Consider the following 64,985-nt stretch of genomic DNA (forward strand, 5'->3'; position numbering starts at 1 on the left):
ACCGCAGATGGTAGAGCAAGCTACCACAAAACATGTACACCTATTTTGGGTAGCTATGGAAAGCTTGTGCCGTTCGCTTTAGCTGCTGACTCCATGTCCCCTGTAAAGCCATTGGATAATATTTTGCAGGGCGATTCAACAAGGTTTTTCTCAGGTTCAGGAAGCCTGCCTACCATAAGCAAACAGACAAACTTACGCTGTAATGTACCTAAAGTCTCTGAGGATCTCATGTTTGCATCATCAATGCCAAGAGTCAGTATAGTCAATTCAGCCCCGACCGTGCCCTTTGCAGCCAGCACTACTGTGGGGTCAATGGCTCCCGTAGCTGCTCCTAGTCAAAGCACATCATACAAGAGAAGAAACCGACATCAATACAGATCCAGCTCATGTTTATTAGATAATGGTGATTCTGCACCTCGAAACACCCAATTTGCTGCCAGCACTGAACGTGGCCATGGGCGTCGAAGGCACAGATCAAGAAGCCATTTGAATATGGATATTCCAGAGTTTCATGACCTTCCAGTCAATGCCAGAACTGAGCATGGATATGAAAGACAGAGCGATAGATCCAGAAGCAAAAGCCCAAAGTGAAACATACCAAAAATGGCCACCTTCAAAGGAACTGAATCATCTAATTGAGAAGGTTTTTATGGAGGGTAATCGTGTTCAAAAATCCAGATATGTAAACTTGTAAATCCGAATATGCAATCGTGTTGATGTGTGAGCCTGAGCATGAATATGTGTAATTCTGATCGTGTAACCTATAAAACTCGGGCATAAACACGTGTAAGATTTGACTCAGTTCCTTCGCATGATGCACATTTTGCAACTTTATTGTTTACATTAGTTAATTAAACCTTCAACTTTGCACACTTTCAATCCGTAGTTTCTGCATTTGTAACTTCAGGCTCGGCAATAGCACATCTGACATGTGAATGTAAAGTCTACAAGTTTGTCGAATTTTGACATGGCCTTATATGGAAACAGTGACGTCACTGATAGAAAAGGGCTAGCTGCAGGTAAAGGCATGCCGTAATCGCCGGAATAGGGACGGAATAAATAATAAAAAATATATTAGGTAGGCCTATAATCATATTATCTCTGGATAACAACATTTCATAGAGTATTATTTTTCGGAAAATTAAATTATGAGATTGATGTACATTTTATCAACAGAATGTATAAAAGATGCGAGTAAAGAATTCGATCGGCTTCAGATATCCTCTTAAAACTGAAAAAAATTACATTTAATGACTTTGTTTGAATACACGTGTATAAAGATATATACGCATTTTTATTCATAGGCGTTGGAACCGGGAGGGGGGGGCTTGGTTTTATTGCCAAGTTAGACATAACCATTAGGAACATAGCAACAGGGAGGATTCACCCCCCCCCCCCCTACTTTTTCATCGCAACAAACAAAATTGTTCCTTAAAAGACCTTAAAGAGAATGAAATATTAGTAGTGATATTGAAAATTAGAGTCATAGTAGGTATACTAGCACCTCCCCCCCCAACACCACCACCACCACCACGGATTAGGAATTTCATGATTTGGGGGGGGGGGGATTAGGCGGGTAAGATTGGAGTTATTGGTAAACCCTCCCCCACGGATTAGAATTTTCATGATTATGGGAATTCTTGTCAATATTTTTTTATGATTAGTTTAGCCCCCCCCCCTTTCAATTTGCTTCCGACGCCACTGTTATTAGAGTACATGCAACAAATTGTTAAAGTATAGGCCTCGGCTGAATTAAGAAAATATCTCCAAATGCATCCTTATCGCTACCACAAAGTTGTGACAAGACCTTCCTCCCCCCACACCCCCCGCGAAAAATTACACGGGGTCGGCCAGCTGAGTTGCAAAGTTATCGATAAGAAAAACTAACTATTTAAAGACATTGGTTTTGAGATTGTGATTAATATGAGACATAAGAAGCGACACCCTCTTTAAAAAATGAATACATGTAAAAATTCCAAAGATAAGGTTCACTCTCGTGAAATAAAAATGTGTATAAATTATTTTAAGAAATGTTTCTTTGCATTGTCGGCAATATATAGGGGAAAAGCCTATCATGCAGGTAAAAATTGACATTTTTTTTTTATTATTTCAAGCAATTATTACGGGATATGAGTATGACGTCCTGAATGTCGGTTCAATACAGACTTACTTTGTGAAGTTGGTTGATAAAAAATTTATGGAGATCTAGTATAATACAGCTTTACAGCCACGTGTGAACTAGCTGCAGGTCTGTAGCTCCCTGTCTAAAAATACAGATGGACGATCTGGGAGCTACAGTGCCTCCCATAATAAAACTTCAATTTACGGCGCACAAAAAATATGCGCTAGTTTTTTATTATTATTGAAGATTGTGTTATTATTTATCTTTCACTCACACAACAACAATAAGTATAAATACATGTTAAGTAACATACATTTTTCCGCGAAAAATTACCAAATCCTTGCAGGTCGTTTATTCTAACTAATTCAGAAAAAAACATGAGTAAAAATGGGGTACTCTATATGCAATGTTTTTGCCCCAAAATGACTAAGTTCAACAGCTGATATTTTTTTCATAAATTATCAGAAATCAAAATCCTAGCAATTTGCATACCTCTGATATATATGTTTTAATGATCTGCAAAAGAACAACTTCCTATCATGAAAACTGTTCGAGGAGTTATCGGTACAATTAGGGTACCTTTTTGACATCCACTCGCCCGCCTGCAATTTTTATTACATGTATTTCAATAATCTGAAACCCGGTTAAAAATTCTCTCTCAAAATTCTTAGAATTCAGAAGCAATGGAGTTACATGGGACCTCACGGCGGTCTTCGAACCCCATGCCCCTTAAAATATATTTACCCCCTTAGGAAATTTCTTGATCCGTCTCATTTCTAGAAAAGAGTATGCAGTTACTTATATTCCAGTTTGAATTACATGTCAATTTTTTTTTAGAGAAATAAGATATTAGGCATTTCTTTTTATAATACCATGAGAATTATATTACGGAAATTAGCGCATTCGTCACATTGGCAACGATTTTTTTTCTACATGAATTAACCTCTTCCTGTTTGGTCCAGTTTCAATCATACCTCAATTTTTTTCTAAAAATAATACCGGTGTTTTCGATAGAAAAGGTGTTGTTCATTAAAAGTTTATTGCAACAGTTTAGCTGAATATTATGTTTATTTTTCGTTCATTCCGGTGGTTACAGCATGCCTTTTCCCGCAGCAAGGCAGTTGCCATAAAAGGTCATGTCAAAATTCGACAAACTTGTAGACTTTACATTTGTCAATTTGTATCATGTCAGATGTGCTATTGCCGAGCCTGAAGTTACAAATGCAGAAAATGTAAACAATAAAGTTGCAAAATGTGCATCATGCGAAGGAACTGAGTCAAATCTTACACATGTTTATGCCCGAGTTTTATAGGTTACACGATCAGAATTACACATATTCATGCTCAGGATCACACATCAACACGATTGCATATTCGGATTTACAAGTTTACAGGTCTGGATTTTTGAACACGATTACCCTCCATAGGTTTTATCTACCAATTTGAAAGAACTGCTGGTAGGAGACAGTGGTCTGACAATAAGTTGTGTCGGTTGCTGGACTGCCTGGGGGATGTTGCATTGAAATATGCCCGTCGAGTTAATGTACACAATGGCTACCATACCCTCAAGAAGAATTTAAAGAGGAGATTCAGTACAAAGGAGCCTCCAGTTGTAGCTCGCAGACAACTTCCATTCTTAAAACAATATGAAAATGAATCAATGGAGGAATTTTCTCAGCGAGTTTATTCTCTAACATTAGATGCTTATGAGGAATGTGAGGGTAATCATAGAAGAAATGGCAGTATAGACTTTCCTGAGAGGCTGCAGAGAGAAACGTGCGGCAAGACATGCAATTGATATGGAACCTCGTACCATCCACAAAGCTTTAACGTTTGTTAACACTGCTTTAACCAATGATAGAGCACTCTATAGAGGAAGAGCTAACGCCTACTATCACCGCCAAGTCACATTTCAAAAAAAAAGACAGCTTGTACAAGTTCCACTGGTAAATTGCAGGAACAAATTGACATTCTTACAAAGGCAATTTAAACTCTAAATACAAATCTAAGAATGCCAAACAAATACTCTGGGCCTGAGAGCAGACAGGATTGGTTCAGGTCACCAAACCCAAATATGAGAGGAGGAGCCGAAGAAGATTTTCAGATGGTCCGCAAGGTGTAGGCTTAGTAATCAGAGCCCCATGCGCCCTCAGTCAACAAGACAAGTCATCTGCAATGTCCTACTATCGACTGCAAGAGACCTATTCACAGAGTAGGGCACTCTCTCTCTCACCTATAAGAATGAGTAGTGCTAAGGATGAGGGTTTAAACACCAAAGGACCAGGTCGACAGGCCTAGATTTGGTCCACGAACAGAAAGGCCAAATTCTTGAAGCTATGATAAGAAAGTCAAAAGGAAAAAGCCTAGTTGTAGATGCAAAGTTCAACTCAACACCATTAAGGGCCATTATAGACACTGCAGCAATGCTGACCCTAGTAAACAGGAAGCATGTTGAAGCCCAGAGTTAAAATCATGAGGGAGTTAAACTGAAAGGCATAGGATGACATACTATAATTGGGTTTAAACTCTGCAAACAAAAGATTTAAATTGGCGCTCTTTCTTTTACCTGGGACTGTTGCGCTGTTGCTATGAATGATGACATCATAATAGAGCTCGATTTCTTGGAGGCTCATAATGGGATTGCCAACCATAACAACAAGACTCTCTCTCTAAATGATTGTCTAGTATCTTTAGAGCTTAGTAAGGATGAAGAGTCATTTGCAAGGCAGATCTCTAGAGTCACCTCGCCTTCCAGTCAAGTTAGTCCCCCAATACCATTCAAACATACCAGTGACATTGGAACAAAGTATTCATAAGGATTACATAGTAAAGCCTATGCAGAATAGTAAAGAACTATTGTGCTCAACCATACTGAGAAGGGGAAAGCAAACCTTTATGCAGTTTATCAATAACTCCAACAATATTGACATTATTCACTCGTCTCATGACAATTGTTTTGTTGTCATAAATTTTAGCATGCGCATATCTTCACTAAACAGTGGGGCGAATAGACTTGATTGTTATCGTATAAATGCAAAGACATGCATATACTCAGCAGTGTACGTCAACTTGACGTGGTTATAACTGTAGGCGATTCATTTCACAAACTGTGTTCCTTTGTATATTTATAAAAACTTTCTTTTCAGAGGAAGGGTGTACAAGGAAGTGATATTTTGAAAGAATACAAAGTTTTTTCGGAAAAAATGTGTCCATTTTTATTCACTCTATCTCAGTGTAAACCATATTTTCCTTCCGTTTTGTAAACTTTTTTATACAGAAATCCTTATTATGTATTTCACAAAATTTCATGTTTTAGCTCAAATTGATTTATATTTCAATTCAAACAGTTTTCCTAAGTTTTCAGGGTTGCAAACACCAATTACTTGTAAAATGACATCTAGATCCATTGTATTTTCCGTTCAGAAGCCTACTTTTTCATTGATTGTTTTACAAATACAAAATATTGCAATTCATTTTTCGGTGCTTTGTCTCGTCAGGCAAGAAATCTTGGTGAATGATTTATAAGGTAAACGCATTTTATCAGCTGAGGGTGTTCTTATCTAACTTTTAGTTGTTTTTCTACTAATTTACTAATGTATGTACTTCCTGCCTTTCAGTTTGTCGGGAATGGATTCTAATGTCTTCGCAAAAACTTGTTTAGTTTAATTAAATGTTTAACTTCGCTGGTAATAAATCGTAAGGTGACATGTTGTATTGTGTAAAAAAAACCTTAAAATATGAAAAAGAACACTTTTTGCTTTTAAAAGGGTACAGGTGAAACTTTGATGTTTTTGTGAGAAAATTATATTATGTCTCTGTAATTTGTATGAACAATCTCATTAATGTAATTTGTTTGCCATTTCTAAATGCAGGGCATTTGACAGGCCTTATATGCTAATGCTATAAAAAAAGTAATGTTACCTCAAACAAGCTTCGAGGTTCCACACATTTTAAAATGAGGACGTAAATAATCCAGTATGTAACGGCGTTTCTGAATGTCCCACTTAACCGACGAATCAACCGGGAGTTTGTCAGAAACCAGGAAGTAAATATTCCGTTGAACAAAGCTCTTATTTAAAAATGGCGATGTACAGGCAAGTGCTCTTATGTAAGTAAGAATTACTTATTTTTCACTATCTTATTAAATGTATAGAGAGCATTTTTGATAAAGAAAATATTGATACTTCTTCAGGAGTTTATAAATCTAGAACAAAGATAAATGCATGATTCAAACATTTCTTTTACAAGCTTTTCATTTATGTCGCTACGTTAAATTAAAAAATATCGTAGATCGCTCTTCTGGTGCTTTAACCAACAGATCATTCTGTTGCCCCGTCACCGAGGAGACATTCCAAAGCCCCCCCCCCCCCCCCCCCCCCCTTGCGCAGCACTTCGCAATGATACGGCTAAATAGAATCCTTTTTTATCAGATCAGTTATTAATAGCCACACAAGCGTCAAAATGAGACTTGTAATCAATCCAAGAATGACTATCGTGAAAAGTCGCCGGTTTTATATTGCATTGTGTAGCATCCTTATCAATGGTGATTAGCATTTGCATAGGCGGACGACAATTAAAAGTCCTTATTTTGTCTCTGGCATACAGAATCTGTAATTGTACTCAATTTACCTGTAGCTAATTGTTGTTGCGGCGCACTGGCGGTTGGAAAGATGCACATTTGATTCGTTTGATAGCCTATCAGATCACGGCTACCCGTGCATCCGCTTGATACTGTTGCGCATTTTCATTATATTCATTCTCTGCAGAAGCAGACTTTCGTTGTGCAGTTTTTTTAAAGTAACATCATCAATGTAACTACCCTCCACCTGAGAGTTTTCCAGTTGCCTTACACTCACGCACATCACTGTATTATCAACAACTCCTTCCGGTAAGAACTTCCTTGGGTATAGTCGCAATGACAGAATCGCATATCGATCTTTTTCTCACTGCTAGTGTTGACTGCTTTTCTATTTCAAGGCGCAATCGCTCACAACTGTGTTCAAGGAAAGATATTTCCTCATCCAGCATTTAATCCATTGCGCTCATCATTTAACCAAAAAAAACCCAATAAATAATACTCTATTTTAACAATTGATTTTAATGTAATTACTAATATTTCATATTGCCAACTCTCACCGTTTGCTGCCACCAAATTTATGTAACATTTATGAGTTCGATATGGGATTCGGCTGCTCTGCCTGAGCAAATCAAGGAGCGAGTTAAATTATCTATTTCCTCAATCACGGATTTTAATTTGAAATATGTACAGGTATTATCCCCCGGTTCTCTGTGGCACACGCACTTCAAATGACGATTGCGTATTCGCTGTTCGGAGACAGGAGCGCACGCACCGACTGACGCGGGACTTTAGCGTTCTAACCACAGATTTCTTCCCTGGCTTCAACGTGTTGACGCTTCCGCCGTCAAACACAGACTCCGATCCTACCAAATTTCTCAGCGTATATACCCTTCGGGTATCACGTGACTAGCTGAGGATCGAAGGGGATGCGTACATGAAACCGGAAGTTAGTCAGCACAATTCTACCACAGGGAACCGAAGTGATATTTCGATTTTTATTATAACTTCGCTTCACTAGATAGGACTTGTGATCTTATTAAATAAATATAGTGCCTAAGTGGTAGATAACAACTTCCATAATTTGTATTAACAAATAATTTGTCGGATCTTCAACCTGCAAAAGAGACCTTTCTTTGGGCCGACTTGCTTCCATTTCATAAACTATAAATCCCTTGCCAAACCACTAAAGCTTTGTGTATGTGTAACTGGAGATTTCCCCCAAATTTAAAGGATCCGTCTGAATAAAGATGCAAGGTCAGAGTGGATAAATAGTCTAATTCATGAAGACAAAATTGAATTAAAGATATATGACTTCCTTTTCATTTACCTCTTACAGATGTTTATTTGAATATACTCTTTTAGAACAAATATTGCGCAATCGATCAATATTGCAATTTGTATTGTAATCGCTTATACGGGATTTTTGTTTTGAAAAGAAGCCGCAATTTTTAATGAAGACGGTTTTTATTTAAATAAGCCCCTACTTTCTAATCAAAACTTAAAATAAGCTGCGGGTTGTTTTCAAGGTTTTAGAGTATCCATTTTTCGTGATCTATTACGGTATACATTACAAATATGGCTTTAAGCAAATTAGTACACTGAAAGAAAACTATCATAGAACCTATCGTAACAAAATTTGTGTGTGTGGTCTTACTTTTTATGTATATATGTAAACATATGAACTTTCACCCGCCACTTTCTGCAATTTGATCCTCACTCTTGCCCTGGACACAAGCGTTTAAGCGTCCCTGTGCGAGATAGGAGCGTTTGTATGTTTTGCTAACCAAAACTAATTTTATGTTCTGGGAAAAGAAAAAATGACCGAGTCTGATATGTTTTGACTGATATGAATGCATAAAGTGACAACACCGTAAAGATGATTTTGGTTGTCATTTGCAGATAGCAAGTTTATAAATGATTCCGTTCCTTCTTGGTTGGTATTTGAATGGTACTTCTTATTTGATGCAGTGTACTTAACAAGCTTGCCGAATTTCTCTTTAGATAAGTTCCCTAATTCTGAAATATAACATATATCAGATAATGCAAGTAAACACAGAATGTATGTGTTAATATTACGCATTAAAGGGTACGCCTGATATATCCATTGATCAAATTGCTTTTAAAGTAGGTTATAACTTTGTGCTGGATATAAAGCCTAATGGTACAACTGTATCATTATATATTCATCATATCAAATAGGTGACCTTAGTGGAAAAAGCTACATGAATCAAGGCGAAAATTTATCAAATGCATAAGCTACTTTGGTCCTGGGATCTCTTTAGTCGTGCCTCGCCTTGGGGAATTTAGAGGCAGTGTGGTTGTGAGTGGATCGAGACTTTGCGGCACATCTTTTAAACTCAGCTTTAATGGTGTTTAGAAATGTTTGGTTGACCAAGTCAGACAAGCTGACTCCATCTCCTTAAATAGAATAAAGGATGGTCAAAAATGTCTGGATTTTGGATAACTGAACCCCCTACCTCAAAGAACATTTTCATCATGAAGAAAATTTTATGTTTCCCTTTATTTGTGACCAGATGCAGTGTACATCTAGAAACCCCTTTGTAGTTACTAGTGTTAACCTAACTTGTAAGGCCCTATTGTAAGAAAAGAGGGCATATTGTTTTGCCGCTGACTATCGGTTAGTCTGTCAATCATCATTTTCTGTTCATTTTCTTCGTAGAGGTTGCACCTATTAAAATATAATTTCTTATACAGATTTATCATATACTTATTTAGTCCAAGATCTTTAAGGAAGGGAGTGTAAGTGTTTCACAGTCATCTCTTGTTCTTACTTAAGTTCTGCACATTACTACACCAACAGTATAGATAAACATAGCATTTGCGGAAGGATCTACTTGCTTCAATAGCTATATTTTTTAAATGACGTTAAGTAACTCCATTCAATCAAAACCTTGACATCATAAAGTAATGTTTAATCTTTCTTGATTGAGATTTGACCCACAATGTCGAAAACAAATCTACAAATGCCTTCTTAAGAATTGATGACCAAAACATCCAAACAATCTGATGACCTGAAATAAGTTGCCTTCTTTAAAACTGGCGAAAATTGGTGTCTTGTAACTTGGGAATCTCCAAGATAACAGAACAATGGCCCGGTATAGTTAGGATGTAATTTCAAGACTTTTATTGTGGGCGCGTAAGGGCATGTGATATCCCATGTGCTTTGTATATGCAGTGCTGTTCCCTCATCAGTTTGGTCAGTTTTAGAAATTTTACTTGCAAATGTAAAGATAAATTGGCTTGGTCAATATGGAGATGTACCCCCATTAACACCCTCTGGTTCTGTTTTGGTGATGCTGTTACTTTACTAACCCGCAAAAGCCCATAATTAGCAATGAAAAAAGCAGATGAGTACAATGATGTTTCATAATTGTTATTGCAGATTTTTGGTAGTATTGTTATTATATTTTGCGAGAGTTGTTTCGTTATTGGTAATATATTATTTTGAGTGTAATTGATGTTTTTTAAACCTTTTAATAGCTAAGATATTATTAACTGGTTTGCCGGATCTAAGTAACCTTGAATTTGCGGTTTTATCAATATTTCAACTTAAAGGATTGGTTATAAAATTATTAAAGCACAATTTTTCTAATTAAAGAATGCAAATGATATATGTTGTTTCTCAAAAATATCGCCCTATTCTGTTGACCATTCTCTTTTCATCATTATTTGATGTCAAATGTATTTAAACATGTGATATAACTGGATTTTAAGAAAAAGATAGCCACAATTTAATCAATAAATTGTTCGAGGGTCGTAATCATTTTCGTTGACCAACCAGTTACTTCGATGAAGCAATGGATGAAAATTTTATGACAAGTATTACAAGTAATATATTTAAAAAACTTCACTAAAGCAAAATGTGTTTCATTTTTTTTTTGATAGGTGCCATTTTGAATATGTTTCTCAAATCATCAGCACAAATCTTAAAAAGGTAAGATATATCCTGAGTTGTTGTACTTTTCATATCAAGCACTTGTTCTGCAGACCAACTATTAAATATTCCGAAGAAAATTAAATCCATAAACTTCAAAAAATGAAAATATACACGACCTTCTCTCTAATCTTATTCTATCAATTATATAAAATAAATGATATCTTTTGACAACTGAAAATTTGGCATGAAAACTAAGATAATGATAAAAAACATTACGTCACACACCTACGGATTACTGAGAGCCAAGTTTTATATACAAACATTTTATTTTCCGATTTACCAATGATAAAAGGGTTCACACCAATTCTTTTTCGCTGCAAAGATCATGTTGGTAATATTAAATATATACAAAAGACATTAAACAACTTCACAGCAATAAACAAATAAGAATGATAATGCTCAAGTATATCTTAGAAAACTTTCTCTCATGCAAATGAAATGTGGTTTACAGTATGGGCATCAGTTAGTTAAAAATTAAATTATTTTGATTGTTGCAAGTTGTATAATTGTATATTTTTTGCGATGTTAAAACATGCCTCTGTATTGGGTTTTTTTCTTTTATAGAAACACCTGCTTGGATAAAGCTTTTTCTTTTGCAACTGACTATGACTACTACTACTATAATCAAATACCAAGGTGCAACTTGTTTTCTGAAAACGATACAAAGACGCTTTTTGAAGGAGGTAAATTGGAGTAACACACATGGGAAAACATGTCCATATTACAAAGAAAAAAAACTTGTTTTCCATATCGCTTGCATTGTCTTACCAGTACTCTGTTCTACCTCAGACAATCACTATATATACGAAATTGTATTTACTTTCAGTCTATATTTATATCATGTTTACACTGAAAATCTGTAATTTTTAATGTCTAGTTACACACGTCAAAATTTATAATTAGCACATGAGCACGTCAAGTAAACGTTATTATACATTTTAAATAGATATTTTTTTTATTGTTAAGTTGTGTATCTAATGAACTTCAAACATATCTAACTAAATTGATATGTAGTTTTTACAAAAACAAATCGTTTAGTTATACCTATTCTATCTCAAACAAGAGTTTTCCTAGCAATGTTTCTGGCACCATATGTAAAGATATAGAAGCTCAATAATTGACATTGTTTTATGACTGTTCGGTGTCTTATCCATATCTCTGACACATAAAATGGCTTTAATTAAATTGACGATACAAAAATATGTCATACTTATGAATATTAGCATCTGGCGCTTAATTATGACCTTTTTTATATGAGAATCATTGTTTAAGATGTCAAGACAGGGTAATGGGTAATAGGGTAATGCCGTAGAAAACTAAAATCATACAAACTTCCATCACAGGAGCATAAACAAGTATTTTTTCTAATAATTTTATTGAAGTGAAGGAATGTTGTTTTCTTTAAATTAACATATATATAAGACATAAAATGTAACCTTTAATTTATTCAAATCGATCATCTTAAAGGCATATCTTATCAACTCTTTATCTACTTTATTACACGTCCACATATAGGATAGGATGCACTATGCGTAATAAATAATTTAAAACGCATAACATATACTCTGCATTATACAGTCAATCAGATGGTAGTACAAAAATCATTATTTTTTCTCAAAACGAGCATTTAAACCGGAACGCATTTGCAATATCTGTTTTTGCATTAAAAGTTAAAAGGTGAACAAGCATTGATGTGCGTTATTTTCTATCAATCTGTATTTAGCTTAAGTTTTAGCATAACTACATTTAATGTTTGAAGCCACACAATATAATATATAATTATAGCGTTTCATCTACCGTGTTAATACACTTTATTACTTTATTACTTAGCCTCAGTATTCTACAGTATGTCAATATATGAATTCAATTGATGTACAATTCATAAAAGCATATAGGTACAACGAAGAACGTAGATATGTTGTTTTACACAATTTCTGTGATGCCCGACAATGAAATTTAACCATTTAGAGTTAAATCCGGTTATCGAAGAGCCAATAATTTTGTTGCAAATTTCAAATGTGTTCTGTCTTGACTTTAGCGTGAACAGTGTTCTTAGACCCTTTGGCATTTCGGATATTAGTACCACAACCAAATCTGTGTCGTCATACACGAATTCGTAATGTTCGCGAAAAAAATTCACAAGGTAAGATGCTTTTTATTTACGCTTCACAATTCTGTATTTCGGCCTTTCGTTATTTGTCAAAATTTTGCTGCTCAAGTAATTTGGGTTATAAAAAAATTATTAAGTACACATGTAGTAATGCAATAAATAAAATGATCCGATGACTGGATATTTTTCTTGATTTGTGCGGATTAAAAAAAAGTTTCATATGCATGCAGACATCTGCACGCCCATGAATGCACCCATACTTTCTGGCGTTTTGATGCAGTTTTGCTATGTCTTATCCTGATTTTTTTTGTATTTATATTAGGAGCAATTCCGCGTGCCGAAAAGAAAAAAACGAGAGCCTGCACAGCAAGCGGCAGGGCTAAAGAGGCGACCCAGGCACAACGAAAGGATATCTGCTATTAAACCCGTAGCTAAGTCAGATCATATGGTGCCATAATAACCCACAACATCATTGCTTTTCAGCGAGCAGTTGCAAAAGGTGTCTCAAGCCTTGTCGAATATTCTATAGGCCAAAATCAGAATTAGACCCAACCAATTCCCCTGGAACCGCTACAGTCAATCATGGTGGCCAGTGATCAGTGTACCGGTGTCATATAATATTTTGAACCCCGCGATATATTGAACCCGGGTTCAAAATATCGCTGCGATATATTGAACCCCCCCATAAAATATTGAACCCAGGTTCAATATTTTATGGCCGCGATATTTTGAACCCCCCTCTATTTTTCATTGGTATTGGAAAGGGGGTTCAAAATATTATGGCTGCGATATATTGAACCTCCTACCTTTTTCCCATTCCCATTGGATAGGGGGTTCAAAATATTATGGCCGCGATATTTTGAACCCCCCTCTATTTTTCATTGCTATTGGAGAGGGGGTTCAAAATATTATGGCCGCGATATATTGAACCCCTTACCTTTTTCCAATTCTCATTGGAGAGGGGGTTCAAAATATTATGGCCGCGATATTTTGAACCCCCCTCTATTTTTCATTGGTATTGGAGAGGGGGTTCAAAATATTATGGCCGCAATATATTGAACCCCCTACCTTTTTCCAATTCCTATTGGAGAGGGGGTTCAAAATATTATGGCTGCGATACATTGAACCTCCTACCTTTTTCCAATTTCTATTGGAGAGGGGGTTCAAAATATTATGGCCGCGATATTTTGAACCCCCCTCTATTTTTCATTGGTATTGGAGAGGGGGTTCAAAATATTATGGCTGCGATATATTGAACCCCCTACCTTTTTCCAATTCCTATTGGAGAGGGGGTTAAAAATATTATGGCTGCGATATATTGAACCCCCTACCTTTTTCCAATTCCTATTGGATAGGGGGTTCAAAATATTATGGCCGCGATATTTTGAACCCCCCTCTATTTTTTATTGCTATTGGAGAGGGGGTTCAAAATATTATGGCCACGATATTTTGAACCCCCTACCTTTTTCCAATTCCCATTGGAGAGGGGGTTCAAAGTATTATGGCCGCGATATTTTGAACCCCCCTCTATTTTTCATTGGTATTGGAGAGGGGGTTCAAAATACATGTATTATGGCTGTGATATATTGAACCCCCTATTTTTTTTTTACAATTCCCATTGGAGAGGGGGTTCGAAATATTATGGTCGCGATATTTTGAACCCCCCTCTATTTTTCATTGCTATTGGAGAGGGGGTTCAAAATATTATGGCTGCGATATGTTGAACCCCCTACCTTTTTCCAATTCCCATTGGAGAGGGGGGTTCAAAATATTATGGCCGAGATATTTTGAACCCCCTCTATTTTTCATTGCTTTTGGAGAGGGGGTTCAAAATATTATGGCCGCGATATATTGAACCCCCTACCTTTTTCCAATTCTCATTGGAGAGGGGGTTCAAAATATTATGGCCACGATATTTTGAACCCCCTACCTTTTTCCAATTCCCATTGGAGAGGGGGTTCAAAATATTATGGTCGCGATATTTTGAACCCCCCTCTATTTTTCATTGCTATTGGAGAGGGGGTTCAAAATATTATGGCTGCGATATGTTGAACCCCCTACCTTTTTCCAATTCCCATTGGAGAGGGGGGTTCAAAATATTATGGCCGAGATATTTTGAACCCCCTCTATTTTTCATTGGTATTGGAGAGGGGGTTCAAAATATTATGGCTGCGATATGTTGAACCCCCTACCTTTTTCCAATTCCCATTGGAGAGGGGGTTCAAAATATTATGGCAGCGATATTTTGAACCCCCCTCTATTTTTCATTGGTATTGGAAAGGGGGTTCAAAATATTATGGCTGTGATATATTGAACCCCCTAGAAAATAGGGTATCCTTGGAGGTTACTCTAAATGGTAGTCCCCAGGTGGGAGAAAAGGGGGCTAACGCCTGTGTACTGTGTATACACACCGTTAGTAGCTAGGTAAACAGTAGCTCCCTTCATAGTTGACATCAGCCTGTATAATATCCCTGTTATGTAATACAATTTGGGAATTGTGAGTTCTACTGATCAATTCATTTGTGACCGCATCTGCTATGGACTTGGAAGAGTACCATGATTAGAAGGGTTTTCAATATATCGCAGCTATAATATTATGAACCCCCTCTCCAATGGGAATTGGAAATAGGTAGGGGGTTCAATATATCGCGGCCATAATATTTTGAACCCCCTCTCCAATAGGAATTGGAAATAGGTATAGGGTTCAATATATTGCAGCCATAATATTTTGAACCCCTCTCCAAAGGGAATATTTGAATCCCTTCTCCGATAGCAATGAAACATTGAGGGGGGTTCAAAATATCACAGCCATAATATTTTGAACCCCCTCTCCAAAGGAAATTGGAAACAGTAGGGGGTTCAATATATCGCAGCCATAATATTTTGAACCCCCTCTCCAATGGGAATTGGAAATAGGTAGGGGGTTCAATATATCGCAGCCATAATATTTTGAACCCCCTCTCCAATAGCAATAAAAAATGGAGGGGGGTTCAAAATATCGCAGCCATAATATTTTGAACCCCCTCTCCAATGGGAATTGGAAATATGTAGGGGGTTCAATATATCGCAGCCATAATATTTTGAACCCCCTCTGCAAAGAGAATTGGAAACAATAATATTTTGAACCCCCTCTCCAATAGCATAAAAAATAGAGGGGGATTCAAAATATCGTGGCCCTAATATTTTGAACCCCCTCTCCAATGGGAATTGGAAACAGTAGGGGGTTCAAAATGTCGCAGCCATAATATTTTGAACCCCCTCTCCAAAGGGAATATTTGAACCCCCTCTCCAATAGCAATAAAAAATGGAGGGGGGGTTCAAAATATCGCGGCCATAATATTTTGAACCCCCTCTCCAAAGGAAATTGGAAACAGTAGGGGGTTCAATATATCGCGGCCATAATATTTTGAACCCCCTCTCCAATGGGAATTGGAAATAGGTAGGGGGTTCAATATATCGCAGCCATAATATTTTGAACCCCCTCTCCAATAGCAATAAAAAATGGAGGGGGGTTCAAAATATCGCAGCCATAATATTTTGAATCCCCTCTCCAATGGCAATTGGAAATAGGTAGGGGGTTCAATATATCGCAGCCATAATATTTTGAACCCCCTCTCCAATGGGAATTGGAAATAGGTAGGGGGTTCAATATATCGCAGCCATAATATTTTGAACCCCCTCTCCAATAGCAATAAAAAATGGAGGGGGGTTCAAAATATCGCAGCCATAATATTTTGAATCCCCTCTCCAATGGCAATTGGAAATAGGTAGGGGGTTCAATATATCGCAGCCATAATATTTTGAACCCCCTCTCCAAAGGGAAATGGAAGCAATAATATTTTTAACCCCCTCTCCAATAGCAAAAAATAAAATAGAGGGGGATTCAAAATATTGCGGCCATAATATTTTGAACCCCCTCTCCAATGGGAATTGGAAACAGTAGGGGGTTCAAAATGTCGCAGCCATAATATTTTGAACCCCCTCTCCAAAGGGAATTGGAAATAGATAGGGGGTTCAATATATCGCAGCCATAATATTTTGAACCCCCTCTCCAATAGCAATAAAAAATGGAGGGGGGTTCAAAATATCGCAGCAATAATATTTTGAACCCCCTCTCCAATGGGAATTGGAAATAGGTAGTGGGTTCAATATATCGCAGCCATAATATTTTGAACCCCCTCTGCATAGGGAATTGGAAACAATAATATTTTTAACCCCCTCTCCAATAGCATAAAAAATAGAGGGGGATTCAAAATATCGTGGCCATAATATTTTGAACCCCCTCTCCAATGGGAATTGGAAACAGTAGGGGGTTCAAAATGTCGCAGCCATAATATTTTGAATCCCCTCTCGAAAGGGAATATTTGAACCCCCTCTCCAATAGCAATAAAAAATGGAGGGGGGTTCAAAATATCGCGGCCATAATATTTTGAACCCCCTCTCCAAAGGAAATTGGAAACAGTAGGGGGTTCAATATATCGCGGCCATAATATTTTGAACCCCCTCTCCAATGGGAATTGGAAATAGGTAGGGGGTTCAATATATCGCAGCCATAATATTTTGAACCCCCTCTCCAATAGCAATAAAAAATGGAGGGGGGTTCAAAATATCGCAGCCATAATATTTTGAATCCCCTCTCCAATGGGAATTGGAAATAGGTAGGGGGTTCAATATATCGCAGCCATAATATTTTGAACCCCCTCTCCAAAGGGAATTGGAAGCAATAATATTTTTAACCCCCTCTCCAATAGCAAAAAATAAAATAGAGGGGGATTCAAAATATCGCGGCCATAATATTTTGAACCCCCTCTCCAATGGGAATTGGAAACAGTAGGGGGTTCAAAATGTCGCAGCCATAATATTTTGAACCCCCTCTCCAAAGGGAATTGGAAATAGGTAGGGGGTCAATATATCGCGGCCATAATATTTTGAACCCCTCTCCAAGAGCAATGAAAATTCGAAAGGGTTTCAAAATATCGCGGCCATAATATTTTGAACCCGGGGTTCAATATTTTATGGGGGGGTTCAATATATCGCAGCGATATTTTGAACCCGGGTTCATTATATCGCATAATATATTGAACCCGGGTTCAATATTTCGCGGTATCAAAATATTATATGACACCGGTACAGTGCCTGAAATCATTTCTGACATTTATTTTGCCCAAACACATTGTTTTGAAAATTGTTTGGGCCACGTGGTGACTAAAAGATTAAAAACTTAAACTGTAAATGGGGAGTATGTCAATTTGGGCCAGTAAGTAATAAATAATAACCAAGGTGGGAGTGACCCTAATAATGACATAAAATTATTTTCTCTAAAAGAAAGTAACCTCACCTTGGCACCCAAGTCAAAAGCTAAGACCATAACTGACTTGTAGTGTGGACAGATGCATTCGTTATATATGCGTCCATATATGCATCAGCACATTCCGAAATCACTATACAATTGTTCAAATAAATACACACAATTTGGTTGGGGGCAAGTAGAGTTAAGACAATAAGATGGCGTGATTACGATAAACACTTCAGATTGAAAAAGATACTTACTCTTCCATTTCTTTGCCACTGTTGATCAAGAGTTATGGCTCTTGAACAAGTACAGCGCACCGATCACTGGTACAGATACAATCTCAGCAGACTTCTCTCTTAAAATGCTTTGATTTCATTTCTAAGGGCTATTAGCAAATATCAATACCAGTACAAACATGAATGTATTTTTATTCTCTAAATCACTCTTACATTAGGCACAGACCATCCTCAGGATGTAGTTTAAACTTGAGGTCTGGTGGTTGGCAGGCATCATGGCGACCTCAGCTTCCAAGGGGGCTCTCATCCCGAAGTGCTGCCAGTTGTGTCCCATTTTCCCAGTAATTTATAACTCAGTAATATTGCTGCTAGTTCAGTCAACGTTACAGAATTACAGGAATATCTAGCTTTATACTATCCACCTAGTTTGTTGGCCATAACATTAGTGCAGGGTTTTTCTTTTGACTTTAAGCTTTGCTATGAGAGTCCACATGTAGCCACCGATTATAAAAACCTCTCACCATATCAGAATTAGAATATGGATCGTTCAATTAGTATTACGGGAAAATTTGTTAGTGAGGATGCTCACTCCCCCTAGGCTCCCGATCCTGCCTCTATATTTTTAGAGGTCCGTGTTGCTCTGCTTGGATTTTTGAGATGATTGACAGTTTGTTATTGTCGTATTTTTCAATAAGCAGATTAACAGACCATGTTGCAAACCTCCCCCCCCCCCCTTGAAAAACATCAGTTTGTCACCAGTAGGCATGGTACGAAAACAGGCTCTTATAGGTTAATACATCATCTATCCCACCAAGTGGACCCAAGGTAAATTATTTTATATATAAAAAGTATTGTTCGCACGTCCTTTTTTCATGTTATCTCCATGATACTGTTAGTGATACTCTTGAGATAATACAGTACTCTATGACCGTCAATAGAAAGAAATTGTATGACGCTGCTCTAATGCGTTTGACTTCTTCGGAAGGCTTATTATCGGGTAAAAGAGTGGGCTCCCCATACTAATCAGTGGGTAGATTTTATGTCTTACCTGTCCTATAAGCAGTTTATCCTAATAAAGTTAAATATTACATATAGGGAATATCGTACTTTTGCAAAATCCGCAGTCTTTCTGACCCAAAACATTCAGTTTCACTTAATAAAATCCTTGTTGGGTTTAGCCATAGGAATAGGCGGATTGGTGACCGAAAAACACTTACATTTGAAATCCTGTTCAGCATCATTTGTTCAACGCCTACAATTTGTCAAAATAAAAATCTTCCCTTTTCTCAGCCATATTCTGCAATGCATTTCTCGGATATTTTAGAATGCGGTAGCTAGTTCATAATACGGTGCATGACACGGCCTGTCATTCAAGTTTGACATATAACCTACCTCTGACATAAACAATTCAGTGCACATTTTCCTTCGACACTCAAGAACCGATCAGGAAGTAAAAGATTCAACTATGTCTCTAACTTCGACACTACAGCACATACCTGTATGTCCTGTATGCATAGTTCGTTCATTTGTGCAGACAAGACCCACCAACCCGGGGCCTTTTTGCCACCTTTCTGGTAGAATAGTCACTAGGTACATGCATCAAGTCGCATCAGTTTTTAACTCTAATTGGGGTTGGACAACCAATCATATGCATTAAGTATTTCAAATTGTGTTATAGTTCTCATTTATTAGGTCCTAGAACTGTTTGGATCCTTGGGTCTTCCATTGTAAAGCACGCATTTTGCTACGCTAAAAATCCCAGTTTGGTGCCAGATTAAAAAGCGCGTTACAGCAACTAGCTACATTATTACCCTCCGCCATAATAATATGGTCACATTTTTTATTGAAAAGGGTGGAATATCAATTAGCCTGTTATGGAGAGGACTAGATTGCGGGTGGTCAATATTTACGTGGCTACTCTTTAAATCAGGCGTGAATGGAAGTACATTAGATACCTTGAATTACATGTAGACAACACAGGCATGTTTGGCAAAAATAATTAAGTTCCACCTGTTCGAAATAGGAAAAAGAATGTGTTGTAGGGATTGCAACAGGCATTGCGATTATTTTATTTTTATTGATTCAAATGTCAATGTGTTACTTAGAGTTGGGCAAAATGAGCCATGGCAGCGCTATGATTAATTGTTGGGTCATAGATTATTTGCTTAAAGACTATTAAAGGTCTGTGATATTGTATTGATACACCTCGTACAATTTTGTTGTATTGTCTTGGTCATATGATACATTTGTAAGACCAGATATTTGATTTTACCTATATTTCAACTCTATTGCGGCTAGAGTGCCTATTGATTTCGAACAACGCCTTAGTCCTTAATTTTCCTCAATATACATTTAATTAGGCCCTAGCTTAACAGTTTGGGAATTGCCCTACTAGTGGCGCATCCTAGACTGTTGGCATATTCTCATTGCGTCTATTTGGCTCACTAGTAGTGCACAACTGTTTCCATTTTAACTTAGTAATATACTGTGGAATCATTAGATTTCGTGGTGGCTCAATTTTCGTGGAATTCGTGGGTACCTCTCATTCACGAATTAACATCCCCAACGAATTAATAAATTAGGGATATAAAGTCATATTCCTCTTGTATGTATACGAAAATACACGAAATTACGTCCCCACAAACCTGTAAAATTTAAGCAATCCACGAAAATTGGCCCCCACGAATTTTAATGATTCTACAGTACTAGGTCACAACGGAGGTGCACGCCTGTTCCAAGTGCTCACCATTCTTGTTTGTATTGTTTAAGGATGCCCAACAAGGCAATAACTGATGCCTTGCTCCCTTATGATAAGGAACTGTTACCTATATTGCCAATAAAAAACATTATGCAGTAATGTTTTATTACCCCTATGCTTAATGCATCTTTAATAATAGGATTCGAAGATTTTGTGTTAAATCTGATTTTCGATGGGCGATTGAGCTTGCGTTGAGGAAGCGTCTTGTCTTGACTTAAGCGTTATCGGTGACCGCAGACTCTTAGGCTTTTCGTATATTAGTTTAACACAACCAAATTTGTGGCGTAATACATAACTTCGTTGATCTTTCTGAAAATGTCCCCCATCCTACTTTTTAAACTCATGTCAATTTTTTATTATTAAAACTTTTCAAATTTGTGCTTTGACTGTCCGCAGCTGTCTCTTGTTTTGTTCTTGTTATAGTTACAGAGAAACATTTATTTGTCCATCCAACATTCCACAACTTAAATTATCTCGGCTGAATACAAGCTTACCAGGAATGTGAGCTGTCCAAGCAACTATTTGTTTCATCAGTAATGCACATATGATTCCTATATGACTTTGTATTTGTATCTTTTATAGGGCTCATCATTCTTAATTGTATTGTTTAAGGATGCCTGAATAGGCAATAATTTATTCCCGGCTGCCTTATTGTAAGCAGTTGTGGCCAACATTGCCAATTAAAAAATCATTATGAGGTGTATTGTATTTTTTTTTATTTCGCCCATGCTTAAGGCATTTTGAAGAATTAACAAATACTTAAAAGAGTAAACTATAAAATGTCATTTAACCATGATAACATTGACATTATTGTAACAAAATGAATTTACTACAAATACGATCGTCAAATGAATAAATTTTTATGCATCGCCAAACTGATCAACCAAATACCAAGATTTTAAATTTCAAGTTTTTTCATGTTCTGTTTTATTAATAAAGGGTCTTTTTTAAGTATTTTAAACTAACATTCGTCATGAAATATAATGGAACATTTTAACTCAGTACGTAGCACTGTTAATGTTTACTTTGTAGTCTGGCCGACCAAAAAGTATGGGAAATGTTAACACTGACATCACACAAAACAACAAGTCGTCAAAAATGCTAATAGATAAAGTAATTACCGATTGTTATGGGTACGAACACATTAAACTACAACCAAAATTAACCATGCGTGCAACTGTGTAGTCAAATAAGTCAAACAACTGACTGATCGCGGTGCACTTGTCAATGTGACATCATACTGTAAATTTTGACGCATATTTGTGTAGAGAGATGCGGATCAATCAATTTTTTAACGTGGAAATTTTTTGATTTGGCATGTGAATATTTTTAGAGCGTGTATTATTTCTTTTCTAGAATGTTTACTGTACAAAATCGATGACGTTTGACATCGGGAAGCCTATCTAAATCCGTTTTTACAAGAGCATACACTAAACAGACCATTACGATCGTTTGAATATAAATAAAGGGAATGTTTAATTCATTAATAAGTGCTGCTGCTTTGATGAAATCAATAGAATGAATTAATAATAACGTAAACTATGAAGCGAAAGTCATATAGGTTCTAACTGGAGCTCATTTCTTTGATATTTATTCTAAGAAGATCTCTATACAAAGCAGCAGCACTTTTCAGAATCTATCAGAACAGTAGAATTTAATTATCATTAAAAATTTTAATTCAAATAACGGTATGCCCTTATAATATAGAAATTTGTTTATGACCTCCATTCGGGAGAATTATCAACATATGTCACGTGACAATCAATTCAGGGAACCACACTAAGTGTCATACAAAGTAGCATTATAATTTTACAATACTGTTTCATTTTATATTACATTTACATCATGATAAAATAACTTTACATCAATATTCTGTAATAACAGATGCATCGTTTTATGAACGTTTAAATCCGCTGATATTTTCATAGTAAGCATTAACAGTGCTGCGTAATGATAAACTTTCTTCTAAGCAAACCAAAATATATAACTGAATAACTTAAGCTAACAAAAACTTGCTCAAAGCTAAAAAGAAAAGCTCCTTAAAAATAATATCGTTTTAGGTTCAACCCTATGTAATACTACATGTGAAATAAGCCTTTACTTCAAGTACCAAAAAAGGAATATACTAACGTTTGTTTCGATGGTGTTTGAGAGCTACAACTACAGTGCACGTACAGGTTGTTCAAGTTCCCGTGATGCACAACTTTTCATCAACTGCTCAAATTTAAGGAGGGGTAAGTATTGTTAACGATCATAGTATTTAATCTTAACTTTAAACATTCACGTATAACAAGAATAGTTAATTTTATATAAATATATATAAAGCACAGGGAAATTCACTTTTTGGAGCTCCACCTCCGCCCCGACCGAGGCTTGAACTTACGACCTCTGGAACCCATTCTCCTCGCTAACCACTCGGCCATCTAGGCAAGACAAAAATCTTGCTTTTGATGACGAACGGAACCCAGCGCGCTAGTCGTGAGTTCAAGCCTCGGTCGGGGCGGAGGTGGAGCTCCAAAAAAAGTAAATGTCCCTATGCTTTATTCATTTCTGTATCATTCACTATGGGCAGGTATATGTCAATTTGAGAGTTATTGCAATGTTTGTGCTTATTATATAATGTATATATCTATGCAATATATACCGTTCCGATCCTCTCAAAATGTCGTTTAACTGTATTCCACCTGTATCTTAAACGACTTTGTAGTGCGCGGTCAGAACGCTAGGTTCCGTTCGTCATCGAAAGCAAGATTTTTGTCTTGCCTAGATGGCCGAGTGGTTAGCGCGGTGGCCGCTCACTGCTAGTAGAATGGGTTCCAGAGGTCGTGCGTTCAAGCCTCGGTCGGGTCGAAAGGTGGAGCTTCAAAAAAGTGAATTTCCCTAAGCTTTATATATATATCTGTATCATTCACTATGGGAGGGTATATGTCAATATGAGAGTTATTGCAATGTTTGTATTTATACATATATATATATATATATCTATATATGTGTGTGTGTGTAAAATGTTTACAAATCTTCTCAAAACCACAATGCTACAATTTTTGTGATTCCTGCGCGAGCAGATTTGTCATCTTTAATACGTTGAGGATTACAATAAAAAGACTAGTCAATGGATGCATCTGTCAGTGAGATCTTAGGATATAATGCCGAAAACAACATTTGCTTCTTTTAATGTTATGTTTAATGTATTTTGAAATCTTAGAATATATGAAACGTTTTCAATATTTTTAAATAGTTTCATATTTAAACATTTCAAAATAGAATGGTTCAGAATTTGTTTAATTTTTAAGCATAAATGAGGATCCGCAGTTAACCATTAGTAATTGAAAAGTGAGTCAAGAATATTATTGATTTCATCATTAAAAGGTTTTGAAATATTTCATCGAAATGAATGAAATGTACATATGTAATGAATATACGGTGAAAAGCTTAAACCTAATCTGAGAATGATTTGAGTGCAGAGTTCATAAAAGGAAATTTTAAAGAATATTTAAAATATACATGTTTTTATTTTCGTAACAGAACAGTTGGGGATATTTTTCAACGGCAACTGTAAAGAAAGAAATGCAGATTGCACCAACTGGAATAACTTCTGTGTCTGTCATTGTTTTACTGGATATTTCATGTACTATGGACATTGTATTAAAGGTAAGATCAAGAACCTGACCTATTTTCAAGTTAATGAAATATCTTGCCAAATACTTTGAATAAAGAACCATTTGCTCTTAAACTTGCAACTCCTTACTTCATATGATATTAAACGCACAGCTTATATGAAATGTATGATGCTTGATAAGTAGCAAAATTAATCAATTGCGTGACTGTATATTTTACTAACCCGTGGAAATAAAGTGTGTACTTTTCATTTTCTATGGATTTATCTGCATATATTTAATCCGAAAATAATGACAGCCGATGTCACACTGTCAAACTAATCCGAGATAAAAACAATTCAACATCTATCTTTAGTTAAAACAAATCTATTTATTATCCAAAGGTTCAATTGCGCTTTATATAGTAGTACATGTTGCAGACTCCTGACAGAATAAAGCTCGTAACAAAATACCGTCGATTTTCCCAATTGGTGACAGCCAATATTTACGTCAACCGCTCGCTAGACCCAGTCAGCCGGTAACTTCGCCGATCAAAAGCATGCCGCAGCCACAACGACGGTTGAGGTTGAAACAGTGCAGATGCATTAAAGATAGTATAATACAGATTGAAAAACAATTATTTTGCTTATTTATTCTAACATTTGGTATTATTCATATACATATTTGTAATGATTTTATAAAAATGTAGCTAAAAGGCGCGCACACTGAGAGAGAGAGAGAGAGAGAGAGAGAGAGAGAGAGAGAGAGAGAGAGAGAGAGAGAGAAAGCAGGGAGTTGAAAGGTGCAACTGCATAAAAATAGAAAGAACTTAGCTCGCTTAACAGAATAGGCTCCGCCGTCAACAACTTTTCTGAAGTCAATATTCAACCTCGAGTCTAAATAATGATCTCAGTTTTATGATTTTTTCAAAAAAGGATTTGATTTGGGGAATAGTTAAGTGATGTTGATATTTTGAAACGATGGAACCATATTTAAAAATTAGTTTCTTTTTTTCCCCCTTTTAATCACACGCTGAATAATTTATTTGGTTAATTGTAGTTGCAGCAAATTTTGTACTAATTAGAATGCACTTTTAAGTATCAACATCTTTCTTTGCTTACCCCTGAACCCATACAGACATATTTATGTCAATATTCTAACTATTAAGGTGGCTCTATACAACACTTTTTGATGAAAGTAAATCTGGAAGCATACAATTCCGGTACTGTCTGATTTAAACTGAATGTGACACCTTCACGTTGTGTGGTATTATTTATCGAAATAAACCATAAAACCAAGTATACTTTTGAAATAGTTTCTTTTCCATCACCGATATGTTACACTGTAGCTATAGTATCCGTATCATCATTTAATATTTGATAAGTATATGTTTTGTGGTCTTCCATTGAAAATTGGAATAAACTGTGCGTGTATAGAGCCACCTTAAAAGTCATGTAGAATTATCGTTAAGATAGCGGCATTTTTTTCTTTGATGCCGGAAAAGCTACCCAGCCTGCTTTTAAGCGGTCATACTGCGTAGGGGTTTCCGTGGCATGTCTTTGATGCCGGCGAATTTTTAAACGACAGGCATCTGGATTTAACAAGACTTTCACCAAGTGGGAAAATCGACGGTTTTTTTAAACGAGCTCTATAAATTGAAATCTCATTCGACAGAAAACAAAAATTAACTATGAATAAAATATGTTTTAATCTGCTACATTGGAATTCAATTCTAGATCTTTAAGCGAGTAACTTACCTTATTATTATTAAATTAGTCAGTCTAACCATTTTTGTCAACATAAAATAATATTGTTTATCATGTTTAAAAAGTGTCATTGTTTACATGTAATTGTATGACCTTTTTTCATAGGCAATCTTGTAGTTGGTGATTTATGCGAATCTAGTTTGCAATGTACCGGAGGTGAACACTCTGAATTATGTCGTGATGGTGTGTGCATTTGTAAAAAAGAATAGCTTGAACACAACAACAGCCGTTATCTAAATAAGCAAACTGAAGCTATAATACTGAGGTTCCATTACTATCTGCAAAATAAACCTGGTTTTTTCTTTTGCTTAGCTATCTTGCTTATTACCTATCAGTCATTACAGGTATATATATCATTATTCTATTTACATAGTCTTTTTGTATGTGAAATTAGAAAACTACTTTGATTAGAATTTCTGTAAACTGTCCATACTTTCGTTTGCTTTGTACAAATCAAATTTATTGGAGGCCATCATCGTAATACCGGTTCAAAAAGGAATCATGTCATCGTATGTTTACATTAGGCTCTTAACAGTAATTGCTATAAAATTCATAAAAGCATGAACACTTTAGAATCGGATAATGTTAAAGATGATTCGAGTATGTTTTTTACCCAATAGATTGCTATAAAATTCATAAAAGCATGGACACTTTAGAATTGGATAGTTTAAAAGATGAATCGAGTAAGTTTTTTACCCAATAGAATCGAAATTATTCTGGTTGTTGTAGTTATCAAAGTCTTGCAGTTTTTTTGTTGTTTTTTTTTTGTTTTTTTACATTTTTCCTTCTCATCCAGAGCCATCTAGTCAATTTCTATTTTACACCAAAAATAAATGAATAATGGGAATTCAAGTCTATTTATATAACTGATCAGAGCCATATTCAAAATAATAAAATTATCAAACATCAATACGTTGATGGGTGTTTGAAATAACCAATTTTCAAGAATCAATGAGCCAAAAAAAATATAGTGGAATAGCAGTATGTACTATTTACTAAGGATTGAGCATCATTTATGCATCGTTAACCTCGTTCTGACGATGAGGTCACAATTGGGGGTTAAAGTTGAACATATATTTTGATATGAATTCTTATCTTTTTGCAATTGTCAGGAACAGAAAACGTTAAATGTATCAACAGAACACAGGACTGTTGTATAAAGTCAAAAAACAAATATTTGTATATTGTATCCACCATGGTCTAGGTGAGACTACAGTAGAGGCTGAGTTTAAGGACAATTCAAACGTATACATATTTTGATAAAAAAAAAAATTATTTATAGACCGTTTGTAATTTTTAACTATTTTAAATATGTGATGGTTAAACGTATTTTCTACAATTTGTCACGCTTTACCGATAATCAAATAAAAATGTAACACATTTAAATGTATGCATACGAAAGAAAAAAATATGATGAAACATTTAAAATACAAAGCATGTTGTTTATATGATATCATTGAACCTTTCCAATAACATTCAAATGCAAAAATAAAGCCTTTATATCAGAAAGATTAAGGTAAACGAACGCAATGATTTTATTTTTGCAGCTATCAAGACGTTTTGCATGGTGCATTCATAAAAATCAGAGGAATATCATCATATTTTGCATCATCAGTTCTTTTAAGAGGCCAAAGCTTTGTACAACTCTTCAGTTATCGATATGTATCTATTAGCTAATGCAATGTAATGCAGTTTCAAATTTTTGATTAACATGAGAATTTTTTTTAAATTACATGACTGTGCACTTGTATATTATGCGTTTTTAAAATATGCAATCAAGACGTTTACAAATAATTAAGCATCGAGAAATGATTCATCTTTAACCAACGAATCCCGTATTGTTTAGATGAGGTTATGGGCTTTATCTTTTGTTATTTTTGCTGTTTGTGCAATGTATTGTAGCACTGTCGATATGATTTCCAAAACAATTCACTTCCAGCAAAGTCCGGTTAATTTATTTTGTTTAGATAATGTCCTGGAAGCTGGAAGATGTGTTTTGGATACCCAATGCAGAGAAATTGAAAACACACCCTCAAATCGCCGATGTGTGAATGGGAGGTGTGTTTGTAAAGAAGGTTATGCTATGGTCAACCATGCTTGTCACGAAGGTGAATAAACGAAACGTGTTAAGAACGAAATAAAAGTTTCAATTCATTTATAACCATATGACATCCTAGTGCAAGAGCAGTCATACGAGTTTATGTATTATTTTGTAGCTAATCTTTCTTTGAATACGTCCTGTATTTTCAATGACCAATGTTCAGGATCACCGTACGCCAGTTGTCTCGGAGAGAAATGTTCTTGTATCGAAGGATATGAAGCTGTAAATTCCACGGACTGTGTGTTAAGTATGATGCAAATATATATTTTTATTAACGGTTTATCTGGTTTCTTTTTCAATAATGAGTGATGGCAAATGAAATAAAAACGTTTTATTCAGTTGACGTTCATTAATATTTTTTTCCTAGGTATACATGGCTTGAACGAAGTAATCCTAAAGTCAGAAAGTCACGGTAAAATACGTTGTGTATTAATTCTTCTCAAATATTTGAATAATATTTGGATTAAGCGATTCTGCGTACATTTTTTGTTTTATAAACCTACCTCTTTATAAGAAAAAAAAGAGATGCTTATTTTTCTATTTTTGTTTAATTAAATCGCTCTATATAATGAATTTGATATATACTTGTTGAAAATGACTTAGAATGACTGATGTTAAACTCACATTCATTCATGTAGGCGATTTCAGCCAAGAGGGGCTATAAATACGTATAGATATAGTCCACGAAGAGTACTAAATAAACTCAATTGTATTAAAAACATTCACAAATTATTGAATTAATCCAAGTAACAAAATTCCACATATGAAATGTATGTCGTACTTTGTCATTGTTTTACCGCTTTAATCAAACGTAAGAGATAACTGAAGACAAAATTTATAATAAAAAATCTATAAGGCTATTATGAAATAGTGTTTTTAATTGGCATGCATTTGCACCAGCTAATACTACATGTATACATGTTTGTAAAAGCATTCGAATGATTTTACAATGGAGAGCAAAATAGATTAATAATAGAATAGTTATGCTTATGTATGTGTAAATCATAACAACATGAACTTATGTACTTGATCCTATAATATAGTAAAGGTTGTGTGAAAACAATGACAGAGTATGACAATCTAGCAATCTGAAACTAAATTTTAAGTTTAAATAAGCATCTACAGATCGGTAAAAAAGTTATGATTTGATTGGTTGGATACATAGATCAGCAACAGTTTTTCTATCCGAGTTTTGACAATATCTGCATGATTGCAATTCCGCCTGTTGTTCATAACTGATCATTTGGCATTTTGTCCTTGATCACTCATGATCATCTTCTTGAGAAATAAAGGAGAAAAACAAATTTAAAATATTAGCCCTTGATTTTTTTTAATTTTTACGATAGAATCTCTTATAATTACATTTATACTTTAATAGAATCACCAAGAGACAACATCAGAGCTATTTTAGGAGCATTGTTAGGTGGACTACTTCTCGGTGTAATCATAACAACAGGCACTGTATATATCCTGTACAGGAGATCCCGCTACCTCATTAATACACGGTATCTAATACACAGTATCAATTTATTTCTATAACAAAATATTTACGCTACAGCATTAATACACGGTATCAATTTATTCCTATTACAAAATATTCCCGCTACAGCAATAATACACGGTATCAATTTATTCCTATAACAAAATATTCTCGTTACAGCAATAATACACGGTATCAATTTATTCCTATAACAAAATATTCCCGCTGCAGCATTATAACACGGTATCAATTTATTCCTATAATAAAATATTCCCGCTTCAGCATTAATACACGGTATCAATTTATTCCTATAACAAAATATTCCCGCTACACGGTATCAATTTATTCCTATTACAAAATATTCCCGCTACAGCAATAATACACGGTATCAATTTATTCCTATAACAAAATATTCTCGTTACAGCATTAATACACGGTATCAATTTATTCCTATAACAAAATATTCCCGCTACAGCATTATTACACGGTATCAATTTATTCCTGGAACAAAATATTACCGCTTCAGCATTAATACACGGTATCAATTTATTCCTATAACAAAATATTCCCGCTACAGCATTAATACACGGTATCAATTTATTCCTGGAACAAAATATTTCCGCTACAGCATTAATACACGGTATCAATTTATTACTATAACAAAATATTCCCGCTACAGCATAAATACATGGTATCAATGTATTCCTATAACAAAATATTCCCACTACAGCATTATTACACGGTATCAATTTATTCCTGTAACAAAATATTCCCACTACAGCATTATTACACGGTATCTTTTTTTTTCCTTTTACAAAATATTCCCGCTACAGCATTAATACACGGTATCCTTTTATTCCTGTAACAAAATATTCCCGCTACAGCATTATTACACGGTATCAATTTATTCCTGTAACAAAATATTCCCACTACAGCATTATTACCCGGTATCTTTTTTTTTCCTTTTACAAAATATTCCCACTGCAGCATTAATACACGGTATCCTTTTATTCCTGTAACAAAATATTCCCGCTACAGCATTAATGCACGGTATCAATTTATTCCTGTAACAAAATATTCCCGCTACAGCATTAATACACGGTATCTTTTTATTCCTGTAACAAAATATTCCCGCTACAGCTATAATGCACGGTATCAATTTATTCCTATAACAAATTATTCCAAAAGTAATGAAATGAAATGAAATATGAGAGAATATCTTAAATATTTAAGTATAAGAAAGAATCAAGAAGTGATGTATGGTATCAATGATACATTAATGTAAATGAAATATGAGACAATAATAAATACAACTATCTCTTCATATTTACATACCTTTAATATTTAAGTAGAAGAAAGGAACCAAGAGTGATGTATGCTGCCAATGATACCTTTGATGATGGCAGAGATGAAGACACTTTTCAGAATGATGTTGTTACAAATAAGAGTAAGGACAAGCAGGTACTGAAAACGTATTTAAAAAGTAAAAATATTGAGCAAACTTTATGTTAAATTGTTTAGTATGAATACGATTTTTGGAAGGACATATTTCAGAAATATTTTTTCGCATCACATATACCTACAAGAACTTTTTAAGCGGACTATTTAAGGGCAATGAGAACAGTGTTATATTAAAATGCATTTATGTTAAGTGCATCTACAACTGTTATAATGTAATCAAAACAAAAATTCGATTTATTTTGAATAATTAACTTTATACTTTTAGTTGTCCGATACACTGCTAGTAGCACTTCGAGGATTTTGAAGAAATAGCTTTATCAATCCGACAATTGGTTAAAGAAGTGCTTCAGCGAATTTTGACCATACAATCACAATATTCCCCTAACTTTAATGAGAGAAGGAAACTCTAAACATTTAGAGTTATGACACTTTATTTATCTTGTGCATGATCATGTGCCTGAACTACATTGTACTCGTATTCTCACTACCTGTTTATTTTTATATATCGAGCTAATTCATATCCCTCGAATATCCTTTTGACAACTGCTATTTAATATCACGTGATACCTAAAATTAAAAGTTCGAGTCGTTATGATATAAATTTTGATTTATGGAAAATCTTTAACATTCAATTGCGAGCTTATTGTTGCAGATAAAAGATCCAAACTTTCAGCACATGCATGAATTGTATAAACGTATTGAACTGTAAAAAAGGGAATAGCCAAAAATGAAAACAAAATTAGCTGTATTGTATCAATAATTTATTTTTTTTACAGAAGAAAGTTCTCAACGTGTCTCCTCTTGCTCGCCCACAAGAATTGCCAGAATACAGCAACATGTCAGTAAAAGAATCTGCAATGACTACCATGGATGACGTGTACAACCATCTAAACGAGAAAGGCGAAACTCAGGACGAGGACACTTACGACCACGCTTGCGCAGCGGCTACAAGGAGTCACCTCAAAGATCTGGACGATTATAGTAACATGCATAATATGGATGATGGTACTACAATGTCGGGTGGAACAGAGAATGATGATTATTTTACCTTAGAACATAATTAGATAGTTTACAAGGATGCTTGGTTTTTAAAGCAAACATACCAAGGAGATATGAAGCATTTTTTTAATTTACTTTTTTTACCAATATTTTTACTCTTTCGTTTGCCTTTTGCATGCCCTTATTAGCTGTTTATTATTTGAATTGCTCTATCTTTTTGATACTGTATGAAGTTATGTATTTTTTTTGCAATGTGCGTAAATACAACAATTATACAATTCAATGACGATTATCAAAAAAACCAATGGTAATCATTTTTCTGGCTGTTTTTTATTTTTTGGTTTTGGTTGTCATTTTAGTATATGATGGATACGGATAATGCATATTTGAAAAGTACTGTGGGTTTTTTTGGTGTGTGTGTGTGTGTGAACAATGACCGCTATTCTTAAAACAATTATTATGTCTCCCCTTTCTAAGGGGATTTTTTTTCTTTTTTTTGCAAAAAAAATATTCGATTATAACCATTATTTCTAAGTAATCATTGTATATGACATTGTTTTGTTTATAATTTGTATTCATTACATTTGTTAATAACCATCATTTTTCTTTCTCGAACTGCATGACTCATTTAGAATAGATAAGATGCAATTAAAGACCACAAAATGGCTTAACGAGGTTTTTTTCTAACTAAATCTCAAAACAGTTTTTAAAGAATTAAATTTCATATATATGTTTTCGGGTATTATAGTATAAAAACTAAATAATTAAAAGTTGTATTTTATGAACTGAAAGAGAAAAAAACCTGATATGTTATTAATAACCTAAATTAAAATAAAATTGTGATAACCAGAATCAGAACTAAGTAGATACTCACTCTTCGAATACTGAATCTAGCTTACCAAGTTTATAAGACCAGTGACATATGTAGCCCGTGGTCCTGGCAATTATTAGAGTACTTTACACACAAAGTTTACATATACTGATACAATGAGCTGACTAGATCCAGGATCCCTCAATTTTAAGAATCATATTCTATTTGGTACATGATTTAGGATATTTAAAATGTTCGCTAAAAAACATTGACTTCAATTTACCGGCAACATGTTAGCATGGTCGGAATTAAGGAAAAAATATTTTTATTTGATCCTAATAAATTCTCGTGGTAAAACAATGACAATCTAGCAATCTTAACCAAATCCGGGTTGATTGCCGTGATTTATAGTAACTCTTGTAATTTTACTGGTTAATCACTTATAGCAGCCTCCGGTCACTGTGTATCTTGTCCCAGGGCATTTTTATGGTATATTTTTTTCTTATTCAAATTTAAGATCTGAAAAAAAAGAAAATTTGTAGTTTATAAAAAACATAAATCAAAACAAAATTGTAAGCAGAATCAGAACCTAGCACATATTTCTTATCGATTAGCAAATAAAGATTACAAAGACTACTGACATATTAACCAACAAAATCTGGTGAATGATAGAATTCTTTAAAAACAGCTAAAACAAAAAAACAATATTTTACTACAGGGAGCTGTCTTGATCCATGATCTCACAATCTGATAAAGTTATTTTCTTTAAGAGATAGATTAGGACATCCAGAATGTTTGTGAAAATGGATTCAATGAAATATACTTAAAACTTGTTCAAGTGGTCAAAATTAGCACTTTACAGGGTTTTCTATTTTTTTTGTTCTATCTATCATAATTAAGCTATAACAGGGAGCCTAAACAAAGGGCAAAACTATTTTGTACCTTAAAGCAGTTAGGTTAATATTGGGGTTTCATTTTTTTAATGAAAAGAATTGTTGGAGATAAGTTTCCTTGGATTTTGAGTACTCGTCACTTTAAAAAAGCATATCAAACACACTATGAAACGCCCTCCATATTCGTTATCCGTACAAGGGACATCAAGAATGATATCCAAACGATCTTTTAAAGATAAAATTATAGGAATTTGACCCCCAAGTATTGCATGTTGTATTGGCGACGGTTACAACAGAAGTGGTATATACTAGACTGGTTGAAAGTAAGGTTGATAGTATTTTATAATCTGATCTCCATATTTGGTCAGGTAACTTGATCATTACAGACAAGTTTACAAGTACAAATGCAATGACTACTTACACGTTCAGCTAGAATTATTAAATGAATAAACAAGAACTGTATTCTTTATTAAATATTCAAACTTTATAAATCAAAAATTTAATTGAAAACAATAATCCAAATAAATAATTACACACAATTTTAAAACGCTTTTGCAAAGGAAGGCAATTTCATTTTTTGATTTTAATCCGGTTTTTTTTCATTTAGTCATTTTATAACTTGGTAATAGTATCATTCTGTAATGTTGATTCATTGCTACACCTGTTTATAAAAAGTGTACCTCAAACGTTAAATCACATGGAAAGTGTGAAAAAAGAGATGGAAAGAGAGGAACCATTTGTTTCATGTGATTCGTGTTTTTCTACTTATTTTGACCTTTATGTAAAACGCTTTTAACTCTACAAAAAAGTTTTTAAAATTGTTGTTTTACATACGTTATCAAAATCGGCTGCTTATGATTAACATTAATATACTTTTTGGAATATACAGTAAATACTTTTATAAAGGTCAAAGGGAACACTGATGGTTATAAGGCTCTGCTCAGTTCTTTACTGAGAGTCAATCAAAAAATACAGAAGGGTATTACACGAAGTACATGTAAAGTAAAAACCATCTAACATACAAGTTAATTTTATTGTATGTATCAAAGCGTCATATTGTATTTTACCATAAAACTTAGAAGTATATCAACTTTCTGTAAAATTTAACTACGTTGTGGTTTCTCATACCGATAAGTATTGCTCCTGTATATCCTCCAAACTTACATAAAAATAACTTTCACAATTTGTTTCAACAGTTATAATCTTCCTCAATTGTTGGATAATCTGTTGGCGGTTTATGGAAAGAAAAATCACTACTCCCATTACAATTCCGCGTCTTGTTTGTGAAATCTTTTTCAAACCACACCTGAGGGGTTTTCCGCTAAGAACACTGCGGCAAAATGATTGTCCGAACCATTGTCCAGATGTTTTAATCAAAAAATGACAATAACAAACTGTCAATATCTCCAAAATCCACCAAACGAAATACAAATTCAAAGCAGAGCAACACGGACCTCTAAAATGATAGAGGTAGGATCAGGTGCCATGGAGAAATGAGCATCCTCTGCTGACCGGTCACACCCGCTGTGTGCTCTTTGTCGTAATCGGGGAAAAACGGAAAAGTCCGTAGACAATTAGGTGATTATTTATTGTCTAACAATTAGTATGAAAAACGTCAGTCAGCATGCGACCCAGTAGAAGATTGTTTTTGCTGACAAGGTTGTTGTATCGACCATACAACTTACGAAATGATTAAAATCTATTAAAATCTAAATGATTAAATGAATAAGAACTCAAAAAGGTCTGATTTGCAACAGATTGACAAGATGATGTCGAATATTTTTGTCCAAGAATCAGTGTTATCTTTAATATCCGTAATGTGATTCTAATTAAGACAATGGATTTCTTCTAAAAATCAGTGTTCCCTCTTGGTTACGTTAAGAGCTCAGATTATCGATTCCGATTCATTAAGTTCAACATTATTGTATTCCATTTCACTCTCTTCAAAATGAAAAAAAAACATATTTTAGAGTTATCAATGACATGACAGGTTGGCATTTATTATTAAAGCTTTATTCCTCGACATACTTTTTATACAACTTGTACTAAGTTGACGTACTTTTGATGTTTAATCAATTCTACATGTTCATTCATAACACCACTCTTAACACTAGTATATGAGTTAATATTTTATTAGCACTACAATGTACCTATTATACCATGTATTTGTAGTAAGGCACTGGTTGCAGACGATGTGACCTCATGATAAACTCGAGGTTAGTTTTTGTTTTTTGTAATCTTCTAACCAAATGAAACAGCTTTCATCTAAAAATGCAACGCTTACTTCAACTTTAGTATCTTCTTGATCTACGAATGAAAGCCAACATTGTACTCTCGTAGCTTCTATCTAAATTTTGTTTTCTGAGTATGCACTGGAAATGTCAACAGAAGGACCATCACTGACAAGCACATATTGAGGATATTCTAAAAGTTCGTATCAGCTACCCCTTTTTGAAATGATTGATATAATTTATATTAACAATACCTGACCTGACCCCTAACAAGACCCAAAAGACAAACGCTGAACGTAGGTGTTGCTGGTGCATATTTTATGTAGTTTTCTTTTTATTCTTCGTTGGCTATTTCAAAATGATTCGATATAGTATATAGTTTAAAAGTAACAGACCAAATAAAAAAAACAAATGAAATAAAAAAACCTGAAAGCACTTCACAAAATACGCTAAGCTTTCCTAGACGATTAGTATTTTTTTTAAATGTGTAACGTTGAAGGGGGTCACTGACTGTGTTCCCTCGTGGTCCCGTAAGAAATACTTGTATAGAACCAGACAGCCCTGACTGCTGTCAATAAGTGCACGTGCAAACTTACAGTTTTTACTCAGTGCACCTGCTCCTATATAGAGATCCTATGCTACGCAAGCAGGGAAGTCTGCACCCCTACAAAACTGCCTAATTGTTAATACAAGCAAGGGTAACCGCACACTAACGACAGATAGACCAGAACACCAGAAGGAATGATTACACACTAGTACTCCCCTACAATCACCACCAATGTAATCAGGGATCACCGCAAACTAATGTTGATGCGACACTGAGCAAGAATGACAGCACACCCAGTAGGTTAAACATGAAGATAATCAAGAGCAGCCCTGATCACTCTGAGGTATCGTACCTGTTAACATTTTACATTTACAGTCGTTCCACATCCAATGCTAACACATTCCCCATATAAACACAGTTGTATCATTGAATTTGTTTTTTCACATCGAAACCCCAAAATCAAAACAAGAAAACCAAGGCCAGATTCACTTATATACATTATTCTACAAACATAGACCGTTTATTATTGTCTAAAAAATACCACCTATCTTATTCATCAAATATTAATCAATTAAAAAAATAAATTAAAAAAACTTTTAAAATAACTTTTACAAAAACTCCAATAATATTGAATCTCAAATTTTGAATCTCGAATCTATCGAATCTCAAATGAGCCATCTTAGCTTCCGTATTATCTTTAATTATGATGTCATTTTAAATGCGCAAGACAAGTATTGCCTTCAAAAGTATCCATACCAAAGAAAGGCGATTTCGAGATTTTTTTTCTTTTTCTTTTTCAATACTTGACTACTTTAATAAGTATCAAAAGAACGGTTTCTTGTTGTTAATATTTGTTATATAATATTTATATAAGTTATACGTAAAACTAGTTGTATCTCCTAATTAATGCACTTTTTTAACTTTTCTAGTTTGCATAGTCTTTTTTTTCATTTTAATTACATTTGATTAAAACATTGGATTTTTTATTATAGAGTTAAGGAGCAATAAACATTAATTAGAGCCAGTCATTTGAGTGTTATCTGTTAGTAACCCTGATACAAGCTTCATTTTTCACAATTTTTCCCATATAAACATTCTCACCTCTCGCTGGGCACGGTTTTACACATAGGTTTTGGTAATATGGTGATATTTTATTGTTTCTACTCCATTTTCGCTAATAGTACTGAAATTAAAGCAATCTTGTTAAATATATAAATATAAACTTTTGGTTGACCAGATTACAATGATCTCAATGTACAGATGTATGACAACTCTGTTATCAAAATATTTATTTCTATTAGATATATGACTTCGTTTTGCTTTCAATAAATACAATTTTAATTTTTAAACAAGGCATCGTAAAATGTCTCCCTTAACAGAAAAACTAAGCATGACTTAGTTTAAGAACAGTTGGTCCTTTATGTTGTAAATAATAGGACATTATATCCTCAAAATAATTACGTAATTCTAATGCAATGTCTAAAACTGTCTATTTCTTAACAGTTGTTTCATTGATATACATGTACCAGGAATGTTACATAATGTCACTACCATATCCATTAAAAATGGCGCGGTGTGTGTTCATATGTACATGTAAGTAAGCATGCTCTCTCTCTCTCTCTCTCTCTCTCTCTCTCTCTCTCTCTCTCTCTCTCTCTCCATAAACTTACACACACGTACATGTATATACACACCAAACGTTCATATGCACACATTCTCTCATCGTTTCATCAGGTTTTAAAGAAGTTTGGTTGTCAATCTAAAGTTTTTTTACCAAATTGTACTAGTCAGATTAATAAGTTATACATGATGTAAATTTAACAGACTTAAACAAACATAATCATTTTATATAAAACTTAAAAATGAAATGAAAACGAACGACTATATATAAACTATGTATGCTATATGAAAACAATTTTAAATTGTTCATCTTAACAACTTACTTATTCGTACCAGGAAGTTTAAAAGTATTCCTTACACTTATTACTAGTTCTTTAAGTAAAATGACCCCGAATCATATTGATTATTACACTTATGGAGTATCTGTGTAATACGTTTAATTTTAGTCAAGTAATTAGTCATCAGTATATTAAAAGTTTGATGTATTCGATATCTATAAATGCTGGACCCTAAATTGATATTTTATTGGGTCAATAGATACCAATTTTGATGTTGAGCAGACGATATTCGAGCAACAAATAAAAAAAACAAGATGTAGTTGCTCTGCACATACTCTCTTTTTAATGACTTTTTCTGTTATTTTATTTCCATTTTTAGCATTTTTTCACGACACATCAAGCGACAAAAGAAAATTTATTATCTAATAACATTATGCTAATATAATAATGTTTGATCGATCGATTTGTTAGAGTCCTTAGTACCTTCATTGAATTCTAAAACGTATCAGTTACTCAAGTAAGTCCTAAAGCAAACTAATACGCTTTTATTGTTCAAGACATATGATGATTATTGGAAAGAAAATGTCACTCCATACCCAAAGTTTAGAGTGCCAAAAACGGATTTAGGTCATAAAGCTTTCAGAAGCATGAATTGTGTTGAGTAAAACCTCTTTTTTTTTGTTTCAAACGTTATTGCTTAACGAGAGTGAATTATTAAATTTCATTATCTCATTAACTTTCTCTCTCTCTCTCTCTCTCTCTCTCTCTCTCTCTCTTTCTCTCTCTCAATAAAAAATGTGCTTAATATGAATTTTGGTTTTAGTTTCTTAGTAAACGTTCATTATGTATAAAAGCAATATTGATGATAATTGTTCCGTTGCATTCTTAAACATACTTTGTGTGCTTGATAATTTGTGATGTATGTAGAAGTAGTTGGCTTATGTTTTTGTATCATATAATTTGAATAAAAAACCATTATCTTATGCAAGATATTTTGTGTATACTGTAAATTATAATATAAAATATATTTCGAAATCCATGATAAAATAATAAGATATTTGAAAAAAAAACCGGTGCTTAGAATAGCAAATTTGAATCTTTAATTTATGTTAGTTTAAAATTAAAAAATAAATTAACATGCGTAATTATTTTTCTATTCAAAGAAATGCTAATTTGTATTTGCTTTATATTGTGCTGTACAAGCCGTTGTTTGCGAAAAATAATAATGTCATATCGCTATTAATTATGTTGTTTAATAATCTGCTAGATATTCATAGATAATTAATAGAGTAATTTTGTTATAGCCAAGCAACGCATTGAAAATATTTAAAAATGTCTTCGGTTGGCTGAATATATGTATAAAGTAAACAATTATATACTTTGTTTTGCAATCGTTGAGTCATATAATTAAGCAAGTGGTATGACTCTTACATATAAGTAGCAATATTAATGATTTTAGATATTTCTTTGTTTTGATTAAAGATGTTCTCGTGAACTTGCTGGCTACATGTAAATCTTCAACGAAAATTCTACAAAGGTAAGAAATATAGATAGTAGTATGAAATATAATTGATATACGATCATAGATTATTAAGCAACTGCTCTTAAAGCTTTTGATCAAGCTGCAATTATGGGAAGTTTATAGTGTTGAATTCTTATTGAACACCTGATGACCTTCAAAATTATAGATCATATTACACGTTATCATACTTTGAGGGGAAAACATTTATATGTTTTACTTTGAGCAAAATTGCACGATTAGGGAGTTATGATATAAATGTTTTTTAATCTCATACGAGAAACAGAACTAACAGTAAAAAAAAGTATATTAGAACAAGTGAACCAATTTATTAATTTTTTTAGGTATTGCAATTTGTAAGAAAATAAATGTTGATACACAATACGGTAGTATAGGATTGCAAAAAAAAATTGCGAATACTATAATGTAAAGGATCGAAATTTAAAAAAAAAACCAAATGTTAGTGTTTATTAAAATAAAAATTATTAAAGGATAATTTTGATATTTTTTATGTGCTTTAGATTGAAAGTTTTTATCAATGTTTAGCATACACTCACAGCTCATGCCGAATTGGGTTCTGTAAATACACGACCTCAAGTTAATAATTCGACTGCTAAATTATATTAAGGTCATTTTTGGGAATTAAGCGTGCCATACACCTATATGTATGTCGACATGATTTAAAATACATATTTGTTTGAAAATTAGTCAAAAATATCTATGGATTTGTAAAAGTAGTGTTAAAATTGTATTAGATTAGCACTTTTCTGCTTACGGTATTAGATTTCAGAAAGTCCTTCTATAAAGTAATTTAGTGATATTGCTGTGCTGTTGTTGTTTTTTTTACTTTTCATGTTTTGCGCATTTACATCGGATCTCTGTTTATTATAAACAGCTTCACTACCGATCAGATCCAACGTTGCAGAAAGTAAACCCCAACTAACCTTGGGTTTACTTTCTGGGTTAACTCTGGGTTTACTCCAGATTTACTAGAGTGGACCCAGAATAAACCCAAAGTAAACCCAGAATGGACACAAAGAGTAAACCCTGTCAGAAGTATACCGCTGAACGCAGACGCTAACTGTGTTATCGGAATATACAATAGGCAGGAATTACAGGCGTAGGATGGTAAGATAATAAACGTGTCTGCCTCACACTTCGGTGCGTACAGTTAACCTCAAAAGCAATTTCCAACTTAACCCAAAGTAAACCCCGAGTAAACCAAAATTTTCAAATATCAAACTCAGAGTGAACCCCAAATAAACCTAAAAAGTAGACCCGGGATTTAGTTGTGGTTTACACTGGTGTTAGGTTCGGTCTGATCGGTACTGTAGATTTTCACATGGTTACGTCACTACTCTGCAATGAATAGAATACAATTGTAAGAATACCTAATAATAATAACACGGGACAGCAGTGTTTGTTATAACTTCGCACATATCTTCTTAGTTTGTTAATTTCACAGCTGGAAAATTAATATAATAGTGCTAAGTAGTACTTAGAAGGAATAATGCTATATATGTCGTATTTAACGATGTGTTTGCTCTTCGAAACCAAACCCAAAGATTGTCATTGTGGTGAGCTGGAAAAGAAAAAAAATGTTGTGGCAAATGTGCCCGGCTATTAATTGGTATTAATTGAATAAAACGGTAATTTTAGGAAAGGAATAATGTGCATATCTATACGCGATACACGTATGTGTATATATGTGCATGTGTGCGCAAAGCCAAACATCACAGGGGAGAGGTATAACTTAATGACCACTATTATCATACCTGATCAGAGAATGAATAAAATAAAGCTTCATTATCATCCTGTCGGGGGCTCAAAACCTTTGTTTTCTTTCATAAGTCCACGAATGCGTTAGCACAGTACCAGCATGGTAACAACGTATTCTCGTTGAAGTTCTGATCACAAACTAAATAATCTTGCGACATCGCGTGATTTGATGGTGATGTATATTTCAAACTGGGGCGTTAACAGTCCGGTCCAAAAAAAAGTGGAAATTATATTTAAAAAACTTTTAAATGCGTTTTAAATTAATTGTTAAATTTGTTCAAAGCCTGTCGCTAAATATGTAGCATGACGAAAAGACGAAAACATATCTATCGTAAATAGCATTCATTTAAAACGGCCTATATAGCTTTAAGTATCCAATTATATACTTGATTCGAATCTTTTTTTTGTATTAAATTGTTACAAATAGATTAGGCACGGGTTACAAAAACTTTATTTGCCCTACATGTTAAAAAATTTCAATAAACTATACCTATGTACTTGTTATAATGACCTTACTCATTTAAATTTGTTCATGCTTTGTGTTACAGCCTCCTGGTCTCATGAACGGGTTGTTTCATATATCTCTTGTAATTGTATACTGTTACAACCATTCATATAATCAGATGTATATATCCGTATTCTATTTACAGGGATGTTTGTCTGGATCCAGTTCTGTTGTTTGTAACGGCTCATTACTCGTGCAAGGGATTTTACGGACACAACGTAAATGACTCTTTTCAAGAACTTCAAGGTAAATCGGTGCACCGCAACGTCAAAGCTTTCCACAACAAGGGGCGCCTAAGAGAAATTTATTAACAATGTCCACATTTTCTTTTTATTTAGCTAACTTTCATATGATTTTGAAATGTTCTGTAATGATGGACACATATCTGTGAGAGTTTTCTGTATAGATATAGTATAAAAAAAAAATTAAATATTTTCTAAATAACACTAATGTGTTATATCGCAATGAGGTCCTGATTTTTCATTTGGTGTACAATTGATACGTAAGCAGAGTTTAGCTAATATATTCCATTGATAAGAAAACAGGGTTTAACTTACTGGGTTTTATTCCAATGTAGGCATTGGATATTACCTATCTGTTTTATAAATACAGGGGATCGGAATTCATCTAATGTGTGTATGAATAAAGAAACCGGAGTATTCGTTCAAGCAGCCGTTTACTTCTTTTAAAATGGGAAGGAAAAGTCGCATTATGTAATATATAAACATCTGCGAAAGTCACCTATATTTTACGCCAACTTCACATAAATGTGCTTGATATAGCTTAAATTTATACTTGATACACTAAGTATTTAGACTAAAACTGTTTTCTTTTTAGAAAACAACTAACAAATGTAGATTATCGCTAATAGTTTACTAACTGTTATTTTTAGACATTACTAGCGTACACAAATATGATAACCATGGTCTTATTTCTGGAAACCTAGTGTAAGGGTTTTCTATTGAAGATACACAAACTTCTTTCAAACTCTATTTCACGACTCTTAATAATAATTACAATCAACCCCCTGGCCACAATATTTTTTTGGTCTAAATCATAGATACGTTTTTCGAAAGTTTTGATTTAAATTCTCAGCTAAAAGAGTTTGATGTTCCCTTTTTAAAGCCTTTTAAGTATCAATTATAAACTTAATGACAAAAATATGTCAATAAATGTCCAATATTGGAATAATATTGAAAAACATAATTTTGTAACACACTTACTTCGTTTTTCGTCAGCTGATAAATATAAGTGACACTTTAAATCAAACATGTAATACGTAATTACACAAAAAAATAAACAAAATAAGTTTTGCTTGAAGCTTTTTTTGAGACCTTCCTAAATCTACAATATGCAGAAACGTGTGATAAACAAATTTAATATACGTATTGTTATAGGAATTGCTTCAACTGTAGTCAGAAAGTTAACATAAAATGTATTTGGGGGACATTTCTATTACACAGGATACACTTTTAATAATTGTCAAAACAGTATTGTAACTTAACACATGGGACCCGCTTGTAGTTGGTTACATCGTAAACTATTGTTCTTTTAAAATGACTTGGACACGATTTGAAATCATTTTTTATGGATAAAATGGTTTACTGTTGCATTTCAAATGATTGACCAAATTATTGAATATTAAATTCAAGTTACAACCGAGATACAGAGGTAAGAATTGATTGTTATTTAAACAAAGCTCGAGTCTTATATATAGTTGTTTACAAGAAATGAAATGTAGAGAATTACCATTTCTTAGACAAAATGACATGTAAAAACAATTTAAACTAATTCAATATCATCATAAATACTATTATCAACTGAAGAAAGTGACATTTGATTGAAAATTACACCAATAAAGCATATATAGAAAAATGACAATATTCGAGCTTTGTTTAAAAAACAAAATTTATGAACTCTATATCTTGCCTATAACTTGATATTTGACTTTCAAATTTTGACATAATATTATAAACTTCTAAATTTATCAATATAAACATTGGAAATAGAAAAATAAAATTTGAAAATTTGAAGTCAAATCGTGCCCAAATTCCTTTAAATCAACTATGATAGTTGACGCGATTTCGTTTTAAAGGGTATGAATTAACATTTTTATTAACTATTGAATCAAAATATGATAAATAAATCTTCTTTAGTTATATCAAAATTCCTTTTAGGAACAGCCTCAACCTGCCATGCTACTTGTCAAATAAAACTAGACTACAGGGACTGGAATTACCTTAAGTTTGTTTCTTTGGAGTTTGAAGGGTACAACTACAGCACTAAATCGGGTTGTTCATCAGCTAACACAGCGAGGTTATACATAAATTGTTCACGTTGGAGAAAAGGCAAGTTTAAAAAAGCCCTTCTACAAATAGATAATCAAATAGGTTAACAGTTAATTAACACTTAACTCAAGAGTTGCACTGTATTTATTTTTAGCATCTAAGATACTGCAATAGAAAGATTTGAAAAGTCACAATTGTTTGATTATTAATCTCAACTGATCCATGTATTTAAAGAAAGTAAATAAATTAAAAATGTGACTCGTATTTTGATCGACTTAATGCTACACTTATCATTGTACCAATTAAGGGGGAACAGGACGCTGTAGTGTAAAATTATTGTCATCTATTTTTTAACACATTTATTTTGATATGTCCACTACAACATACCTTATTTTAAATTTAGGACTTCTTTCTTAACTTGCAAGGGAGATATACCCATACAACCTTAAACCAGGGTGAGAAAAAAAAGAGAAAACGGGAATGTATCATACAGATCCAACTATAGCATTCCGTTAAACACATCTATTATTACTTATTATGTTCTACTTTTCCATTATTAATTGTTAAGTTCTACATTCATTCCCTTAAATAAACAAGTGTTGAGGTTTTGCGATCGAGTAAGTGCTACGGTAAATCAGTGCTCCAATTGAAGTCAAGATGAAAAAAGAGATAAAACAATATCCTTGATTTAAATTTTTGGTGCCGATAGGGAAAATGTATTACTTATACTATACTCTCAGCATCCTTGTTCAATGTAGAAGGCATTTTAACTGCCACGGCAATGATTTGACGTAAGGAGCGATATTTTTTCCGAATCTTTCTAAACTACTGTTTTATTGCACAGTTTTACCCATGGCCGTCAATATGAAGACGGTCAGTCCATAGCAACTTTAATTCCCCTTTTATTCTTTATGAGATTTATCCAAGATTTGTTTATACACCCGTGTTACCATTAAGCCGAGCGCAGATTTTTTTTTTAAACAGAAACCGTACTGTTAGATTTTTGACAAAGAGAACAATATTTCTTATATGCAGTTATTTTTGCTTGCCTACGTCTCATTGTGCCAAAGATAATAAATCATTATACAAGGGTTCAGTGTACATGATGGCGTTATGATACGTTTTGTTTTCAGAGGACACTGGCTCAAAAAAGTGAATTCGGGATATCTAGTTTCCTCCCTTAACAATTCTAAGAACTAATGTGATATCAAAATGGTCGTATTATGATTTGAAAATTGTTTGACGTTTGCGCTTATTTACAAGTTCATCGAATAAGTCATATTTGGTCTTTCAAAAATACATAGGTTTTATCACCTTGAAATAATTATTTTAACACTATTTTGCAAAGTTAATCATTACCTCTTTGTGTTTTTTTTTAAATTATTCATTGAGTTCTGGATTGAGTTTTGGGGTAATTCAAGATAAAAATTTTAATGATTAATTAGAATGAAGAAAATGGCGGACAAAAGGTCGGTTCTAATGAGCTAGCTCAGAGAGTTTTATTCTAATAGTACATGAAATAAAGAATTAATGTTTCACTTATTTAACGATAAACGCAATAACTGGGTAAAACTTCGTTTTGTGTCGCTGGCTTTCTGTTTAAAACTTTTCATTAATACAACGATTGAGAAAACAATATATTCTGTATCATTATGTCTGCTTGCATTTAATAGTTGTTATTAAAACACCATTAGGATGTACCTCTCTGCCAGTTTTTCTTCAATAGAATCTAGAATTAAATTTAAACACGAACTATTTCAGTCTTCTTGTATAGAAATTTAAATGCTTTTTTTCCGATCATGAAATATGAAATCGAATTGAGTTTAAAATTAACGTGAACATTATTTTCCTACAGAGCAGTTAGGCATTATTTGGAGAAATAACTGTTCAGAAAGTCATGCAGACTGTTTTAAATGGTTCGGTTTATGTATTTGTCATTGTGAACCCGGATACCTTATGATTGATGGAGGATGTCTTCAAAGTAAGACTACATGTTTTGTGTTATAATTTGAATCCGTAACTTGCCAACTATGAAAAACTGAAAACTATGTAATACAATTATTATATAATTTTGGTAATTCTTGTACCAGAAGATGTATATATTATGTAGTAAAAGTAATAGATACACATTAAGAAAAACGCATAAAACACCCATGTATAAAATTGCATATATATGTATTCCCTGTAATTGTAGTTAAATCATCAAGTACTAACATAGGACCAATACTGGGAGCATTGTTAGGTGGACTGCTTATTGGTGTAGTAATAACATCTGGCTTTGGATTCGTCACGTATAAGAGATTCCGTTCTAATGTTGAACAGCGGTAATATGTCCTTCTTGTTAAAAGTTTCAATAGTGCAAACATTACTTGTAAATCAGCTGAATGATTTAATAACAGATATCAAAATGTTTTAAATCAGCAAAGAACCTCTGGTTTTGTTTTCGATGAATGATACATACGGTAGAACAAAAAATGACGATATTCTTCCTGAGGAATCGCACGTGCATCAGCATGAGCAGGTAACTAGAGTAAATCAATATTTATGAATTATTTGTAACAGTTTTACCTTATCTATTCTTCCGAGATAATGTACATATCTAAAATATATAGTTAATAACATCGTTTTAGGAAAGAGTTGTCAATGTGTATCCTCTCACTGGATCAGAAGATTTGCCGGAATACGGCAACATTGCAAGAAAACAAAATGTAATGAAAGCCACAGATGACGTGTACAACCATTTGAACGAGAACGACAAAAACAAAGATGATGACAACTACGATCACGCGTGTGCAGCAGCTACTAGCGGTCATGTAAACGATTTGAGCGATTTCAGTAGTCATCATGGAATAGACGACTACGAATTTTTAACTGGAACAGGAACGAATGTTTATGCCAATGTTTAATAACTAAACTATGTTTTGTTTTTGCCCTTCAGGCATGTTTTCCACCCAATCTTAAATCGACATACACCACCAACATAACTGCGTCTTTATTTGCATGTATTTAGTTTTTTTTATTGAGGTCTTCCGTTTCCTAGAGACGACCTTATTTTGTTTTACTTTTACGCCGCGGTAAAAAAAAATCATGTATTACCTATTTATATCTTATATGTTTGAAACACAGAAGGAGAGTACTGAATAGATGAACCAGAGAAAAACTTCAGTTACTGAAGTAGCTTTCCGAAACCTTACGTATTGTAAAAATGGTCGTGTTTAAAGGGACTTGGACATGATTTTACTGAAAATTTTCAAATTTTATTTTTCCATTTTTAATTTTCATACTGATAAATATTGAAGTTCATAATGCTTAATCAAAATTTGAAAGTCAAATATCAAGTTCTAAGCAAGATACAGAGTTCCTAATTTTTGTTTTATAAACAAAGCTCAAATACTGTCATTTTTGACATATATGTTGTATTGGTGTAAGTTTCAATCAAATGTATCTTTCTTTTGTTGAAAATAGTATCAATGAAGATATTAAATAAGTTGATGTGATTTTGTCTAAGAAATGGTAATTCTCTACATTATATTTTTTGTAAACAACAATAAGAGTCGAGCTTTGTTTTACATAACAATCAATTCTTACTTCTGTAACTTACTTGTAACTTGGCTTTAACATTCAATATGTTGGTCAATCATTTAAAATGCACCAGTAAATCATTTTATACAAAAAAAATAAAAATTAAATTTTTGATCTCAATCGTGTCCAAGTCCCTTTTTGTGCTATGAATTAACCATTCATAGCACAAAAATCTTTGCGTATAAAATTCAGGAAGATGTCATTTAATTAGTATATACTTGAAAAATTGTATATGTTTTTATATTTTACTATTTGTAAAGAGTTATTATCATTATCTTCTTGTGTTATCTGTGTCTGCAAAATGCATATGCATTCGATAATTATGTTTGTCAAATATATATAAAAAGACGTCAGTTTTTTAATTGCAGTATTCAAACTACTTTGTTGGTTCTTCAAGAGATATCTATGAATAAGATATATATGATTTAATCAACCAAACGACCTAATACCAGGACCTAAAGAAGATTTTCTTCACAAATCTCATTGAAGTGCAGTGGTACTTATATGTATTTTCATTGCATGTATTTGTCTGCTTATTATTTGTTATTATTTGTTGACAGTAGTACGTAAACGTAGGTCATTATCAGATATTTATGAAGCATGTCATCACAATACCGTTGGTGGGGAAATGAAACTTAATCAATCTGGTGTGAACGTACATACATAAAGGTTTATTGTTCAAAATGTTCTGAAAGGTAACTAAAAGGTGACTAAATGGCATTGCTATGCCATTCAGTCACCTTTCCAGACCTTTCAGTTAACATTCAGTTGAGTGAATGGCAGAGGTTCATCCTGTAAATGAAAAGAATCTTTAGTTTTTGATTTGGCAAAAATATCCCTTTTCTGGATGCTTTAGGTTTTTATTGATATAATTATGAAAGCGCTAATTACATCCTTCTATTTTGTAAAATTGATAAATTAATATTTAGGAACAAAGCATTTTATGCATAAACCCTAATGGTTTTTAATGTTTAATTACTAAACACTTTTCCTAAAATTACGTGTTTTCAATCTCAAATTAAAATGGAGTAATGAAAATGGTATTTTGTTGAATAAATGTTTATCATTTTATTGATATCTAGAAAATTTCACCTAATTATTATCTATCTTATATTATCTATCTAAACAGGTCAGCCTCCTGACCGGATGTACAATGTATATGATGATTCCCTTTTCTCTGCTGAGATGTTTGAATCTTACTCCTTATCTTTTCCTTATGACATATGTGCATACACTTTCTCCTTTAATCAAGAATTCATATTTTACTTTATCTAAAAGAATTTTTAAAAGAATATTTACACTAGCAAATTTTTCTCTTTTATTACACTTCTTTCACAGTCCGTTGTTATTCCTGCTTAAAATCAGCATGGGTAAAGAGGTCAAAGTAGCGAATGAATAATGTTGATCACTACTTTTTCTGTGTACTCGAACTAACCGACTTTTGCTAAAACATACCTCATATTGTAATGGAAATATGATTTAGCCATAAATAAAAAAAAAAACTTATCTGTATTTTGTTTTACGAGTTCATATTCATTCAGTTTCATACAATATATACCATATACCGTATAGCCGGGTTTTTTGGCGGGGATATAATTTTGGCCTATTTTTGGCGATTTTTTAAAATTCACCAAAATTAAAATCGCTAAATTTGCGTGCTTAAACAAGATAGATAACTCTAGATAACTAAGTACTAAGTAACTCTGAGTACTCATGACACATTTGTAAATATTTGAATAAAGAATTGTTGCTTTGATTTCATTCTTGTGTATTTTCTAACAAAAACTTTAAATGAATGATACCAGTAAAAAATATTAAATGTAAGAAAATTGGAGTCCACCAAAATTACATCCGCCAAAATTAATGATATACCTTGCAGACCCAAATCCACCAAATTTGTGTCCCGCCAAAAAAACCGGCTATATGGTATTGCGGGTATAAATGATGATGGCTTAAGATTTATGTAAGATAGGTCTAATCTTTATGGATCGACATCGTAACAAAGCGTTCTTGAAAATTACAATCGCAATTTGTCAAAAGAGTTAAATTAAGTAATAATTTATTTCTGACTCTTATAACAAGCCTCGATCAAAATCACAAAATTACAAACTTTTCGTTTTTAGCCCATTCAAGGTCAAATTCCTAACTCCTTCTGCTTCTGTCCGTTTTTTCCGTAAAAAAGAGTTAGAATAGCTTGCCTCAGCAATGTCAGGGGAAAATCATTACGCTCTTAAATCTAAATCTGCGATAGAATTTCCTCTGAAAATGCATAAGTATACTCTAACGCAGCTTTCGATCGCTTGATTTCAAATTTCCAACCGCTCTGCGACTATAACATAAGCGGTGCTATTCCGCCAAGCTTCAATCTTTTTTTTTCAATTGTACAAGTGAATTTTCTTTACTTTTTCACTTTACTACAATACGGTAAGAAAGTGGTGTCTTGTCAAAAGTAGTCTGTGTCATACTTATTTATCATGATAATCAAATACCTGTAACATTGTTGAACTATTTTTTGTTACGTCACGTAAATCCAAGCGGGTTTCTAAGCCATCACAAAAAAGTATTGAACAATGTTACCGTCATAATTTGCAAGAAATGTAAATATTAGAAATAAAGTATCATTATTGGATGTATTTCAGGATATAAATACGGGTTGGTACGTGATCACGTGACCAACCCATATTCATATCCCGATATACATCACAAATCGATACCTTGTTACCTTGTTATTGTTAAATTCAATGCTTTACCATCCACGGTGTGATATATATAAAGTCCAAGTTAATTATAAATCATGAAAGTAAGATTTATTTAATCATTATGTAATCGTTGTCCACCAAATTTTTTATTAAGCTATCACATGTACTATTACGTAAAACATGTAATTGAAGCTGAATATTAAACAGTCTACACACGTGCGTTGTACAGTTGTATACATAACACGATGTCAGAAGTAGCTGAAAAAAGCGGTCAGATTCCCAGACCAAACTGAAACATCCTTAATGGAAATTAAGTGTTAGATGTGATAGTAATTGTATTATGTCTCTGTATTTATTCGTTTTGTATTTTATGATTTTTCGTTTTGTACAATAGAGCCAGGAATTTATATCAGTCAAAGGTTCACTGTGCAAATGAGTTCTTCCTATTTGTAATTTCATTGGTTCATAATATTAACCAAATTAATCAAAGCTATATGTATATTAAAGTTGCCTATAATAATAAATAAGTTAGAGCAGTAGACCGTTTCCAGAATATACTATTCATTCGATCTACGTAGCATCTTATGGTATGTAATTTCATATTAACTTATGTTTTACTTATCAGTGTAAATGTTTTGTCTCTGGTTTTATTTTAGTTGCATTATCAATACAGAAGTATATTTTTGAAATTAAAGTTACGTATACAATACTTGGAATGTGTCTGCAAAGTTCAAAGTTTAGCTTTCTTTACAGAACGCACTGTAATTGTTTTTTTATGAACCGTATGGTGTATTTGTGTTAACATATAGCTAATGTATTTTCATTCATTTTGTCAGTTTTCTGTATTATTTTGTTGGTCAATGTCTCTATATTTATCATACAAATAAAGTCATCAGATGCCAAGTACTCCATCTTTATTTTTCCTTGACTGCTCGGTAACATAGGTATTTCAGTGAACATCATGGGAATCCCAGGACATCCCAAGTACAATCAAGTCATTTCAAGCTCACTGTGAATTTATGTTTGGTGGACCTCTCAAAAGGAGATCGGAGGAACAACAGTGCAATTACCTTATGTTAAGGGTAGGAGAAAAGGGCAGGAACATTTATTCGACTTGGAATCTAAAAGGTGATGATAAGAAAACTTTTAAAATTTTGACCGTTTGAACAAAATTACAACCCCTAATCTAATGTGATATATGCACGTTACAAGCTCAAGTGTCGCACTCAAGATGATGAAGAAACTTTTGAATAGTTTTATACTGATTTGAAAGTGTTTTTAAATGACTGTGGATGTATCTAAATATTGACGATGTGGATATAATCATGATATTGAGATGAGATGTTGAGAGATCACATTGTGTTTGGTGTGAAATCAAAGACAGTTTGATGGACGGATGGGAGCTTATCCTACATAAATGTACAGACGTTGTAAGAACAGCTGTCACAGGGGCAACTGAAATCTATGAATTCATCAGGAGGGTGAAGAAGAAGTCACAGGCAGTTATACCTTGCGCATTAAAGGCAAAAAAGAAGAAGTGTCTCCGATGTGGATAGGAACATTTCTTTAAAGATAGATGTCCTGCTATTGGACAATTGTGCTTTTTGTGTCAGAAACCAGACCATTTCGCAAATATGTGCAAAACTAGACCACAGCCGTACTCCCAAAAACATGTTAAAACCAATGAATATCACTAACAGAAGAAAAATGTGAATATGGTACAAGAAATTTCATCAGATGCAGACAGTGAAAGTGATGAAGAAGGTGATACATCTGCTGAAATATTTATGGGCATGATACATGAAGTGAACTTGGTATATCCAGAATTAGACTGGACAGTTCACTGTAAAGCGAATGACCATAGTGTAACACTGCATGTAGCGACTGGAGCTAAATGTAATGTCGTAAGCCACGCAGTGTTCTACAGCACCTAAAACTCAATATAAAATTCAGAGATCAGAAGCCGTATTCAACAGTTTCAGTGGGCATACCATGAAATCTATAGGATAAGTGGTACTACCATGCACATTTCATCGAGAAACAGTCAACATTCCATTTGAAGTTGTACACATCAAAACTCAAACAATACTTGGATCAGAGACAAGTCAACAGATAGGACTAGTCCAGGTGATGTTTAGTGTGTCACAATTTGAAACACAGGCCTCACAAAACCTAACCGAACAGCTGACACACAAAAACTATTCAGATTTGTTCATTAGTGGTCGTTACCTGGCAAACACAAGATACAGTTGAAGGAAGATGTCCAACTTGCCGTTCATTCACCGAGACGTATCTCAGTAGAACTCTTTAAAAGGGTCATTTACATAAAGAGAATGCCTGCATGCTTTTTGAGACCATTCATTTGGCGCACTCGCAGTCAGTGCATAAAATCCGGGGTTAGAAAAGTCCCCGAGGGATCTTTGGTTCAAAATTGTGCATTCTGAATCCAATCTTTTGGAGTTTTGTCTGTGTGGACCGCTATAAATATTAATATTACCTAAACAAAGACTTCTGTCATTCAAGTTACATTGGATTTATCGGGATGGATGGCTCTCTCTCTCTCTCTCTCTCTCTCTCTCTCTCTCTCTCTCTCTCTCTCTCTCTCTCTCTCTACGTGTACGAGTGGACACCATAAGCACTGATTTTCAACAGCATAGTTATTGCTAAAATCAGTTTCAACAGCAAACATAGTCATAGACTTTTGCGATATATATTTTCGCAAGTATTTCTTTATAAAAAATGGGCAATTTAGATATTATTGTAAAATTTTCGGTTTTTGTTTCAGACAGTGTGAGCTTATAATTTAAATCGATTTTCATTACATTCAAGTAGCTGTTTACAATGTTATTAATGACATTGGATTCATCAATCAATCGTTTAACCCATGATGCCTTAATAGCCTTTAGTTTTAGCTCTATATCTACTAAACCTAAACCACCATTTCCTTGTTTTCCTATTACTGTTTCTCTCTTAATTCTATCACGTTTATTCCATATAAAGTTAAAAATACTGTTTTTCATTTTTTTCATTAAATCGTTTTCTGGAATAGGTAAGATTGAACCAACATATATTAATTTTGATACGGCTAAGGAGTTAACAACACATGTTTTTCCAAAAATAGATTTTTAACCAATTAAAATTATAACATTGTTCTTTGTTATGACCAATAAAGATACCTAAACAACGAACAGCATTGTTGGTAACACTAATATCACAAACTTCTGTGTACCTGTCTTTGAGATTCCCTAAAAGTATGCACTGTGTTTTTTAAGGTCTTCCGTTTCCAACGGAAGACCTTGTACTGATTCTGATGGTTCTTCTTCATTAGGGTCTTCCGTTTTCAACGGAAGACCCTCTTGTTATTCTATTGTTTTTTTTAGGGTCTTCCGTTTCCAACGGAAGACCCTCTTGTTATTCTACGGTTTCTTTTTCTTTATTATTAGGGTTTTCCGTTTTCAACGGAAAACCCTTCTGTTATTCTACGGTTTCTTTTTCTTTATTATTATATTTTTTTTTCTTTTTCTGACTTTTTTGGATCGTTATTTCTCAGAAACTATTCAACCGATTTACACAAAATTTTTAGGAATTATAAAGCATCAATGTCGCTACAGATTATTAAAATTTCAAATGATTACGTCACTTCCGGTTTCAGATATGGACGATTTTGTAAATTTTTAAGGGTCATTTTGTCCACGCATCTCCTCTGAAACTAATCATGATAAAAGCTTGAAATTTGCAGGGATTGTAGATGAATGTCTGTAGATTTCCCTCCATGCTTCCAATTGCGAAAAATGCGCAAGGCCTAGAAGCTCGCCTGAACCTGAAAATTAGCACCAAATTTTTTCACAAAATTTTCGCACATTTTCCGTAATATCTTTTGACGTATAAATATTTTGTTAAAACATGTAATGCAAAAGCTGTTTCAATTTGCACGGGCTTTTATTTCATATCAAGAAAAAGGGGCTGGCTCCTCAAATTAGGGGCCAAGAGGGCTCTAAAGTCTATTTGCAATAACCTTTTAGTGAACAATAATTTGTTATCAATTATAGAAGCAAAAATGTTCATTGTACAGCTGTTTATCTATACAGTACCATATTTAAGTCATATATTACGTAATTAGGGGTTTCAAGGGGCCAGAAGATCAAAACTTTGATCATTAATATCTGAAAAAGGAGAAATATTTTGAAAAGCAATGTAGAACAAAAGTTGCTCAAAATGGTGTTTTTTTACAATATGCTGCCTTAAATGCTTTTGTTTTGACCCCATTGAGGAGTTAAAGGGTCGGCCCCTAAAACACATTTGTACAGATATCTCAAGAACGGTAAACAATTTGTGAACACTTGTTAAACAAAATATGTTTATAATTACAAGACCTTTTATTTGATGTCAAGAAAAAGGGGCTGGCCCCTCAAATAAGGGGCCAGGAGGGCTCTAATGTCTCGTTACAATAACTCTTTACTGAACAGTATTTTGTTATTGATTATAGAAGCAAAAATGTTCATTGTGCAGCTGTTTATCTATACAGTACCATACCTAAGTCATATATTACGTAATTAGGGATTTCAAGGGGCCAGAACTCAAAACTCTGATCATTAATATCTGAAAAAGGAGAAATATTTTGAAAAGCAATGTAGAACAAAAGTTCTTCAAAATAATGTTCTTAACAATATGATACCAAAAATTTTGTTTTAGTGGCCCCGGTAAGGGGTTATAGGGTCGGCCCCTAAAACGCATTTGTACAGATATCTCGAGAACGGTTTACAATTCATGAACACTTGTAGAACAAAATATGTTTATATTAGCGAGACCTTTTATTTGATATCAAGAAAAAGGGGCTAACCCTCAAATTAGGGGCCAGAAGGGCTACTAAGTCTTTTCATAATAACTCTTTTCTGACTAATAATTTGATATTAATCATAAAGCAGCAAAGAAGCTTTTTTTAAGTTTAATTTAAAACCGAAACCCGTTTTAAAATCGGACGATGTATTACAGAGATATCGGGGTTTAAAAATTGATTTTTCCGGAAATTTTGATTCCGCGTCCTTGGTTTAAAAAATAGTGTAATGTTTAAAGTAAAATTAACTGGTACCAAAAATAATTGTTAAGTCGTACTTGAACACATTCGGGTTTTTTTGTTAAGTCGTTCTTGAAATCGGAAAGGTGTTTGTTAAGTCCTACTTAAAATCATTCGTATTTTGTTAAGTCGTACTAGGAATAATTCGAATTTTTTCATCTTTTATATTTTATTTACTCTTTAAATCTCTTTGGTTTAAGAGCTCTGCTTTTTACAGGAACTTCCAGCTTTACTTCCGACATTAACGGAAGACCCACTCGTTGCTTAGCAACGAGCTTTGCTCTAGTTCTTTTTTTTCTTTTTCTGACTTTTTTGGAGCGCTATTTCTCAACAACTATCCAACTGATTCGCACAAAATTTTCAGGACGGATAAAGCATGATCGGCGCTACATCTTAGAAAATTTTCAATTGATGACGTCACTTCCGGTTTCAGATATTTACGATTTTGTAAATTTTTAAGGGTCATTTTGTCCACGCATCTCCTCCGAAACTAATCAAGATAGAAGCTTGAAATTTTCAGGGATTGTAGACGAATGTTTGTAGATGTACCCCCATGCTTCCAATGATGAAAATTGCTAAAGGCCTCAAAGCTCGCCTGAACCTGAAAATTGGCACCAAATTTTTTCACGAAATTTTTGCACATTTTCTGTGATATCTTTTGATGTATAAATATTTTGTTAAAACATATAATGCAAAAGTTGTTTCAAATTACTCGGGCTTTCGTTTGATATCAAGAAAAAGGGGCTTGCCCCTCAAATTAGGGGCCAAGAGGGCTGTAAAGTCTTCTTACAATAACTCTTTACTGAATAATAATTTGTTATTAATTATAGAAGCAAAAATGTTCATTGTTGGGTTGTTTATTTATACAGTACCATACTTAAGTCATATGTTACGTAATTAGGGGTTTCAAAGGGCCAGAAATTAAAAACTTTGATCATTAATATCTGAAAAAGGAGAAATATTTTTAAAAGCAATGTAGAACAAAAGTTGCTCAAAATAATGTTTTGTACAGTATGCTACCTTAAATGTTTTTGTTTATGACCCCATTTAGGAATTAAAGGGTCGGCCCCTAAAACATATTTGTACATATATCTCAAGAACGGTTAACATTTCTTGAACACTTGTAGAACAAAATATGTTTGTATTTGCAAGACCTTTCATTTGATATCAAGAAAAAGGGGCTGGCCCCTCAAATTAGGGACCAAGAGGGCTCTAATGTCTTCTTACAATAACTCTTTACTGAACAATAATTTGTTATTAAATATAGAAGCAAAAATGTTGTTTGTACATCTGTTCATCTATACAGTACCATACCTAAGTCATAAATTATGTAATTAGGGGTTTCAAGGGGCCATAATTCAATATTTTGATCGTTAATATCTGAAAAAGGATAAATATTTTGAAAAGCAATGTAGAACAAAAGTGGTTAAAAATAATGTTTTTAACAATATGATACCATAAATTTTGTTGTTAGTGGCCCTGGTAAGGGGTTCAAGGGTCGGCCCCTAAAATACAGTTGTTTAGATATCTCGAAAACGGTTGACAATTCATGAACACTTCTAGAACAAAATATGTTTATATTAGCGAGACCTTTTATTTGATATCAAGAAAAAAGGGGCTGACGCTTCAAATTAAGGGTCTGAAGGGCTACTAGGTCTTTTTATAAAAACTCTTTTCTGATCAATAATTTGATATAAATCATAAAGCAACAAAGGAGCTTTTATTAAGCTTAATTTAAACTGAAATCCGTTTTAAAATCGGACGATGCATTACAGAGATATTGGATTAAAAAATTGAGTTTTCCGGAAATTTTGATTCCACGTTCTTGGTTAAGGAAATAGTGTTGTGTTCAAAGATAAATTAACTCGTACCTAAAATAATTCGGAAATTATTAATTCGTACTAAAAAAACAATCGAATTTTTTTGTTAAGTCGTTCTTGAAATCGGAAATCGGAAATCGGAAAGGTTTGTTAAGTCGTACTTATAATAATTCGTATTTTGTTAAGTCGTACCAGGACTAATTCGATTTTTTTCATCTTTTTATTTTAGTTTTTCTTGCTATTGGTATAAGAGCTTTGCTTCTTACAGGAACTTACAGCTTTACTTCCAACATTAACGGAAGACCCACTCGTTGCTTTGCAACGAGCTTTGCTCTAGTTTATTATTATTATTCTTCTTGTTTTTCCTTCTGACTTCTTTTTTGCTTTATATCTCAAAAACTATTCAACCAATTTGCAAGAAATTTTCAGGGATTATGTAAGATACTTGTCCCTTGAAGCTGTTAAACTTTGAGTCATTAAGTCACTTCCGTTTTCTAGTTACGTCATTTTAAAGATTTTCAAAAAGTGATTTTGTCCAGGACTTTTCTCGTAAACGGTTGTTTATAAAGACTTGAAATTTTCTGTGATTGTAAATCTGCGGATTTACTTATGGCATTTGAAGAAAAAAAATTATTTTGTCACTTCCGGTAGAAACCGGAAGTGATTTTAATTTTTCGAAAAATTGAATTTTTTGATCGAATCAAAAACGAATATGTGTTTTGTAGAGCTTTTTAAGTTGAACCTAACACTGAAAACCGTTTTAAAATCGGACGATGCATTACAGAGAAATTTGGCTTTAAAAATTGATTTTTCCGGAAATTTTGATTCCGCTTTTTTGGTTAAGAAAGTAGTATCAAGTTCTTGGTTTAATTAACTTGTACCTAAAAATTAATAGTTAAGTCGCACTGTAACACATTCGGATTTTTTTTGTTAAGTCGTTCTTGAAATCGGAAAGGTTTTTGTTAAGTCGTACTTAAAATCATTCGGATTTTGTTAAGTCGTACCAGGAATGATTCGATTTTTTCATCTTTTTATTTTAGTTACTCTTGTTATTGGTTTAAGAGCTCTGCTTCTTACAGGAACTTCCAGCTTTACTACCGATATGAACGGAAGACCCACTCGTTGCTTTGCAACGAGCTTTGCTCTAGTTATAATTTTTCTTCTTCTAGACGTTTTTAAATCCTCAATAACTTATTTGTTTGTTATTCGATTTCGTTCAAATTTTCACGGTATATTGTAAATTAAATAAGGTTGCTAGAGCACAAAAAGAATTGATATCGCAACTTCCAGTTTTGAGTTATTTCCCTTTTTCTAAAATTTTAGGGGCATTAGTTTCCAGACAAAGGCTCCGAAATGGTCCGTAGTAAATAATTTATAGTTAAAAATCTTTATTATTGACACTTTGAATATTGTCCTCTGATTTTTGTATTTAATTTTTTTCCAATTATTCCACTCGAATTAATCAATCGAAATCTATGTTCTAAAAATAGCAAAAATTTTCTCATGGTTTAGCTTCGTAACTTTTTAGTTTGAAATATTTCCTAAATACATATTGAACAAAAGTTGTGCAGAATGTTAAGGGCTTTCATTTGACACCAATAAAAAAGGGCTGACCCCTTCAATTAAGGGCCAGTAGCCCTTAAAAGATTTTGCTGAATAACTCAAAAACGGTTAGGATTTCGATATGGCTGTCGCTGGAAAAGTTGTTTGTTGGGATATTATAAAGGTCGTTACAATGTTATTTTGTAAGTGATTTGTGTAGTATGAGTGTAAAAAGCTTTACATGTTAACATGTACCTGTTTTCATTTGGCAACTTAACGAAAGTCTTTGTGCTTAAAACTTGCATAAAGTGACCACAGAAAGTATGCTGGTTTATACAGGAAGCTTTAATTCATGAGAAAAAAAATTAGAACACATGCTGTTTTTTATTTCTTTTTTTTAAGAATTCCGAAGTTTAAGTCCTTGTTGCTTATTTCTTATGGTGCACAGTCCTTAAATACGAGAATCGGAAAACAAAACATTCTTTTTCTTCTCTAGTAAAACACAAAATACGTATTGAAAAAAAATTCTATGCATTACATTTTAGTTATCATACTGCATGCATTTAAAATCCACATTGAATCAGAGCTGTGTGCGTATTATTACGTAAGCCATCCCTCGCCCGCGGCCGAGAAATTCGGTCACCATGGTCGCGGCTGGACTACCTAGCGGTAAGCGGTTATCCAATACACGAGCGTTGCGTTTCTCATATATGATTTAATTTAGCTTCGAACTGAAGAATTGTTTCAGTTTTGATTACGTACACGTAAAGGTTTATTCTTCAATTGGATTAAACGATAGGGTATCAATTAAAAAATCGTTCAGTTAATTAATAAAAGCAATGCCATTCTCAATCTAATGCAATATCAGACATATAGATCAATTGTGGGTTTAAAGTAAAAAAAAAAGTTTCTATTTGATAGATTTTAGTCATTAAATTGCAAACTTTTCAAATCTTCCTAGGTTCTGAGCTGTGCGTGTGTATGCGTTCAATCGATCTTTACGTAATCTATCGTTCGCCCGTGGCCGAGGAAATCATCCGCGGCTACACTACCTAGCGGTAAACGGTTATCTAATTAAATACACAAGATTCGCACCCGCACACTTACATGAATATGAACTTGTTTGAGTTTATATAGCCGTAAATACACTGTACACTGTTTTAATTATATGTTATAAAAGTTTGTTCATTTTGTATCTGTTTAAATTAAACATTGGGGAGTGAATTAAAAAGTCGTTCTGAAAATTAATAAAAGCGATATTACTCCAAATCGGAAATACTCGTCAGACATATTTGAATGGTTGGTTTGAAAGTCTTAAATGTTTTAAAAACTGTACAAATAATGTTTTCAATCAACAAAAAAAAACACACACACAAATATTAAAACCTTTAAATAATGATTATCACTCGCACATGGCCGAGGAGATCCCGCGCAAGTGACATCTTCTACCTTATCACGCGTGCATGTTTGGTATTTTGTATGAACGCAACTATTTTTATTATGTTTTCAACTATTATATTGGTTTAAGGTAAACAGATGAATTTATGTTACTCGTACAGTTGATTTAGCATTGATTTATACGACAACGTACAAGGTAATTTAAAAATCAAATCAAATTATGATCAAAGTTCCATGTTACATGTTTGCAGTAGGTGCTGGCACGATAAAAGAATGCCCTAAATTGAGGCATTCGGTGATTATTTTAAAGAATATTCAATTGAGTTTTGAAACAAGTTTTGTTTAGATTCTATCGGTCACATATAAATAACTTGTGTAGTGTTTCTACATGGTCGTTCGATCATTTCATCGTGAAAACGAACTTATTTCTGTGTTGCCCTCCCACCGCCCCGCTGCCAAGTGCTTTTTTTTTAATTCCAGATCTGTCGAAAATCATTTGATAGTGACTTATTCTTATGTTTAACATTTTCTCCTGAACGTGTTTCTCTTTCCCACCCGTTTTTTTATTCGGTCAGTCTATGTAAATTTCAACTTTCTTTATTGCGTAAATTCAATCGCCACGTGCTACCGAAAATCTTGTGTTGCTTCAGCGCACACAGCTCAGAACATATAATTTTTTATATATATCTTTATGATAAAACAGAGAAAAGCAAAAAACAAAAACAAACAAAAAACCCACAAAAAACAAACAGGGAACTTGCATCAAATTTACTTCATGTACATGTTAACCCAAAATTCCGACCGAATATGCCCCTTTGTCACATTTAATTTAAGTGACTGAAAATAAAAACCGTAACACCTAAATTTTTCGCTTATTTTTATTGATGTTTATCGTTGTTTTTTTTTTAAATACATACGTAAACTTTCTCCGAGAGAATTACTTATGATCCGATAAAGGAGAAAAAACTGACTTAAAAATAGGTATTTTGCATATTATTGCATCGTCGAGAGAAGTAATATTCATTTCTGTAAATAATGTCATTTAATTTTAAGTTACATAACGGTGTCTCTATATCAGATGTAAAATTTAGACGCTCACTTATGCATAAATTCTCCCGATGATCTTTCATAGCTGATTATTATTTTAAATGTTCAAGTCTACTCGTATTATATAAATAGTGCCTGTTTGGGAGGGTAACAGTTGAAATTGACACCCCGAGAAAACCATTGTCAACCGACGCGAAGCGAAGGTTGACAATGGTTTTCGAGGGGTGTCAATTTCAACTGTTATCCTCCCAAACAGGCACTATTTATTTTGTTATACTGAATGTCTTTTTTTAAATTTTTAAGAAATTTTTACTGCTTTTATATAGGAATAACGTGAATTCTACAGCGAACCGTACGCGCATAATTTTCGCGCATGTAACATGTTTTAATGTTACCCGTTGCCAAGTGCGTTGCTAACGCTGAGGGTAATAGTAAATATTATTAACTGCGTCTTAACCAATCAGATTTCAGTATTTAACATGAAAGTATAACAATATCAAATAATATCAGCCCTGAACACATTTTTAGAGATGCCATCAATTTTGGCTATTTACCAAATTTTGACAGCACGCAACCATTTCAATCTTGCACATAGTCTTCAAAAAATAAGAAAGATTTAATTACAGAAGTTACGTGTTTTTTATGCATGTTTTTGCGTGCATTTCCTTACATGAATCATGCATATATGTATATATAAGAATTCTTGCTACCCTTAAAAATTTAACTCGCCATTAAACTTCTCATTGTTTAAACCCCTGTCACACTGGAGCTGCGTCCTCACGGCGATCCCGCTGCGTCATTGAATAATGTAAAACGCCATGGTAAACGAACTAGAGTCTCCTACAGCGCCGTAACAATGCAACGGCATCTTCGTTCGCCGCGGTTGGATATCCTAGAACATTTTAGAACGCCGTGACAGCGCATGTGCACGCAGGGCACCCTGTGAACGTGTGGTTAAAAACTCCTAGCACGTCATGAGCACTCGGCGGATACCCAGCGAGAGCGCAGTCAATCGCCAATTACAACTCTGTGGAAACGTAGTTGGGAGCTCTGTAAGGACGCCTCAGTCGCCATCAGGATGCCGTGACATTTTCAATTGTAAATTTTCCTTGCGATCTACGAATTCCATGAATTTTACAACGCCGTGAACACGCCCTGGGAACGCAACTTGGTGTGACAGGGCTTTAACGAGTTTTCAAAACAATTACACAAACTGTTATAACACTACCACGCGTATCTTACGTAAGTAGTGCACACGTTAAGTAAAAGTCTTAAGTGGTCGTATAGTGGTTTTATTCGGCAAAAAGCAAACTAAATACACAGTCCCAATTCGGGGAAGTCAGAGAGAGATGTTGAGAGTTCGAAAGAGCGTCGGAATTAACCTAACTTGCGAAAGGTAGTAGTTTTATACTATTTGGGGAAAACAACTATCAAAGTAATACAAGTGTTCATTGGGTGTTGAAAAGCCCCTTAAGAGGGCGCCACCACCTTGTTACTATGATGCTCCAAGATGGCGTCAAGCTGATCAGTCAAGAACCCGCCCTTTATCAGTGTACTTAGGGTCAATCAAGGTTACGACAGATATTTACTAGTGGGATGGTCACTGTATCGTGACCAATTACTGTCATCTACATGTACCTGAGCCGATCAAAGGGCTAATTGACTTCGATTAGCCGAATGATGTATGTAATTATTTAGTTTATATCAAACTTTACCCCCCTCAGGATATTTGTGTACAAATCGGGAACATAATGTCCAAATTGGAGACATACTGACCAGCAAGGATTTAATTACGGTCATTAAAGGATCATCACCTCAAAACAATACACCCCATAAATATGTAAACATGGTAGCTATTGGCTCTCTCTCTGATCTTCCTTTAAAGCAATAGGGTTTTTGATGGACACAGAATTATCGTGATTCAATTTACATGGAATATACATTAAATAAAGGTATTTACTTTACGAAAGCATTCTATACTGATTCTGAAATAAAATGATAAGTCAATTCACAATAGTTCAAAGAATAATATGTAACGTCCAATCAGTATAGTCAAAGTTATAGGATACGTAAAATATAAAGTCCAATCACCAGTGTTCGATTATATAATAATAGGTAAATATAAAGTCCAATCACCAGTGTTCGATTATATAATTACATTTAACAAGGGCTATTTTGTTACACACCTCCACCACATCGGGAAAAAGTTGCTCAATACACTGCAACTTTTTAAGCACAGTCTGGATACACAAAAGAGTCTCTTTACACAAAAAAGTATACACAAAAGAGTCTCTTTACACAAATCAGTCCCTTTACACAGAAAAGTCTGTATAGAGTTCAGCGTCCGGTATTATCGGAGAATTCATCGAATAGCGTATGACACTTCCGGAATCATCGGAAACGAAACACAGGTCTGGTGTAGGTTCGTCGTAGTCGGTGTCATCGGTAACATCGTCGAAGTGATACTAGAAAGTGGATACTTCTAGAATCATCGGTATTTCCTCGGCTTTGGTTGTGATTATACACAATATACACAAAAAGTAGAAGGTAATTCATCCTTCCGTCATCATCGGAATGTTAAACATATTCCATTTCCCTCATCTGCTTCACTATACATGATTGTAGTTTGCTGTAACAAGTATTTAAAAGTTATTGGCTATGGGTAAGGTAGCACATACCCACGGAAAGTTCTTTAGGAAAGTCCAGAACGTTGATACAAGTCCAGATCAGGTCAAATAAAAATAAGGCCGTTGATTTACATGAGACGTGCCCAATACATCCCATGTCCGGTAAACCGGAGATGTCCTAATTTGCCTTAGTCAGTAATAGATGTCGGAGCTGACCCAATTAAAGATGAGGCCCGGCTTGTAATCAGTTCAAATCTTGGTAGGTT

At 33.8% G+C, this 64,985-nt stretch overlaps 2 protein-coding genes and 1 long non-coding RNA gene across 7 annotated transcripts; all 3 read left to right on the forward strand.

Moving 5' to 3' along the window:
• The first annotated feature begins 10,610 nt into the window (after window positions 1-10,610).
• LOC105327417 (uncharacterized) lies at window positions 10,611-33,460 on the forward strand. Of its 5 annotated transcripts, none has more exons than XM_066081167.1 (10): window positions 10,611-10,656; window positions 11,224-11,342; window positions 23,117-23,290; window positions 24,582-24,707; window positions 28,386-28,526; window positions 28,635-28,766; window positions 28,887-28,931; window positions 29,898-30,024; window positions 31,352-31,460; window positions 32,237-33,460. In XM_066081167.1, exons 1-10 carry the CDS (start codon window positions 10,622-10,624, stop codon window positions 32,522-32,524), a joined length of 1,296 nt encoding a protein of 431 aa, XP_065937239.1. In that variant the 5' UTR covers window positions 10,611-10,621; the 3' UTR covers window positions 32,525-33,460. The 5 variants fall into 5 exon arrangements, with proteins under 5 accessions (XP_065937239.1, XP_065937238.1, XP_065937241.1 ...); XM_066081166.1 differs by having other exon boundaries at window positions 31,349-31,460; window positions 32,237-33,459; XM_066081169.1 differs by having other exon boundaries at window positions 31,349-31,446; window positions 32,237-32,475.
• A 4,932-nt stretch (window positions 33,461-38,392) lies between these two features.
• LOC136274771 (uncharacterized) lies at window positions 38,393-44,984 on the forward strand. The gene is made up of 4 exons (XR_010713191.1): window positions 38,393-38,534; window positions 40,322-40,376; window positions 42,788-42,888; window positions 44,820-44,984. It is a non-coding gene; the product is annotated as an uncharacterized lncRNA (long non-coding RNA).
• Window positions 44,985-46,789: 1,805 nt separating this feature from the next.
• Window positions 46,790-48,425, forward strand: LOC105327418 (uncharacterized). The gene is made up of 4 exons (XM_020066880.3): window positions 46,790-46,911; window positions 47,125-47,254; window positions 47,352-47,451; window positions 47,561-48,425. Exons 1-4 carry the CDS (start codon window positions 46,887-46,889, stop codon window positions 47,834-47,836), a joined length of 531 nt encoding a protein of 176 aa, XP_019922439.3. The 5' UTR covers window positions 46,790-46,886; the 3' UTR covers window positions 47,837-48,425.
• The last annotated feature ends 16,560 nt before the right edge of the window (window positions 48,426-64,985 follow it).

This window comes from Magallana gigas, chromosome 4 (genome assembly GCF_963853765.1).
Source record: "Magallana gigas chromosome 4, xbMagGiga1.1, whole genome shotgun sequence".
NCBI classification, from domain to species: Eukaryota; Metazoa; Mollusca; class Bivalvia; order Ostreida; family Ostreidae; genus Magallana; species Magallana gigas.

Coding starts and splice junctions, on each gene's coding strand:
- LOC105327417 (XM_066081166.1), top strand. CDS start 10,622: ATGTTTCTCAAATCATCAGCACAAATCTTAAAAAG. Junction 28,932..29,897: donor CCTAAAGTCAGAAAGTCACG/GTAAAATACGTT, acceptor ATACTTTAATAG/AATCACCAAGAGACAACATC. Junction 30,025..31,348: donor CGCTACCTCATTAATACACG/GTATCTAATACA, acceptor TTAATATTTAAG/TAGAAGAAAGGAACCAAGAG.
- LOC105327418 (XM_020066880.3), top strand. CDS start 46,887: ATGATTGATGGAGGATGTCTTCAAA. Junction 46,912..47,124: donor TGATGGAGGATGTCTTCAAA/GTAAGACTACAT, acceptor CTGTAATTGTAG/TTAAATCATCAAGTACTAAC. Junction 47,255..47,351: donor CGTTCTAATGTTGAACAGCG/GTAATATGTCCT, acceptor GTTTTAAATCAG/CAAAGAACCTCTGGTTTTGT.